This window comes from Salvia hispanica, chromosome 6 (assembly GCF_029641045.1).
Source record: "Salvia hispanica isolate PSC_SH4W2 chromosome 6, Shi_PSC_v1, whole genome shotgun sequence".
NCBI lineage: Eukaryota > Viridiplantae > Streptophyta > Magnoliopsida > Lamiales > Lamiaceae > Salvia > Salvia hispanica.
The window spans coordinates 6,256,592-6,328,680 of record NC_142697.1 but is presented as its reverse complement, the minus strand read 5'-3'; the positions used below and the strand labels follow the sequence as shown (position 1 = coordinate 6,328,680).

At 37.6% G+C, this 72,089-nt stretch overlaps 3 protein-coding genes across 11 annotated transcripts; 2 read left to right on the top strand and 1 right to left on the bottom strand.

The window, feature by feature from the left end:
- The first annotated feature begins 20,103 nt into the window (after positions 1-20,103).
- Positions 20,104-21,911, top strand: LOC148923128 (HMG-box (high mobility group) DNA-binding family protein). Of its 5 annotated transcripts, none has more exons than XM_089062048.1 (7): positions 20,104-20,284; positions 20,395-20,536; positions 20,890-20,977; positions 21,062-21,139; positions 21,372-21,416; positions 21,487-21,586; positions 21,759-21,911. In XM_089062048.1, the coding sequence occupies exons 1-6, from the start codon at positions 20,134-20,136 to the stop codon at positions 21,577-21,579; spliced, it is 597 nt and encodes a 198-aa protein (XP_088918174.1). In that variant the 5' UTR covers positions 20,104-20,133; the 3' UTR covers positions 21,580-21,586; positions 21,759-21,911. The 5 variants fall into 5 exon arrangements, with proteins under 5 accessions (XP_088918174.1, XP_088918173.1, XP_088918177.1 ...); XM_089062047.1 differs by having other exon boundaries at positions 21,053-21,139; XM_089062049.1 differs by having other exon boundaries at positions 20,148-20,284; positions 20,390-20,536; positions 21,053-21,139.
- Positions 21,912-23,547: 1,636 nt separating this feature from the next.
- QWRF7 (QWRF motif protein (DUF566)) lies at positions 23,548-29,207 on the bottom strand. The gene is made up of 5 exons (XM_089060029.1): positions 28,719-29,207; positions 26,651-26,887; positions 26,110-26,199; positions 25,447-25,570; positions 23,548-23,709 (listed from the first exon to the last, which is right to left on the bottom strand). Exons 1-5 carry the CDS (start codon positions 29,205-29,207, stop codon positions 23,705-23,707), a joined length of 945 nt encoding a protein of 314 aa, XP_088916155.1. The 3' UTR covers positions 23,548-23,704.
- Positions 29,208-33,716: 4,509 nt separating this feature from the next.
- Positions 33,717-54,130, top strand: MIM (P-loop containing nucleoside triphosphate hydrolases superfamily protein). 5 transcript variants are annotated; one of them, XR_016132491.1, is made up of 29 exons: positions 33,718-33,910; positions 34,038-34,143; positions 34,857-34,993; positions 36,215-36,270; positions 38,151-38,237; positions 38,360-38,680; positions 39,072-39,191; positions 39,557-39,691; positions 41,726-41,802; positions 41,897-41,972; positions 43,634-43,708; positions 43,795-43,899; positions 44,766-44,935; positions 45,028-45,130; positions 45,697-45,809; positions 46,623-46,827; positions 48,204-48,335; positions 48,471-48,585; positions 48,664-48,749; positions 48,836-48,931; positions 49,223-49,359; positions 49,437-49,539; positions 49,648-49,727; positions 49,832-49,910; positions 50,036-50,093; positions 51,944-52,041; positions 52,870-52,964; positions 53,214-53,334; positions 53,873-54,130. XR_016132491.1 is itself a non-coding variant. In XM_089060380.1 (28 exons), the coding sequence occupies exons 1-28, from the start codon at positions 33,751-33,753 to the stop codon at positions 53,269-53,271; spliced, it is 3,183 nt and encodes a 1,060-aa protein (XP_088916506.1). In that variant the 5' UTR covers positions 33,718-33,750; the 3' UTR covers positions 53,272-53,573. The 5 variants fall into 5 exon arrangements, 2 of the variants coding, with proteins under 2 accessions (XP_088916506.1, XP_088916507.1); XM_089060380.1 differs by lacking the exon at positions 53,873-54,130 and having other exon boundaries at positions 53,214-53,573; XM_089060381.1 differs by lacking the exons at positions 49,223-49,359; positions 49,437-49,539; positions 53,873-54,130 and having other exon boundaries at positions 53,214-53,573.
- The last annotated feature ends 17,959 nt before the right edge of the window (positions 54,131-72,089 follow it).

Sequence of the window (72,089 nt, the reverse complement as noted above, 5' to 3'; positions counted from 1 at the left end):
CAAAAATATGTATACGTATATGTATATATGTATGTAATCATAGAAGTGAACAATTGTTTGTGGTTAGAAAATTAAACCATCAATTTCTCTCGGAAACATTTTGTTTATAATCATCTCTTCCAATGAGTTTCATATTTGCATGAATTTTCAGTTGTCCCACATCGGAGATGGAATGGATGGTTGTTTGAGTTTGTGTATTATAAGTATTATAGGGTGAGTAAATGCTAGACTATTGTGTAAATAAAAGGTACAAACATTAATGAAGTCGGGTATTGCGGGTTATTCGGGTATACACCCGATACCCGATATTTTCATGCATACAGTACCCGATCCCGAACCCGTACCCGATTTTTTCGGATAGCGGGTATCCGATACCCGGCGGGTATCGGGTCGGGTTCGGGATTACCCGATACCCGCTACCCGTTTGGTCACCCCTACTTAAGACCAAGAAAATACTTAGAAATTGTTCGAACTGATCTAGACTATCAAGATTTTAACATTTCGTTAAATAGCTTGAGAGTTGAGAAAGTCTATTTGATGCACTATGAGTTAGAATCATTTGATTTTTCAAGAGATTCAGAATACTTATAGAAGTGCAACATAGAAAGACTAGCAAGTCTTAATGGTTTACACCATAAGGAGACGAGCAAAGGGTTATGATCAGTAGTGGGAGTCTAATCTCCATTAACGAATCCAAGCATTCATCTAATGAATGGGATAGTTATGTAAGAAGAAATCTAAGTCTTTCTAAGACAAGTTTGATTAAGTGATGAGTTGTACTCATTAAGATCTTATCATTGATGGGATAAACATTAAAGAAACTACCAACATCAGTACCTTCTACAAAACACGAGTTGTGGACTAGAGCGACTCTAGTCTAGCACATCTCAAGGTGTAATGTTGTTCCAACACGTGTTGGAAAAGTGTCCAAGAAATTGGAGTTGAGTACTGAGGCATGTTTTAAGGTTTTTCCCAAATGATGTAAGGTTATAAGTTATGTAATCTTCAAAGATATAATTCTTGTATGAAGATCAAAAAAAAAAAAAAAAAAAAAAGATCAAGAAATGAACTACAAGCCTAACAGCGTGATAACTCTCAAAATAAAGAGAGAGATATCGGATTTTTCACATTACCAAGAAGTCATACCATTAGAAACTTTTGCACTAATAAAGTCAACTTCAGTACCTAAGATTGTAAGAACCATATCGTAGTGGGAGCGTTCCACTGGAAAACAACAAGTTCATGGGTCTAAGAGTGTCGTAAGACTCAGTCTTAGATTAACTTGAACATAATCCCTTTAACTACAATGTAGTATTGGTTAATTTGGATAATCATCTTTGAACAGGTGATAGATTCCATATTACAATCTAAGATAGACAACATGTTTTACAAGACTTGCAATACTACCTACAGGTTGTGTCAGTCAGTGGGAGCAAATATCTTTGCAAGTGTAAATGTGGATCTCAAATGGCTAGACAATGACAATGGGTTATGCGACAATACTTAGACCTACAGACTCTTAACATGCAGACAAAATAATGCATTGACTCCTCTCCCCCTCCCACTTCACTCAAGCTTGTCCCCAAGCCATCGTCGTGAAGGGGGGAAACAGAGAGATCAATGCAAAACAACAAAACATGTTATAAAAACAGAAACTTCTCACACTTAGACCAAGCATTGGGCTAAGTGGGAGAAAAACACAATAAAACAGAAAATACAAACTTCTCACACTTAGACCAAGCATTCGGCTAAGTGGGAGAAAAGCACAATAAAACAGAAAATACAAAATTCTCACACTTAGACCACGCAGTGGGCTAAGTGGGAGAAGACACAGACAATTATAGAACACACATAGGTAACAGAAATAATAAAAAAAACTAAAAGCATGAAAATTAAAAGTTACTTGGTCATGGGATGGTGATTCACTTCTGGGGCTTGCTCCCTCGAGAGCCAGACTGGGGTGGGATTCCGGGTCGGGTCATTCTTACTTTCTTCTTTGCTGGCTGCTCCAGCTCTTCCTCCTCCTGTGCTGATTGTTCGAGTACTGGCTTCCTCACTATAGACTTTGATTTAGATGGGGCTGGAACTTGTTTGGGAACGGGCGGGGAGATCAACTGCTTGAGCGATTGCTGCGGTTGCCTGACGGAGGGACTGCTCTGAATGGGCTGCTTGACTTCACTGCTGGACCAAGGAGTTACCTTCGACTGGGTCAAAGGGAGCGTCTGCTGCAGCCACTTCAACATTTTCATCGAAAGCTCCACCGCTTCCGTCATTCGCTCATTTTGTTTGGCGCACTTCACCGCCAAATCTGCAATGTTGCCCCTCAGGGTCTTCACTTCCTCCCGATTCCCATTTAATTCCTTTCTGATCCCACCAAGTTCCTTTATCATTTCCCTCCTCATTGACTGCATTTCCTTCTTCACATCCTGGACTTCCTTGCGTAGCTCTTCAACCTCTTCACTTGGCATGGCTTCCTCGGCTTCCTCAGGCTCTGCTTTCACCTTATCTCCCAACGAGTAGAAGAGATTCTTGGTGCCATGAGTCTGCAGCAACCCCTTGTTGAAAAAATAATCAACACTGAACACTTCCGGGGGTTCGCACATGACTACCAACGGAGCGGCCTTGGCAATCTTCATTTCTATGTTTCGTTGGAGGTAGGCGTCGAGGAGGTGACAGGTATACGTATGACGCGCAGGGTTGCTCGTCATTTGGTGGCAAGCCTGAGCCAGCCAATAGCCTAGGTGCACCTTCACGCCTTTCGCCATGCACTATGTAAAGTAGAGGTCGGTAGTTGTAAGAGCTGAATTAGCGGTACCCATCAAGTTGTAACTGACAAACGTCTGAGCAAAGCGGAGAATTCGGTCTTCAATGTGGGAGGCTTTGGAGTAGCTGGACTTAAACGTTCCTGCCTTGGAGTGCGTGATCAGTTCCCATGCCGTTTGCACCTTGAAACCGGGCGTGTTCTTCGGCACTCCAACCATCCTCTCATCCCATGCCCCCTCTTCATCCTCGGCTTGGGTAAACAACCCCATCCGCAGAGACCATTACCGAATGCTCATCTCATATTCTTCATTAAAAAGCCTAAACGTTATAGAATCCGCGTCGAGATCAGTGGTGTTCTTCAAACGAAAGGTGGAGAAAAACTCCCTCGCTAGATCCACGGGCACCCTCTCCTGGCTGTGCTGTAATAACCACTCAAATCCTGTCGAATAGATACAAGCGCGGAATTCCTTGTCACATGCAATCATTTTAAGCTCCCTAGAGCTGTACTGCTTCCCAGATTTGGCCATCCTCCCAGCGCTACATCTTTCCTTGTACACTACGATCCTCTTCTGGTCATCGAACTGCCTCATCATCTCCTCTAACAACTCTTTAGTCAGCCAGACTTTCGGACGTCCTGGAATAGGCTCTTCTTCAGCTTCGTTAGATTCATAATCGGGTTCAGGGATGGGCTCATCTTGTTCCTCGACAGAGGGTTCCTCGGTTATAGGGGAAAAGGTCTCCTCGACCTCCTTGACGGAGGGAGCTTTCCTAGACCGGGTAGATGAGGTCGCCGCCGCCTTTCCTTTCCTCACCCTTTCCTTAGCCAGGCGGCGCTCCTCTGCCTCTGCAGCATCGAGGAGACTCCTCCTGGTGCGCCTCCTTTCTGCCCTCTCATCTATCTTAGGTTCATCTTCATCCTGGTCACCCACCAGGTCCACAATCAATTTCAGCCCTCCCTCGGGCTCCGGTACTCCAGTCGCAAGTAGATTTGCTTCTTTCAACAGCTTTTCCGGGGTTTCCCCTTCACGTTCCACTATCGGGGTTACCCCTCAATATAAATGGGGTTATCCCCCCAGACACCGCTTGGGGTCGCCCCCTCTTCCACGAACTCAGAGGTCGCACCCCTGAAATCAATTGGGGTCTCATCCCCAGTTTCCAAAGGGGTTTCCCCCTCAGCAACATTCTTCACAATAGGGGTTTCCCCCTCAATCATACTGTCCACAATAGGGGTTGCCCCCTCCACAACTTCATTTAAAACAGGGGTTTCCCCCTCACAAACTTCATCAGAAACAGGGGTTTCCCCCTCACAAACCTCCCTACCTTCAAAATTAGGGTTCTCATCTTCTTGCCTTTCTGTCTCCACCATGGTTTCGTCGTTCGTTGGTCTGTCACCCCCCGGCCGTTCGTGTACTGCCTCCTCTTCCTCCGCCTCCTGTGAAGCGGTTTCGGCGCGTTGAGATTGAGAATCTTGTTGCCTTTCATCACGAAGATTTTCCGGTTGTGCAGCCGAGTCTGCCGGAGTCGTCAGTGGTGGTACGACCGGTGCGGACGTCATCAGGCTAGCGGCGAACAGGGCATACACTTCTTTTGCTTTCTCGACGCTCCCCAATTTCTGCGTCAATTCCGCCAACAGGGCTGGGTCATACACCGTGCTTTGTGAACTTCCGGTGCGTTGGGTTGAATCCATCACTGCAGATCTGAAAACAAGAGAAAAAAACTGATCGAATTTGGTTAGGGTTTATTTTTCTAGAGAGAGAGAACAAAGGTAGAGAGAAAGGAGAGTAAATTTCAGATATTCGTCGATCTGGGATTATTGGAGAGAGAGAGACGACGGTTGCTTTTCTGATGAAAGGATGGTGCAGTTGCAGGCATGATGTAAGCGACCGTACAACTTCCATAATTATCGGCAGATTTGAAATTCAAATTTTTCTCCGTCCCTCCTTAACCTCTTCCTTCAAGTTTCCCTTGATTTCTTCCTTAAGATTCTCCTCCAGACGACTCCCTAGACCATGACCCTACATAAAAAAAAAATGAAGGTTCCAGACTCCTAGGTCAAGGTTAGAGTATAAAATATCGGTTTCCTTCGGAGTCTGGTGCTTCGAAAATATTTTTGGCTTTTCTAAGTTTGAAAAGTAATTATACTATTTACACACTTCTTTAGAGTATTCCCGAGATTCCCTGGTTCAGTTTGTATTTTCAAAATTGTTAACCTACTACTTGACCCAGGAATTCATCGAGAATATCCCCTCGTCCGTCTAGGCGATAGTAGGGAGTGCATGTAGTGGAACTTCATCCACTACACACAACTCGGAATTATCCTTATAGACTTTTACTCTATGACCATTGACAAGGAAAGGAACAAAGTTAGGAGCACTTCCCTGGATCTCCACTGCTCCGTTTGTACGGATGCCGACGATGGTATATGGGCCGATCCATTTAGACTTCAATTTTCCTGGCATTAGCTTGAGCCGGGACTGGAAAAGGAGCACTTTTTGTCCCACATGAAGTTCCTTGACCCGGAGATTCTTATCATGCCATAACTTCGTCGTTTCTTTGTACCACATGGCAGACTCAAATGACTCCAGCCGAAGTTCCTCCAATTCTTGCAATTGTAACTTCCTCTCTTCTTCGCAAGCTATCGGTTTCATGTTCAGTTCTTTCACTGCCCAGTACGCCTTGTGCTCAATACCAACAGGTAAGTGACACATCTTGCCAAACACAAGCCTGTAAGGCGACATTCCAATAGGCGTTTTAAAAGCAGTTCTGTAAGCCCACAATGTGTCTCCGAGCCTTTTGCTCCAGTCCTTCCTTGACGGATTAACTGTTTTCTCCAATATCACCTTGATCTCGCGATTAGAAATCTCTGCCTGGCCATTAGACTGGGGATGGTACGGAGTCGACACTCTATGGTGAACACCATATTTCTTCATCAAAGCCTCGATGGTGCGATTACAGAAATGAGTTCCTTGATCCGAGACGTTGGCCCGAGGAACTCCATATCTGTTGAAAATATTGGCCTTCAAAAATTTTGCCACCTCCTTCGATTCGCATGTTGTGGTGGCCTTAGCTTCTATCCACTTAGACACATAGTCCACTGCAACCAATATATACGTGTTCCCACAAGATGATGGGAACGGTCCCATAAAATCCAATCCCCACACATCAAAAATTTCGCACACGATCACCGGGACCTGAGGCATCTCGTCCCTTCTTGAAATTCCGCCCGTCTGCTGGCACCTCTCGCAACATTGGCAGAACTCAAAGGCATCCCTATTTAGCGTCGGCCAATAAAAACCGCTGTCCAGAACTTTCCTCGTTGTCTTCCTCGGTCCAAAGTGACCCCCACATGCTAAAGTGTGGCAATGAATTAACACATCTCTTTGTTCCCATTCGAGAATGCAGCGTCTAATCACTTGATCTGAGCACATTTTCCACAGGTAAGGGTCGTCCCAAAAGTAATATTTAGCTTCACTTCTAATTTTCATCCTCTTGGCCCGGGAAACTTCGTCCGAACTTGGCATCTCTCATGTGACCAAGTAGTTGGCTAAATCAGCAAACCACGGTTCTGCGTTCAGTGTGCGCTTCCCCTTATCCGATTCCCCTAGACCGGTTAGAGCCAAAATTGCTTCCCAGTTAAGTGGTCTTGGAAATTTCTCCAGAAAGTACAAATGCTCCTCGGGGAAGGTATCGGGTATGGCCTCTTCTGTTTCCCCCTGATGTATTCTGCTCAAGTGATCGTTGCTCTATTCTCCGTCCCTCTTTTGTCTCTTACTTCCCAATCAAACTCCTGCAAGAGTAACACCCAACGGATTAATCTCGGCTTAGACTCTTTCTTAGCCAGCAAGTACTTAATCGCCGCGTGCTCCGTGAAGACTATAACCCTCAACCCAAGGAGGTAGGGTCGAAATTTTGCAAACGAGTATACGACAGCCAACATTTCCTTCTCCGTGGTGTCATAATTTTTCTGAGCCTGATTCAGCGTCTTGGAAGCATAGAAGATCACGTAGCTTTTTCCATCAATTTTCTGTCCTAGGACAGCTCCCACAGCAAAATCACTCGCATCACACATTATCTCGAAAGGATGGTTCCAGTCTGGTGCCCTGATAATTGGTGCTGACACTAACCTGTCCTTAAGCAACTGGAACGCCTTTCGCATCCTTCGTCAAAGACGAATTCCACATCATTATGTAACAACCGAGTGAGTGGTTGCGCGATTTTTGCGAAATCCTTGATAAACCTCCTATAGAACCCTGCATGGCCTACGAAGCTTCTCACCTCTTTTTGGTTCGTAGGGTATGGTAATTTTGATATCACATCCACCTTTGCTTTGTCTACTTGAATACCTCTCTCAGAAACCACGTGACCCAGGACAAAGCCTTCAGTCACCATGAAATGGCATTTCTCGAAATTCAACACTAAATGCTTCTCTTGGCATCTCTGTAACACTAGATCAAGGCTGGCTAAACAAGTATCAAATGAGTTCCCATATACGGTGAAATCGTCCATGAATATCTCAATGCATACTTCCAACAGATCCGAGAAGATGCTCATCATACACCGTTGGAAAGTTCCCGGTGCATTACACAATCCAAACGGCATTCTTTTTTTTTTTTTTATCAAAACACCAGATTGGTGGAGGGTTCGTGGGTCCCTCATCCCTTTATATCATCAGAAAGGTCCAGATTACAAACTAAAGCAAGCCCAAAAGTGACTTGCCCAACAAAACCAGGAGTAGTTTGATGTCCAATCCCCAAATGTAGGACGGACACCACCCTACTCCATTACAAAGTCAAAGAGTTACAATTGAACACAACAAGTCAGAAGGCCAAGATCTGGAGTCTTCAATTTTTACCCGGCGCGAGTCAAACTCATCCACGCTCCTCTTCATAGGTGACCGTTACTCGTCCTCCTCTCGGAGATAGGGGACACCCATCTGCTCAAGCCGGACGATCGCCTTGTCGATCCTGGGGGCCGTCTGGGAATTAAATCGGCAATGTTCTGTGGAGTCACATTGCAGCTTAGCCAGGCACTTGGCCGCTTTATTCAGCACGCTACCAATGGAGGTGATGCGGGTAGAGCAACCTTTTTGCAGCAAAGCAAACGTGCCATCTCGTGCCTTGAATCAGCTGGGCCGAAGCTTCTTGTCTTGATGAGGCTAGCCACTCTTGGGTCATCCGTTTCAATCCAGATTTGTGTGCCAAGTTCTTTGGCCTCCGCGAGGCCTATCCTCACTGTTTTGGCGCTCGCCTCAAGGGGCGAAGCCGCTAGTAGAGGGACGCTAAATGCGCATAGGAGTTGCCCGTAATGATCCTGGATAATTCCACCCCCTCTTGCCTGACCTGATCCTTCCGAGAGCCAGCTCGCCGTGTTAAGCTTGATCCAAGGGGGATCCGGCGGGTGTCATTTAAGTGGCATAACAAGTTGCGCTTGCCGTCTTTCACTTAGGGTGGGGGCGATCGTCAAAGGGCTCTCGACTCCTCTCCTCTGATTAGTCCTCTGATGAGCTCTTTGATGTGCAGTTGTGTCTGCCAGATCACATTCTGGGGTCTGAAATTTGCCTCGTTGTGCCGGCACCTATTCCTTTCCGCCCAAAGAAACCATACAATAAGGCATGGGGTGATCCTACTCATGTGTGTCTTCTTTTGTTGGTTGGTTCGTTTTGCCCAGCCTTCAAGTCTTTCCGGTATTGTATCTTCGGGTTTGAGCGGGTATGTTCCACCTGGGAACCACTGATCGAAGTAGCTCCAGACTCTAGCTGCTCCCACGCCATTCACAAAAAGGTGTTGCAGTGATTCGATCCCAGGGGTCGTCGGGCAGCAATAGCATTTGGAGGCTAACTCGATCTTCCTCCATTGGAGTTTGGTATCCACAGGTACTCTGTTTGACAGGAGTCTCCATAACTCAATCCAAACGGCATTCTTCGATATGCATAGATACCAAAGGGGCATGTGAATGTGGTTTTCCCTTGGTCCTCTGGATTAACGTAGATTTGGAAATAGCCGTTGTATCCATCAAGGAAACAAAAGTACTGTTTGCCAGCCAGTCTTTCCAACATCTGATCAATAAAAGGTAGGGGAAAATGATCCTTCTTTGTGGCTTCGTTCAACTTCCTATAGTCGATGCACATCCTCCATCCGGTCACTAGTCTGGTGGGTACCAGCTCATTTTTATCATTCTTAACAACCTGTATTCCAGATTTTTTTGGTACCATATAGACAGGACTGACCCACTCGCTGTTTGGAATGGAGTAGATGATCCCTAGGGCAAGCAATTTTAACACCTCCTTTAGGACCTCCTCTCGCATGTTCGGATTCAGTTTCCGTTGTGCATCTCGATGAGCCTTCGCACCTTCTTCTAAACGAATGTGGTGCATACAAAGATCAGGACTTATTCCTACCAAATCTGAGAGAGTCCATCCTATTGCTATCTTGTTTCTTTTGATGACTTCCAATAACTCCTTCTCTTGCTCCTTAGTCAGGTTGCTGTTGACTATTACCGGAAATGTCTCATCCTCCTCCAAGTAAGCGTACTTGAGGCCTGGTGGAAGTGTCTTCAGCTCCTTTCTTGTTCCATTCATCTCCTGGGGCAAGGGATTTTTGTCCGCAATTTCTGGTAATACCTCTTTCCCAGACCCAGGAGATTTTTCCAGACTAGCCACATGAGCCGATCCCTTAGATTTGGCTGACTCAGGACTTCTGCAGAATTCCATAATGGCCTCCGTGAGTTCTTCATCTGTCAATTCCGCTGTGTTCATTGCTGCACACCATCCTACAACTTCTCTGTCAATCGAATGACTCAACTCCGAGTTGTCGATTTGTTCCTGTATCAATTCCGTCTCAAGATACTCTTGGACCAAGGGGTTAATAACATCAATAGCATAGAGATTCTCAACATCTAAAGGCCTTTTCATCCCCTCATCTATGCTAAAAGTATACTTCTCCCCGTTATAATCCAAGCAAATTGTTCCATCAAAGACATCGATAATGGTCTTAGTGGTACGCAAAAATGGTCTCCCTAAAAGTACACCACTGGACTCAGCAGACTCATTATCATTCATCTTGATCACATAAAAATCAGCAGGATACAGAAAATCATGCACTTTGACTATAACATTTTCCAACACTCCTTCAGGGCAGAGATGCAAGTTCTATCTGCTAACTGGATCACTACCTTGGTAGCAACCATCCTCACTCCAGTCAATTTCTTATAGATTGAAAGCGGTAAAACATTTATTGACGCCCCTAAATCACACATAGCATGCTCGACCTTGATGTCCCCTAGAGAGATGGGTAATGTAAACATACCTGGGTCGGTGCATTTTGAGGGCATCCTTCTCTTTTGTATCACAGCAGACACATTCTCCCCGATCACAATCTTCCCATCTGGCTTGGTCTTTCCTGCAATGAACTCCTTGATGAACTTGCTGAAAGCAGGCATTTTTAGGGCTTGCAAGAATGGCAAGTTGATTTCCAACTTGCTAAAAATCTCCATGAGATCCCCTGTATCATCCTTTTTCTTCTTCGCTTCCCCGCGGTATGGAAATGGCTTTGGTCGCTTTACTGCATTGGTGGAAGTCCCAACCTGGGTTCCATCAACTCCACTGTTTCCTTCCTTACTCACTTCTTCAGGTTTGGGGTCTAGGAAGAACGGGTCCCTTGGTCGAGGTAGGGATCCCCCTAAATCTCCCTTCTGGAGGTCTTCCTGAATAAGGATTTCCCTGGGTCTAGCGCTTTCCTCTTGATGCAGCTGACTCTGTTTTCCTTCACTAGCCTGCATGGGCACTTCCTCATCAATTTCCAACGTTGGCCCTTCATAACCCCGCTCAGATCACAAGGTGATTTGACTAATGTTTGCTCGGTCTGGCGGTTTGACGGTGGCAGGAAGTTTCCCTTCATTTCCTCGCATCTCATTCAAGGAGACTGCAATCTGGGACAGTTGCTTTGCCATCATATCCATGGCGGCTTTATGTTCAGACTGAGCGTCTTGTAACTTGTGCACCACGTCATTGTTGGAGTGTAGGTTACTCTGCATGAACTGCTGTGAACTCACTAGATCGTGGACCATGTCATCCAAACTCCTCTGTGGTCTGGAGTTGAATTGACCAGAATTCGGTCCTTGACCTTGATTCTGACGATAGTTACCTTGATGATTGTTGTATTGATTGTTAGACCCTTGATTTCCCTGATGGTTGTTGTACTGGCTACCAGACCCTTGATTCCCTTGATGATTTGGTTGGGAATTCTGGTAGTTCCCTTGGTTATTTCTTTGATGAGGTGGCACATAGGAGCTCCATGGATTGTTCTGATTCCTATTTCCCCAATTAGTATGGTCCTGATTTCTGTACCCCAGCTGCAATTGCCCCTCTTGACCCTTCCCTGACCAGTTGGACTGCCTCTTCGGAGGGTGTGCATAATTCGTGAGCTGAAGTGGGGGTGGCTGGCCTTGATCATGATCAATCCATCTGAAGTTTGGGTGAGTCCTCCATGGAGCGTCCCTCTGTCTTCCTTGGTTCCAACTTCCGTCGGGATTCCAACTTCCCATCGAATTTGCCTGAGCTTGGCACTCCCCTTCGCAGGGCTGACTGTAGTACGGTTGAAGTTGCCTTTCCTCCTGACTAGGGGGTTTCTCAATTTCCACTGGAGCATGCGGATTGTATTTCTCAATTGCATTTAGCAAGGCTTTTTCCAGTTTATCGATCCTATCTTCCACCTTCTTGTCTTCTTGTTCCATTACTGCATTGGCTGGTCCTCTCCTCAATATGCTTCGCGGATTATCATAGGCCTTCTTCGCCTCGATCAGCCTTCCCAAAGTTTCCCGAGCTTCACTTGCTTTATTCTTGGTAAAATTTCCCCCACTCGAGGAGCTCATCAAGTCCTTTGATTCAGGGTTTGCACCTTCGTAGAACAGATAATAAGTCTCCGCTTCTATCATCTTGTGGTTCGGACAAGCATCCAGCAGCCCCTTGAAACGGGACCAATTAGAACTCAGAGACTCGTCGTATTCCTGCTTGCACTCCTGAATCTCCTTCTTCAAGGCATTCGTCTTGTTGGACGGAAAAAAGTAATCCAAAAAATCTAGTTTAAAGTCCTTCCACGTGTTGATCGAGTCCGGTGAGAGCCTTAGCAGCCAAGTGTTCGCCTCCCCTTTGAGAGCAAACGGGATTGCTCAAAGACGGTAGTCCTCCTCTGTTGCCTCGTTGGGTCACTTTTGAATGCTGCATAGTTTACTAAACTCGTTCAAAAATTCATAGGGGCATTCGTTCCTCCGTCCAGAGAAAGTGGGTAAAACTCCGAGTACATTCGTCTTGATATCGATCGCCCTCCGTCGTGGGTTCGAGACTATAGCATGAGCGGGTTCACCGTCGAGATGTGCGGTGAGCGACCCTATTTCCAGATCGGGATTTAGCAGATGAGCCATATTCGGGTCCTCCTCCTCCTCGGTCTCGGAATGCTCTGTTTCTGTTGACGACTCCAGGTTCTCCTCTGTCGACGAATTCCACTCTTTTTTACTTTCTGACTCGAACGGGAATGGATCTTCCGTCCTCAATCCTGATCTGGTGGTGATGGTAGATGTAGATTCCTTGACTCGCCACTTGTATTGGCCACTCCCTGACCCAGATGAGCTTGCCCAACTTCCAGAATGGAAGCCTGCGTTCATAAACTGTCAAGGAGAAAGAAAATAACAGAAATTAAAATATTTACACCAAATCCTTAAACGCAATAACAATAAACGCCATCCTTCCCCGACAACGGCGCCATTTGAAAGTACGGTTAGCGTGTGTTTTCTCGGTGCATACAGAAGGAAATAAACAGGTTCCCTTGGTCCAGCAAATCCACTAGATCACGCGGTCTAGGAACTCGTTGGTCGTAGGAAATCCTGGTCGTCGGACACACAGAGCACTCTTTCAAAAACCCTCAACCACTTTACTAAACCTAGTATAGGGAAGTAGGGATCGATCCCACAGAGAAGGATGCGTAATAATCATGTTCAAGGATTTGGACTTGTTTTTGGGGTTAGCTGCAGCCACGCATTTTTTTGGGTTGAGGAAAAGAAAAATAAACTTAACTTGGGAATTTTAAAACTACTACGCTAACAGCTAGACCTAGGCGAAATAACAAAGAGAACGTTGCAAAGAAAATTAACCGCTCAATTACCAGATCTAAGAAACTACTCTAATTGCCTAGACTCGGGAAACAACTGATTGTGGGGACCATGACTGAAAAAGCAGAGTACGGACGAAAAGCTGGCAAAACTACTAACTCTGGTACTAACGAACAGCGACATCATCTTCTTCAACCAAATTACGTAAACACTCAGAAGAAAAACAACATGAACGAAATCAAAGCAGAGCAGACTAAATCTAAACCAATTAGATGCAAAACAACAAGAACTCAACAGATCTAAGGATGCTAGACGAAGTAAAACAAAAAAAGCAAACTGAAAACTCAAATCCATGCACAACTAAATCTCCTCACTGTGGATCCAACCTCAGACGCTAAATCCACTCCGGATCCAAGCGTCCGACACAAACTCCAACCAACAGAAACACTTCATCACTTCAGATTTAAACAACAACCTCCAATCAGTCAACAAACCACAGATCTATCACCAAATTCCCAGATCAAGTATCACAGCGTCAAAATAAAACAGAGATCGGTATATAACTTGTCAAAATAAACTCTCAGCAGCAAGATCTACGTAAATCAACTTGAAATATCACAAATAAACACAAACCGACAGAAGCGAAATGATAATAAGTAGCATCAACAGCCAAGTCGACTCCCAAAAGTGAAGTTCGACCGCAAAAGTGCAAAAACAAACTGAAATTAAAGAGATTGTATCTTCGCCCACACGCGGACAGTGTTGCACTGAAACTTTCTAAAGAAATGAACCCTTTCGTGACCCAAACTACCCCAGATCTCCCATTCCCAAGTGTGTGTTATGTGTGTGAGCTAAGAGTGAGCGAAAAAAAGTGATGATTTGTGCGTTGCATGCTCTTCTATTTATAGGCGTTGGAGTGGGGCCCAGCGAGGTATAGATAGACTTTGTTGCCCTCAGCTACTGACTCCCTCCGTCACGCCTTCTTTTCCTTTGAATTCTGCTCACTTCACTTCATTCCTTTGCTAGACCGTTTCCTTCAGCATTCCCTCGATCTAGCGATTTTATCACACACCTAGCTTAGAAAACATGTTAGACCCAGCAAATTGTAACGCTTTTCAACATATAACCGATGCATGAAATTAGCCTTATCACACGGCCTATCACCCACAATTCGATGGCCAGGTTCGCAACCGCGGACTAGAGCAATATTTAAGAGCGTTCGCCGCGGATAGGCCGTCCAAGTGGTGTAATCTGCTGCCGTGGGATGAACTTGCCCATAATTGTTTCCACCATGCCGCGCTCGGAACCTCGCCCTTCAAAGCACTATCCGTTCGCGAACCACCCTTGCTAGTGGCGTCGCCGCCTTCAGCCGCCACCCCTCCTAAGGTGGCTGACTTAATTCGCTAGCGAGGAGTACTCTTGCGTGAGTTGCGAGTTAATCTGGACCGTGCCCAACAACGCATGAAGGACTCGACAAATAAACATCGACGACACGTGGAGTTTGAGGAAGGAGATATGGTGTGGCTAAAACATCGGCGACACAATCAACACACAATTCACATAATGTTAAGAAGATTAACGACTCCAATGATGTATATTGCCACAAATTAAATTATACACGTCAGATGATAAAAGATTCATGTCCCCCCCTTAACATGATACACTTTCAATTCAACCATATCGTCTAAGAAACAAGCTAGAGATCAATGAAGTAAGAAATTCAATCAGAAACCCCAAAACCCCTACTAAAGCAAACCAATCACCCATATTCATATCGCTAAAAAATAAAGAAAAGTAGAATTCATAAGCAAACGGTTATACCTAGACGGACGTGGTTGTGAGGCAAGCGATGACTGCAAGCCTAACCCAGATGAAGAGGATTACCGCAGAAGAAAATCCTAAAGCGTTGTATTTGTGGATAATAGGCTGCGAAATTAGAATTCGGGAAAAATGTAGGGGGGGGAATAGAATTAGCCATTCCTTGCTTGCTTCTAAGTTCTAACTTCATTGCCAGGGACGTATGCATTTTTTTACTGAAAGAAGAAAGGCGGAGGGAGGAGAAGGAGAGAATAGTTGAATAGGTTTTACTCTATCGATTCAGTTTTACTACTTGGGAAATACATTATGGGTCCGTTTGGTACATGGAATTGGAATTGAAATTCTATGGAATTGAATTGGAAGGAATTCTAATTCAATTCCAAATCCTTTGTTTGGCAAAATGAAATAAATGATAAGAAATTGAATTTAAAAATTTGAATATGTGCGGTATGTGTGTGAATGTGTGTGCAGTGTGTGTGTGTAAGAATGTGTGTTGTGTGTTGTGTGCATGTGTACTGTGTGTTGTGTGTGTGTGAGAGAGAGAGAGGAAGAGAATGTGTATTGCTGTGTGTGTGAATGTGTGCTTTTGTGTGTGTGTATGTGAATGTGTTGTATGTGTGTGTGTGTTGTTTCTGTGATGTGTGTGTGTGTGTGAACGTTTGTTGTATGTGTGTGTGTGCGCGTTGTTTGTTTGTTGAATATGTTGTGTGCGTGTGTATGTGTGTGTCAGTGTGTGTTTGAATGTGCTGTGTGCATGTGTATGTGTGTCAGTGTGTGTGTGCGCTGTTGTGTGCGTATGTGTGATGTGTGTGTGCTGCTGTGTGTGTGTGATGTGTGTGTTGTGTGTGTGCTGTTGTGTGTGTGAATGTGTGTTGTTGTGTGTGTGTGTGTGTGATGTGTGTGTTTTGTGTGTGTGTGTGTGTGATGTGTGTGTTGTGTGTGTGCTGTTGTGTGTGTGAATGTGTGTTGTTGTGTGTGTGTGTGTGTGTGTGATGTGTGTGTTTTGTGTGTGTGTGTGGGAATGTGTGCTGGTGTGTGTGTTGGGTGTGTGTGCGTGAATGTATGCTGCCATTGTGTGTGTGTGCGCGCGCTTGTGTGTGTAAGAATGTGTGCATTGTGTTTGTAATTTAATAAATATTTGTAATTCCACTATTTTTTATTTGGAATTCAAATTGTGGAATTGGAGGATTTTGAATTGTAATTCAATTTCAAATCCAAGAATTTTTATGATACCAGACAATGGATTTGGAATCCAATTCCACACCTCCAATTATTCCACACCTCCAATTCCGTGTACCACATGGAGCCTACTTATAATTTTATTTCTTTGTGTGAGTAGTATTATATGATCAAATTTGTAATCTTTTTTATTTTTGGATTGGTACTACTACTTTATGCTAATTTTCTTGCATTTATAGTTTAATATTAAATTTAGGGTTATTTGCTTGTAAATACACGAACTTTCAACATTTTCTGCTTTTTTCCCCGAACTTTTATTTTTGAATGTAAATACATGAACTTTGAAATTTTTTTAATTATTCCCCATCAAAAAATTTTAACAAATTAAAGCTGATGTGGAGTACACTTAGAATATTACCATCTACGAGGCTAAAGGTGGAAAATCAATACAACATGTTATCAGCCTGTAAATCGATATTTTCTGATTTTTCCCCAAATATTTTCCTTTTTCTAACTTAAATGGATGAATAATGAGAATTCTAATATTTTTTTTCAATAAACAATACTTACTAATTTTACCCTTTTTCTATTTATTTAATTATATTTAGTTGTTTTATATGGTGAATTAATTTAATTATATTTAACTGTTTAATGTCTTGAAATTTGTATTTCAAATTGCATTTGATTAGAATGATTGTTTTCATTTTTATATACTAATTCTTTTTTTTTATAATTTAAATGATTACGTAAAATACATCTATTCATATTTTATTTTGATTATATAACTTTTTTGTTTGAGTAATGTGATTTTAAAAATTTTATTGAAATGGAGTATTATTTTTAAAAAATTCACTCTCCATAAATTTTGATATATTTTATAAATTAATATTCACACCTAAATTTAAAAAGTGTTGGGCACTAAACAATTTAGAAAAAATTTATTGTTGGGGAAAATATTATAAATTTTCAAAATTCAGGGGAAATTCCAGAAAATCTCAGAGTTTGGGGGAAAATTTTGAAGAAAAGAAAACGAAAGTCTGTGCGTTTTTGAGCTTCAATACTCATCGTTTTTTGCCACATTGGCACATTCGACGTACACGTCAGCTTCAATTTACAGAAAAAATATATTTTGGGGAAATTTCAGACAAACTAAGAGTTCATGTATTTAGATTCAAAATAAAAGTTCAGGGGAAAAAGCAAAAAATGTTGAAAGTTCTTGTATTTATAGGCAAATAACCCTTGAATTTATATGGAACAAATTATCTTACATATCTCCACAATATTACAATTTATGTGTATCTTTGTTAGTATATAAATTATTAGTAGTCATATAAATAATAGATATTTGGTCAAAATCTAGTTAATATATTTGAAATAGAATATAAAATCATAAATTATTTGTTTTATTAGACTACATATTTTTTCTTTTTCCTTATTTCAATACAATACCATTGTTTTAAACATCATCAAAAGGCTGCACTTTGTAATAGAAGGTGATAATTGTGAAAATTGAAATTTTATGATTTAATAGTCTGATTCAAACATTACGAGACTAACTAACTAAATTTTTTATTTGAACGAATATGTATATCATATAAAAAAAAATATTATTCTCTTCGTCCGTCCAATACTTGGTACAAGTTGCCCTGACCTGGGTTTTAAGAAATATACTAATAGAAAGTGGGTTGAAAAAATTAGTAAAATATGAGTCTTACTTTTATATATTAATTTTATAATAAAATGTGAGTAGGAATGAGTAAAAAGCAAGTGTTACAAGTATTGACAGACTGACTAAAAAGAAACTAGTGACAAGTAATTGAGGATGTCGCTAGTATGAAATTTTGTTTTGAAATTAAATACTCCATCCGTTTCTTCGTAGTTGAGTCATTTCTATATATGGTAACCTTTTTCTCTTTCTTACTTTATTCTCTCTTACTTTATTCTCTCTATTTTATTCACTTTATACTTTATTCTCTCTACCTTTTCCTTTCTCTTACTTTTTTATCTATTTATTTAACACATTCAATATTCCTTTCTAAAACTCCGTGCCGAAAAGTTTCGCCTCAACTATGGCGAAACGGAGGGAGTATCTAATTGTGTTTTCATCATTTTAAAAATTAATTAAGGAGGAAAGAATATTAAATTATTATTTTAATTATGTATATATATCTATGTATATATTATTTTAAATTATTGTGGTTCTGCAATAAATTGCATATAATAGGACTCGCGATGTAGAGTTGTGATCAATGTCGAACTAATTTTAAACACGGAACTAGTGACCAACGTAGCATGCAACCTGCGATACATAGGTAAGCAATATGTGATACATTGGCAAACAACTCAGCTTAAGGTTCCAAGCAACAGCTATACGAAATCAGAGAACTATGGTGACATCATAGTTAAAATTAGGGGTGTCCAAACAGGTAGCGGGTATCGAGTAATTTCAAACCCGACCCGATACCCGGCAGGTATCGCATACCCGCTACCCGAAAAAATCAGGTGCGGGTTCGGGATCGGGTAGTCTAGGCATGGTAATATCGGGTATCAGGTATACCCGTTACCCGAGCGGATATACCCGAAAAACCCACAATACCCGATTTCATAATGGTTTAATGCCTTTTTACCCAATACTTATAACTACACAAACTCAACCAACCATCCATTCCACCTCCGATGTGGGACAACTAAAACTTCATGCAAGAATGAAACATCTTTGGAAGAGATTATTATAAACACAACGTTTACTAAAAAAAACTAATGGTTGAATTTTTTAACTATAAACATTGTTCACTTCTATGATATTGCACAAAACAAATGCTTATATATGTATATACATGTATACATATTTTTGTGATGAAAATTGTACAACCAATCAACCAACATTAATGTGAATTATAAAGAAACAAAAAAAGGGTTATTTGAGGTTATTAGTTCTCTAATTAAAATGAAAATAAAGAAACAAAAAAAAAAGTCGTGATAGTAGGTAAAATATAATATATACATATCTATTTGAAAATACTTGATGAAATTTCCTTTTGTAAACAAGATTTACAATTATTTTTATTCAAGGATTTCTACTTGTTATCATTATTGCTTTCCTTTTGTAAACAAGATTTACAATTATTTTTATTCAAGGATTTCTACTTGTTATCATTATTGCTGGAGGTATAGACTATAGTGCTAAAATAAAGAAATTATTTCACCATTATTTGTCCATACATTAATTAATTAATAGTAGTAATATTTAAATAAAAAAAAAAGTAAAGCTAACTTTTATCATCCAGTATTAAATCAAGTATTCAAGTATTAAATATTAAATATTAATGTTAACTTGTATGGAATGCATGCTGACTCCCACAATGCTAATCCAACATTGTTAATCCCATATCGGTCATGCATTAAAGAATGAATTAGACGAAATCTATATAAAAGTTGTAGTGGTCCATTGCATCCAGCAGCACTCAGCGGGTATTCAGGATACCCGTTTAGCCTTGCGGGTTGGGTTCGGGTACTTAAAAATTGATTATTTTGAGTTTGGGTACCCGCAAAATCGGGTGCGGATACCTGCGGGTACCCGTTTCGACACCCCTAGTTAAAATGACAATCTAAGCAAGCAATTTGTGATACATAGTCAAGCAACTCGGTATATGGTTCCAAGCAATCTACAATACGAAATTACAGGTAATCAAGCAATCTGCGAGTCTTCGTTGATGATAGAGTGTCATTTTAGTATAACCTTGTATATATACAGAGATGTAATCAATCGATCACTTTAGAATATTAATAACTACAACTTAATCTGCACCACTCATTTTTATAAACTGGTGGTCTAGATTATGTCATGTGGAATTTATTTTTGAATTTGTTTATTAACACAAGGGTAAAATAGTCAACTACCCCATCTCCTAATCCCGCATGCTGTTGATATGGTATGATATAATTAATTTACATGGGTTTACGATTTTAATTTTAAGAATTCATCATTTTATTTTTATTATTTACTTTGCAAATTTTAATTTCTTTCGTCTAATTTTTTGGAATGTTACAAGTAGACCTTGATAAAAAAAAATAATCATGTTCATCTATTTAATATCTTAAAAATATTTTGTTATGACGTAACTACCCTTAGTAGGTGATTTATGATCATTTTTAGCCTTTAATAAATTAATATGCAGGGTGAAAATCGAGTATTTATTAGTTAAGTGGAGAATTAAAAGGTAAATTCCATGAATTGTACAATCCGCCTATTTTGCCTAGAAAGCTAATGAAATGTATAAACTCCCCCCAAAATGTACTCCATGGATAGTTAAGCGCCGTAGTTTTGAAGTTGAATGCCAATGGCATATCCATCAAGACCTAGAAAAAGGGTCCGACCGAATTCAATCTGCCGCGCCCCAGACGGCAGCGCCTTTCTCAAATGGTTTCCATTTTGAGTTTATTTTCTCCTTTGTTTCCTACTTCTGATTCTTTTCCCGATTGAAATCCAAGTTCATTATTTTTATCTAACATTTGATTCATTTTGTAGTGAAGGCTGTGGCATTTCTGTGGCACTTGCTTTGGCTGATATGCATGAGTGTGGAATCAACAAAAATACGACAAAAAAACTCAAAACTCAATGTGGGGATGGAAGCGTTGAGAGGCAGATGCCTAGATCAGCATTTCATTTCTTTATGTACGTTCTGTTCTTGACTAATATTAAAATTGAATTCCATGTTTATTGGATTAATTGCTAACTGGAGGTGTGATCAATTTCTAACTTGCTAACTCATCAAATAAGTATGAAAACTAAATTTGTGTTGACATACAAATGTCATCGTGTTGACATTTTTAATATACTATGGTGAAGAGTTAGAAACTTAAGAAACGTTAGCATTATAATGCGCCTCTTGTTAGTAGTCTATATATACGCAGTTCTTGCATTGGGAATATATATGAGCATTTTGTGGTTTGGTGTACTCTAATTATTTTAGGGGTTCTATATATATGGTAGGAAATGCAATCCTTTATCGCTTGGTGGTTATGCAGGGATGAATTTCTTAAGACTTGTGAAGAAGGGAACTTGATTGAGAAAGATAAGAAGGGATGTGACGCGTGGAAGAATATGTCAATGAAGGTATCTCAAATGGTAGTTCCAACTGTACATAGACTTTGATAGTATATGACTGTCTGATTCATTCACGTTTTCAAGGAGAGACAGCCTTATGTTGATCAAGCAGTTAAACTAGACATAGCGTATTTGAGGCTGTTGCAGGAGGAGGAGACTCATATTCAACCGGTAATTTAATGAGATTTGCTTTCTTCCTTTATACTTGTTGATCACATAATGGAGATAATACACATTGGTGTGTTGTAGACAATATTGGAAACCAATTTAATTGCATCATCTCAAATCTAATTATTGCATTAATAGAGTCTACCTGCAACTCTCCTTCCTTAATTGAAAGAAAACTGTCTGTGTGTCTTCTTATTGATTGGATGAGATATTACCTAAAAGGATTTAGATTTAGGTGGATGATGAAGCAGATTCAGCTGATGTTGGCAAATATGATAAGGTATGATCAAATTATTAATCATGTTTCTATCATTGCAAACTCTGGTTTGTGTAACATTGTTGTATGGCAGAGGTATGAAGACTCAATGATGAATTATTATGACTCTGAAAACTCGGACTGGGTTCAATTCTTAAACATATGGCAATGGGACCTTGGATCCTAAAGCATTAGTAAGTAACACCTCATTTTCTTTCTCATCTGTAATCAGTATTCCTTGTACAAATATACGACAAACTATGGGAAATAGGTAATAGATGTGGGCTTGGGTGGCTCGCAAGTTTTTCGAATATCAAAGATCACACTGGGCGATGGATGTTAATGTTTTTTTTTTTTTTCTTGGAGCTTTGCTGTTTTTCGAGCTGGTGCGAGTCACGTTGGTCATGTAACTCATCTCAGACTCGTTTTGCTCCATTCTGGCTTTGGAGTACTTGAATTTGTTTCACTTTAAGTGGATATTGATAGTTGAGTTAAAACACAACTGGCCATATTTTGGATGATACTGCAAATATGAGATGTTGGTTTTACTTTTGGATAGCTCCTACAAGAGCGTTATAGCATGGGAAATAATTTCTCAAGTCGTTATATTTTATATGTAACTGTAATATCTGAAATAAAGAATACTCTCTTCATCCCCTAATAATAATATGTCCTAGTTTTACTCATCATGAGTTTGAAAAAACATTAGTCTGTGTATCAGTTGGATTATTGTAGTGGATTATGGGTATTAGTTAGGGATGTTGATCTGGCTAACCTATTTTGGTTTGGGCCAAGTTGATCGGGTTGTCAAGCTATTCGCGATATGAATTTTTTTGGGTTATAAATAAAAAAATAAAAAAATAAACATGGAAAAAATCAGCCCTATGGTGTCAACATTTTTGCCTAACATTGAGAACGTTTCCCCACCACTTTCTAGAAAATCAACCTTATTAACTTCGTAGGGTTTAGGGATTTGAATGTGGATATTGTCTTGGACTGGACCTGGTTAATTAGAGAGATAAACAATGGAGCATGTGGAGACAGTGAAGCCATGGTGTGGGGTCGACATAAGCGGGTGACGGTGGTGGCGACGTAGATGAAGGAATGGGGCATGGGTTAGAGGGTGTATATAAATAAAACAAAATGCAAAGGATGAAAACTTTTTCAAATTAATCATCGTCGTTTTAAATAAAATCAAATGAAAAGGATGAAATTTTTTTCAAATGAAACATCGTCGTTTTAAGGGTCAAATACAACGTTGTTTCAATGCTCAAACACGCATGCCACGTCAACTTCTTGGCGTGCCAAATTAGATAATTCCCTTCCTACTATTCGACGAATGAGATATTTGATCATTTTTCAAACATCATGATTTGTTGTTCAAATTTGGGAAAGTGTGGGACAAATCAAGGTTGTTCAAATTTGGGAAAGTGTGGGACAAATCAAGGATGGTATATTCTTCGTGATTTTACAAGCAACTAAACCTAAATTATATAATGATTTTATTTTTTTAAATATAATTATTGTAAATATATATTGTGGGGCATGTTAGGGTGCCACCACCCCTATAACACCATACCACCATTTCTAGCCAATCATTTGTACACGTGGACGAATAATAAGCTGCCACGTGGCAAAATAAAAAAATTCTGGAAAAAGACGGACAGCAATCTGCTGTTCTTTAAACAGCAATTTTTCTTGAACAGCAATATCCAACACACTATACAGCAATCTATAGATTGCTGTCTACCGTATTGAATATTGCTGTGTAGCGTTAATAATATTGCTGTATAAGCGTTGTCACGTTGTCATTTTAAGAGGAGTTGTCATTTTAACACAAACCTATATATTGTATCATAAGCATGCAATACAAAGAAGCAAATAATTATTTTAATTATATAGTAAAACACTCCTCCCTCATAGTCAAATAGATCGTCTCGATATGACAAAACACTTTGACAAATGCACTATTTTATAAATCCATACTTTTACACAATATAAATTTACTCAGAATAAGATAGTGCTGCCTATTATTATATGTTAGTAGTACCTTATAATTATAATGTCAATTTAATCAAGTGCAATTTACTTAGTAGTAAGATTTTTCGATACCAATAGATAAGATGAGTTTTCGAATCACTACAATCCGTTAATGAGGAACTCCCTTTCTATTAAAGAAAAAAAAATCCAGTATAATAAACTTAATATGCATACAATATTTTATGTATCACAGGATAAATGTTGTCCCTTGCGAATGACTTCGTTTCACTTCCTTCATCATTTGCATATGTTGAACCCTCAAACCTCTTTCTTCAGCCTGGACCAATTCAATTTTAATATAACTTGGAAAAATACATAAATAAACATATATAATTGAGACATTATTTTACTAACAATTGAGACTTTTTATGAACACGGGTATTTGTTTGCTAACTACTACTTGAAGAATAAAACACAATTAGAAACCATTTTCTGATCATTTTGTAATTTGCACATAAACGTGTTTTCTCTTGCTGTAGAAATATAAGTGAAGAATATAGTTTATGACCTATATAGTTAACTCAAGGAATTCATAATTATAATAATATAATCCTTCATATCATAATAAATTCACACTTGAATGATGATAAAGATTTTAAGAGATGTTATTTGTGAAAAGATAAAATAATTAATGTGGGAGAACTTTTTCTTAAAATGAGAGAAATATGACATTTTTTATGGAACAAAATAAAAATGAAAATATGACATCTATTTTGGGACAAAATGGAGAGTACAAATTATGTCTAACTTAGCAATAGAAACCATATTTGATTTTCTACGCGAAGAGTTTATGACTGTCCATAGACTATACGGTACATATCATTTAGTACTTTGTTTTAATTTAAAGACTCTTTAACATACTGTATTTGAATAACTCGCCTAAAACTCGCCCCTGACAACACTATGAGCCTAGAGCTTATTGATTTTCCCGCCAAGGTGCCAAAGCTAGAATTTTCAGCTGCGCTTCTGTCATCCCATCCCCACTTTGGGACCAAATGCAAATCCTATCAAAATCAGGCTATACATATTGAACACAAAGTTTGTGAGATGTTCACTCAAGGGATCGGTGGCCCAAGTTTTAATCTGTTTTCTTTGCTCGTGCTCCTCGTAAGAAAAAAAACAGAGCCCTAAAACACGAATCACTTCCCCATTCCTACAACCGATGAATAATTATTTGATATCATTCCAATCTGGGAATCATCAAATACGTGTTCCAAACAACATTTATCGGCATGCCTTTCTCGGCCTCACAAATATGCCATCCTCTTTCCAACCCGCCAATTCATTAGAGGCCCACGCCAACTACAATGTTATCTCCTATCTCTTCATATTCCTTTTTTATTCTATTAGGATTTTGCATATCATCGATTGATTATCTTGGCCACATCTACAGCCTACTCAACATACTCTGATTACATGAAGTAATCTCTTAAAATGCCTCATAAGAGTGGAGAGTTATCTAATGTTGTTTCTTAAAAACAACTAGTTTTGAAACGACACGAATTGTTAATGTAAAAGAGATGAAGAGAAAAAAATAGGTAAAGTAAGAGAGAAAAGACGGTGGATTTAGTGTTAAGAGATTATAGGGTCAATTTACTAAATGTATAATTTCTTTTTCTAAGAAACAGACTAAAATGAAAGAGTTTTTATATTTAAGGAACGGAGGGAGTAATATAAAAGGAACTGATGAGTACCAAGTTGTTGATGCGAGACAAAGACAGGGATTCAACAATTTCGTACATTAAGAGGGTGTTCGGTTTGCAAGATTGTATATCCAGGATTAAATTTGTAGTGTGTTTGGTTCATGAGATTTAATCAAACAATTCAATTATAGATGGATAATCATTGGATAATTAGTCATAGCTAAACCCCTATGACTAAAATAATCTCATAATTCAATTCTATATTGTATCTTGGTATTATTAAACCTAATTCTATTGTTTATATAAGCCATTCAGAACGCAAAAATTAATAGCAATAAATATATGGAGCAGCAGAAGAAAAGAACACGTACATTGGCAACGGCGTACCTCAAGTGATGCAACGAGTAAAACTGGGTTTACCAGTTCTTGGAATAATTGTTTGTACTGTTTGAGCATCACCGACAGCTCCGTTAATAGAAAACATATCTTCTCAACCTATAAGAATTCACGATTACTAATTACTTTTATGTAATCAATTTTACCATTTTTCTTAGCTCTCAAATTAATTTTCCTAATTTTACAAAAAGTAGTTTCATTTATGTTTCCCATTTGACATAATCAAATCCCTTCATTTGTTGACTTTCAAGTGAATTTATATATTCCGTCCATGACACATTTCTGTTTTTATAAACTTTCTTTCTCCAATTAATACGCACGGTCATTTTTTCTCTCTCCTATTAAAATATTAATCTCTCTTTCTCTCTCTATTCTAATATACCCACCTTTTTTCTCTTCAATTAAACATTTTAATCAATAATTCTTAAAATCTTGTATCGGTCAAGAAATGTGTCATTTTAGTCGGAACGAAGAGAGTATAACTAAAATATATCAATACCAATTTCTTCTATTCCCTCCGCCCATAAAAATAGGCCATAAAATATCTCAAGTATTTAGTAGGAACATTGTTTTAAAAACATTGAAACTACAATTGTGTTCCCATAAATTTGTATCAGAAATATATTCATTTTGATTACCTGGCAGTACATATCCATGATACTTTCTTCGATATATGCCATGACTTTAGTGGCGGTGGATATAGCATCATAGAAGGCCATCACATCTACCTAAATAATCAAGGAAAAGAATACAAACTCTTAATTAGGATCCTAAGGAAAAGAATACAAACTCTTAATTAGGATCCTAATCGAATCCTAAAGAAATTATGATGCCGCTTAAATTGATAACTTACAACTATATCAGTAACATATATTACAAATGTCAACACAAAGACATTTATATGTCAACTAAATACGTATATCTTATGTTGACATCTATATTTACATATCAATTGAAGACATGCATATGTCAACTACATTTAGTTGGTATACAAATGTCTTTGTGCTGACATTCATAACATAGGTTATTAACATAATTATAAGTTATCAATTTAAGATAGTTAAGAATTAATAATATCTCCTATTAATTAAGTTTTTACATATATTTTGTATTTCAAAGTTTAGATAAAATAAAAAAATGTAAGTTAGAGAAATAGTTAAGCAAGAGATAATTAAGTACCTGTGCGTCTTGGACAAGAGGAACGCAAAGTGAAATGGCGGATAGTTTTCTGACAACCCTTCCAACAGCTTCCATATTCCTACCCTCAATTCGACACCATTCATTCAGCATTCCCATTTCCGACCTCAATATATGCACTAACTTTATTCCTTGTTTCAGCTTCTCAATTTCACACCGTTTCTCTACTCTCAACTTTCTTCTCATTGAATTTTTTATCCACCCATTCAACAACTTTCCCTGCTCGGGATTTCATTTGTTAAACATCTCAAAAATAGAGTTGAGAATTCGCAATATAGTTACGGTATATTGTCACAATACACATGCGCTCCTGTGTTTCATAAAATTAGATATTTTTGGGACTGACATGAATTTTAAATTCATAACGTAGAACCATACGACATAAGTCATTATTAAGTATTATTGAGTTCATTATTAGTTTATTTTAGATAATTCTGTGTTATGGTTCATTCATCTCGTGAGAGTCAAACATATTGCACACAAAATGTTAACAAACTAAAAACTAACTTCGTGTTATTAAACAATGACCTTTTGTGTTTTGATTATGCATTCTACCTTTAAAATGAATTCCGCATTGATCAATCTCCATACGTGTTCAAAAAATAACTCTATGGAGTAATGAAAATTTTATAAAGGACTATATCCTATAATGAACGTTATTATACGCAAAATATTCATTATTTCGGGTAGTCATTTATATATACTCATAATATAAGGGGGCAGTGATATAATGAAAACCATATTCAAAACTTTAATCCTAGCCACTAATTATTATAGATCAACGCTTATTATGTTTCAAGATTAAAATTTCAATAACTTTTATAAAACTGTCAATAGAGGGTATATTAGACACTTTCATAATACTGTGAATCATTTAATTATAGAATATATAATTGCGTAATCCCGATTTCGTCGTTCTCTCTCCTTCCACTAATCATGTTAATTAAATCGTTGCAATTAATCCCTCTCATTCCAACTTTTTGCCTTTTCCTCGTTCTCTCTCCTTTTCGACTATTCTTCCCCCTCGTTCTCTCAACCCTCATTCAACGGTTGCGGCGGTGATTATTTGTGAAGCAGCAGCAGAACAAAAGAATCAATGCAATTTCAACGCAAAAAATCACCAACAGCAGAGCAAAAGAATCAACGAAATTTCGGCGCAAAAAATCAATACAGATTTCAGAATTCAACAAAAAAGCAACACGGTCGATTCAACATAAATTCAACAAAAAAATCAACACAGATTTTAAAATCAACATAGAATCAATACGATATCAACAAAATATTCCACTTCAGTATAACAAAAAAATCAATGCAATTTCAACGCAAAAATTCACCAACAACAGAACGAAAGAATCAATGAAATTTCAGCGCAAAAAATAAAAACAGATTTCAGAATTCAACAAAAAAGCAGCATGATTGATTCATCACAAATTCAACAAAAAATCTTCATAAAATTAACACAGATTTTAGAATCAACATAGAATCAACACTATTTCAACACAAAATTCATGAACACCAACAAATGATCAACGCAATTAAAGTTTCAGCGTCAATTACAGCGGTGTTAAGATCCTTTCAAAGATGTGAATATTTTTAGTTTTGGAAGGTGAGAGAGAAATTAGGAATGCATAAACAGTTCATAAACTTAACTTACAAAAATACCCTCTGTTAACAAAACACATGCTCTTGTTGAGATAGAAATTCTACGCAATATTAACCACAGATCTATTATAATTAATGGCTAGGATTAAAGTTTTGAGTTTCTATTAGATATATAGTTTGCATTGTTGGATCACATCTCCATGATATAAAGTATTAAGTAGATAGTAAGAGATAAATGAAAGTAAAGTAGGTGATAGAATAAAGTAAAAAGTGAATAAATATTTTGTTTTTTAAAAAAAATGGAATGCCTCAACTTTGTTGGTATATTTCAAAATAGAATACCGACTCAATTCCATTGGGACGTAGAGAATATTTAATAAGTAGTGAATTAAATATAGATTTGAATAACGCGAGAATAAAGGTGAGTCTGTGAATCGACACTACATACCTGAGCCGCTCTGTTGACGGTAGCCATGGATGATTCAGCTCGAGCATTTGCAAATCTCCACTGCAACAGCCTGTTGTACATTAGGCGGTACTGATGGTACTCTTCTTCCAATAAAGGTGAAACCTTCTTCTGCCTGAAGTATTTCAAAACCCCACTCACACGGCCGCTTCTCGCTTCCCGTTTCGCTAGCTTCTCGGGCGCCGGGGGAGATGGGGAAGAAAGCGACCTGCCGGGCGACAAGGCCCACGCAGAAGGAGAAGTTGACGCCGATCGCTTTCTCCTCGACCCCTCCTCCGTCTTGCTCATGCTACGCGGCAAAAACCTAACCAAACCGCCCTCCGCCTCTTTATTTAATTCCTTTGCTCCTCTTTTCTGATAGATTATTGACGCTCCCAGGCCCGGCATTGGCGCCGCGCTGAAGCTCTTTCTCCGGGGTATGCCGGGGGAGGTGCTTCCGTTCTGATGCCTACGCTCTTGTGATTTATCCATCTTTAACTCGAACAAATATTTGCTAACTAAAACTATAAGGAATATGTATAGACAATTTGTTAGTGTGCATGAATTAATGTGGCGCGGCTCTTTTACTATTGTTTTTGTTAATTATTTAATTAATTAGGCGGCGGATGGAATAGTCTTACAATATACCTACCATGATAGTTGGAAAGTTGAGAGCACGTTACTGCCTCGGACTTATGGCTTTGAGTTCGAGGACTCCCACGAATACACTATGCTTGATACCACGTCAATTTGATATATATATTTGAAAATTTAACATTATTATTTTATATCTTCTAGTAGTAATTTTATTACTACTCACTCCGTTCCATAATAGTAGAGTCATTTTGCTATTTTGGTACGTTCCATAATAATAGAGTCATTTCCCTTTATAGTAAAAATCAACACATTTTTCCACACTTACTTTACTCTCTCTTACTTTTTTCTCTCTTCATCTCTCTATCTTTTTCATTTACCACTTTATTCACTCTTTACTTAACTCACCTAACACAATTTTTTCTTAATCTCTGTGCCGAAAAGAAACACCTCCATTACTATGGAACGGAGAGAGTAGTATTTTTTTAATTTATCATTCTTCTTTAGTCAGAACTCGAACTTTGTAGGAGTACTTATAACACAATTCACATTTCACCAAATGAAAAACATAAACGAAAAATGTTTTATTTGTATGTGTTTATGATGTCCGCGCAGGGTGTCTACTCAAATTTGGCTCCATGCATATCGATTTTAGTTAATCGAAAATACTACATCTGTCCCATCACCCCATATTAATCGCACTTTTCTATTTCAGCTCGTCTCAAACTACTTACACTATTTATATTTTAAATAAGAATTATGATATTTAACTAATAAATTAGAGTTAATTAAGTGGTCTCTTATTAAATACTCCCTCCGTCCCATTTTAGGAGTCCCGGTTTACCATTTTTGGATGTCCCACTTTAGGAGTCCCGGTTGAAATATTCCATAAATGGTATTAGGCCCCACATTCCACTAACCTTTTCCCACTCACATTTTATTATAAAACTAATATAAAAAAGTAGGACCCACATTCCATTATCTTTTTTCACCTACCTTTCTGTGTATTTCTTAAAACCCGTGCCGAACTCAACCGGGACTCCTAAAGTGAGACGGAGGGAGTAATCTTTAATTACACTTAAAATATTAACTTATTTATATTAGAAAATGAATCCTAAATTTACAATTTAAAATGAAAAATGCGAGTAATATGGAATGGATGGAGTGTGATTTATGAACAATGTTACTGCAGAGAACTCAAAAGTTGTGGATTTTTAACCATACGCTTTAACTCGAAAGTCGCGGAAAATTACGCATTTTACTCCCATTACTTCTATATTATAACACCGTCATAGTAACAAAGGAGTATTTTGTTTACAAAGAGTGAAACATTCATATATTTAGCTAAAAATATTATGTGGCTCATAGCTTGGACGTCTTAAAAAGGATAATACTTACTCAATCTTTTAAAAAGTAGATAATATTTGTCATTCTAGAATGTTCCTAAAAGTTGATCATTTTTATTTTAAAGAAAACTATTTTTTCTTTTTAACGAGGTTGAATCTGATCCTCCATTAATAATATTTCAGTCACTTCTGTTTCAAATATTGTCTATATTTTTTTAGAAATGAAGGTAGTAATATTTATAAAATTGGTTTACTTAATTAATATTAGATGCAATTATAGTAAATAATAATGTTAATAATGACATTAATTAAAATTCGATGTTTTTGTTGAGTATAATGGCTCTAGTTGGGGCTTTGCTTCGTTGTTACTTTTTAAAGTCTAGAAATGTCAATCGAGCCAACTTGTTTGAATTGTTAGGCGATTAGAGTGTGGAATATTCATATTATGATTTTTTTTTGTTATATATTTATAACTATAATCTTAATACCGTGTTTATGTTGTGAAAATTGAGTAATGGAGATAAACACTGGTAAGACATGATACAATCTAAAAGAATGATGAAATGTTACACGAAAATAAATTGAATTGAAATATAAATGAAATTATAAACCGTAAGAGAAAAGTCAAGCCGAGTCCACTTTCTGCTAGACAAGATACGCATCGGTAATACTCTTGATTTGACGTGTCATCCCAAAAGATAAAACGACTTCATCTATGAAGTAGCACCTCTAACAGCATAGCTCTGATGCTCTGGATGATGACGAGGGAAGAGTTTTTAAATAAAAACAAAATTGAGAGGTAGAGAGCTTATGCAAAGAAGTTGATTAGTGTTGTATGGTAGAATGCAAGGATGACTATCTACCTTATTTATAGGTGTAGTCCAATGCATGTGGAGGCTGGAGTCAATAAAGACAATAAGTATGCCATCATTGCTGGAGTGTAACTGTCGGGGGTTACAAGTTGTGACAGGCACCAGTGTTGGAGTTAGAGGCTGAACTTGGATGAATGTATCTAGACGTATTGTGCATCTAGGTTCGTTCATGAATGTGGACATTCAACTTGTCAACCACGTCTGCTTCGCCGCGTCATGTTGGCGATGTGGCTAGCTAGCTTGGATTGGTGAGGTGGTCTAAAATAATTATATTGAGCTCAGGTAAAGCTCAAGCACCAAGCCTCACGACCATACCAAAACAATGACCAAAGACCAATTACTAGTATCTAAGCGCCAAGTCCAATGACCAGTCCCAAGCGCTGATCATTTATCGTCCAGCGCGAGGCACAATGTTATGCCCCCGCCCCATTCACGACCACGACGTGCGTCGTGCGGGGCCTGTGGCTGGTGGCCTCGACGAGGCGAGATAGGCACAGGGGGAGGAGGAGGTGGGGGGGCACGCGTGTGTTGGTTATGCTGACCTTCCTAACCCACTATAATTATTACTCCCTCCGTTCACAAAGTTTGTCCTATTTTACGTTCGTCCCACAAAGTTTGTCTCACTTGGAATCTTACCAAAAGTAGACATTAAATGCACCTCTCAATCTCGTCAATGTGAGACCCCTTATTCTAGTACACATCTCCATTTAATACAAAATCAACGTGTCGGGTCAAATTGGGACAAACTTTGTGGGACAGAGGGAATACATGTTACTATAATTTAATCTACTCTCTCCGTTCCTAAAAAGTATGAACTATTTTCTCATTAGTCCGTCTCAGAAAAGTACTCCCTCCGTCTCGGCTAAGATGACACGTTTTTTAGCCGGCATGAGATTTTAGGAGTTGTTGGTTATTGTGGTTAATTGGATAGAGAAATGTATGGAAGTATTAAATGAAGAGAGAAAGAGAGTTAAATATCTAATTGGAAAGAAAAAAAGTAGTTGAATGTATTAATTGAAAGAGAAAGTTACCAAAATAGAAATGTGTTATCTTGGTTGTGACAAATTGAGAAGGAAAGCGTGTCATTTTAAGTAAGAAGGAGAGAGTATAAACTTTCTAATTTCAAAATAGATAAACAACATATTATCACTACACATCATTTTATTTACAACTAACAATATTCACACTACCCTTTATCTCCCCCTCTAGGGGTGGGTAGGTACGATATATCTTACCGAAATACTGTAAATTCGGTATGCGAAAAAATCATACCTTTACCTTACTAAAATTTTCGGTATACCTTATTTTCGGCATGACAAAGTTCCATACCGACACCGTACCTTATTTTCGGTATACTGTACTTTTGCGGTATACTTGACTTGCAACTTCAATGAAAAATAGACAATGAGTTTTATTTATATTTTATAATTTAAAAAAATATATTAAATATAATTCATTTATAATTATATTTATATTTTATAATTGATTTTATAATTTGAAACTATATAAAATATATTTTATATGTAATTATATTTATAATTTATCGTACATACCTTAATTAAATGTATATACTGATTTTGGTACGCTGTGGTATACCGCGGTATTCCGGTATGGTATACCTTTACAATACCAGAATCTTTCAGTAAGGTATCATACCGTACCGAAAATCATGGTATACCAAAAATTTGATATTTTCAGTATTTTTACGATAATGCCAGTATTTCGGTATTTTTCCTCTGCCCTATCCTCTCTCTTATTTTATTTATAATTTATATATATTAATGTTATTATTTTTTAAATTTTGAATATAAATAAAATTATATCAATAAACAATACTCCTAATTAACAAAATTTAAAATATTTTACCAATAGTATGAAAACAATTGAAAAACCCGAAGCCTAACAATTACCTCTGTCCCTGAAAATTTGATACATATTACCATTTCGGTCCGTCCCTGAAAATTTGATACACTTCACTTTTACCATTTTTGGTAGTGGACCCCATATCCACTACCTCATTCCTACACACATTTTATTATAAAACTACTCCTTAAAAGTAGGACCCACATCCCACAACTTTTTCAACTCACTTTTCATTACATTTCTTAAAACCCGTGTCTGGTCACAGTGTAGCAAATTTTGGTGGACGGAGGTAGTATTCTTTTTGGGGTTGAAATTGAAATCCCTAACCAGTGAGCGACTGCAAATCCCCGCTCTCACTGTATGGAGCCCTCTCCTCTCTTCACCGACGACACCGCTCGCCGGCCGAAACGCCTGGAAGCCGGTATAATCTCTAGGATCCATCTCGAGAACTTCATGTGCCACAGCAATCTCGACATTGAGTTCGGAGACTTGGTTAACTTCATCACCGGTCAAAATGGGAGTACGAACGCACGCACCCCTCTCTCTCTCTCTCTTTCTCTAATTCTATCTCCGTCACTGTGTGTATATCAACTTACTGCACTCAATCTTCGTTCCTATTTTCATTTTTATCCTGTTAATTAATTCAGGTGGAAAGAGCGCAATATTAACGGCACTTTGTGTCGCATTCGGTTGCCGAGCTCGTGGTACGCAGCGAGCGAATACACTCAAGGATTTTATCAAAACTGGCTGCAGGTTTGTTTTCCTTTTATTTTTCTCGAAATATTTGGGTAAGGAATTGCAATATGTTTAAAAATGTGAAAATATGTATACCTTTCATCAAAGAGGATGCAAATTTAGTGGATATCGTTTGTAAACTACTTAAAAATAAAAACTAAATTGAGTTGTAGAGAGAATTGAGACTCAAGTAGAGAAACCAATTGCTTTTAAATGCTCAAATGTAAATATGTTGTATCGACAATGATGCACTGATTTTCTCTCATTGGACCGAATGCTCTAGGAGGTAATTACTGGTTTTATGAGTCCTATGTATCCCTATCTACTTGCTCTTGCTTTAGGGGGAAGACTTATGTCTTATATGTATGTACTTCTTTGATTTGAAATTTAAAGTCTCTAAATCAAAATTTCACGCCTCCTTCTCAAATTTGATTTCTTCCTCTCTACCCTTATGAGTTAAAAATTGAACCACTCTAAAGTCTAAAATATGAAAAATAACCAACTTGACGTAATTCATGAGATGCCACTGCGTATGATTTTCTACATCTCATTTTTATAATGTTTATTGATGTGTGCCTATCATATACATTACATGCTGCATTGTCATGTCTCCAATTTGGATCTAGCAAGTTGTTATTAACGTAATTTATTTATTGATGGTGCTTGACTAAATTGTTTCTTGTTATACCGTGTCTTATAAGTTATTTCAAACCATTTTTGTCCATATACAGCTCTGCACTTGTCCAAGTTGAGATAAAGAATCAAGGTGAAGATGCTTTCAAGCATGAACTGTATGGAGACACCATCACCGTTGAGCGTAGAATCTCGGAATCTGCTGGTGGCAGCATCACATTAAAAAACAGTCAAGGTTTTATTTGCTTGGTCTAATATCTCATTTGTTTTCGGTACATGTCCTGAAAAAGTTGCATATTTCCAATATACCTGCCTAAAACGCTATATTAAGAAATATATGTATGAGTAGAAGTGATTATGAATATTTCCAATATACCTGCCTAAAATGCTATATTAAGAAATATATGTATGAGTAGAAGTGATTATGAATATTTCCAATATCCCTGCCTAAACTGCTGTGATTATGAATTTGAGAGCTCATTTGTTCAGATGTGTTGATGCTTTCTTAGCAATAAATATGAATTTGTGAACTCATCAAACAATAAATTAGTTTCTCACCATTTTACTGCAACTTACAAAAGAATTAGTGCTAAATTACCATAATATTGTTTTATATGCATATTTTTATCATAATTGTGAGTGGAATGTGTTAGTGAAATATGATGTGACTGAAATGGGACAATTAATGGGGAATGATGAAAATGGCAAAATGGGACAAGGGGGACCAGAGGGAGTAGTAAAAATTCACTTTTTATATAGGAAGAAAATTACAGTGTAACATTAGCTTTGAAAATTTAAACTAATAAAATATTTCTTGATACTTGATTGTGTTGATTTTTTTTCACACTGCTCAGGTGACACAGTGATTTTTCTATGATGTTCTCCTGCATTTATCAATTCATTGTAAAAAAGATTTTTGCCCAAGTTGGATTACTGATGATCATTGACAATGACGTTTGTTCCTTTGGAAAACTGGTATAAGAAAAACCCTTAGTGAGAAGTTGTTTCCTTTGAACTTTTCATTTTGAGAATTTTCAAATATATAATGATATTCTTGAAGTTCATTTGTGGCATCTTTTTACTTATAAAAGTCAATTTATAATTGAATAAAGGGGATGTTCTATAATGCCTATACTTTAGTTTTTCTGTTGAGTTTTCTCTTATCTGCAGGTTGGTTGATGATTTATTTCTGTAACCGAGAAATTAAATTTTGTCTAGAAAATGTTTCTCTCCTCAATCATGGGGATTTATTTTTCTTCCTATATGCTTGTCTGCTTCCACCCTTCCTATGTGCTCTTTTTCAAGAAAATGTTTTAATCGTGGGGTTTTATTTATGACATCTTGGTTATCTTCAATTTTTATTTTTATCTAATGCTTGTCTCTCTTTTTTACTTAGTTAATAATGACAACTATACTGTTAAATATTTGTATGCTATCATGATTGCTCACTATTCAGGTAGAAAAATTGGCTCCAAGAGAGAGGATCTCCGTGAGATTGTAGAATACTTCAATGTCAGTACTACTAACCTTTTCAATGCATTTTTTAAACTTATGAAAGATGAATTGATTCTGCTGCAAACTTTTATCTCATTTTACTTCATTGATGACTAGAAAAGCTATCTTTTTGTTTAGTTAAATGATATGGACATGTTATTGACTTGGTTCTCTGTCCCTTATCTAAGTTCTTGTGTCTGACCTTGTTGCTGATTCAGGATGCTCTCTCACTTGATGTTTATAGATCAAACTTTATTGGGTTACTAAGTTACTTAGCAAATGACATAGACATTTGACTGAAAGGGTGACCACAGACCTATGATGGACAACTTCAATAGCTTTTACTTCACCTCAACTTAAAGAATATATGTTTGAGTGTACACATATGACATATCTTCCTATGCTGTCTGGTTCCACCCTTCCATGTTGCTAGTGAGATAGCATTATATTGACACCTTATCTCCCGTCCTTAAAGTATGCCATTCTTTGTGTGTTTAATGTCTTTTAGGCTCTGGAAATAGTTTAATAATGCAAACATTGTAAATATGTTTTAGTTGGTTAAGCTTTATATGATGCAGCGTTCATGGAATGTTTGATGCTTTAGTGTGCTCAACTATCTTTCCCATTTGAGAATTACCACATTATACTAGTGGAGAGAGAAAAAGATCAGATCAAGAATTAATTCTGTTATCTGCAATGCTGTCCTCAACTAGACCAATGGTTGGACTATCATTTTGTGTTGATATCGTATTATCTTAGATACTGCAGTATCAATTCAGGTGAGGAAAATGCTACTAGCTACTAGCTAGAACTTATGTGCCTCTTTAACTTGGTATCTTCTTGAAGCCTACAAAGAGTTGGGAAAAAACATCATAAGGAGTACTACAAAGCAATATGAAAGGACAATGTGATAACAGTCAAATTTCTCTAACCTTTTGTATTATGGTTAGTAGTGGAAGTAAGTCCTTTTAGCGAGTTAACTTTATCACTGATTATTGACATTACAATTATGGGATTTGTTTTTACTCTTAGGGATGTCAATCCACTCTGAGACTAGTGCATTGGCCATAAAAGACCGAGAAAAATAAAGAGTTTTATAACCTTGAACTGAATGGTTAGAGGGATTGGAAATCTAACTTCATATATTTTTAGCCACATGTTAATCAGTTTGAGATTTCAAGTATTGTAAGAGTTAACTATATAATTTCAAGTATTGTACTCCCTCCGTCCCAGCTAAGAGTTGTATGCTTTGACTGTGCTAGTTAATATGAAAATTTCATGTGTAATTTTCCACTGAGCTTTTTTTTACCAGCATTGTCTGTTTGTTGGCAAGAATGTAGCTTTTGCTTAGCTTTTTATATGTCTTGTGCACTGTGAAAGCATATATGTCAAATTTAAACAGATGTTGGGCAACAGGGTCATGTGCTGCGTTGCTTTTATTTGTCATTGACAGTGGCAACAAAATCTATTAATGAACATGGCTTTCCTTTTCTTAGTACATAGATTTAGAACCTATGTTCACATTAATGTTGAATATCAATTTAAATATTTCAGGTAGTGTCTTTACTTGGGACATACATGTTTGGGATTTCTTGTAGCCACTTTTGGTGGAAATGATCATAGTGCTTTGATGGGATTTTGCTACTGCATCTCATGATTCTCATTTTAATATTTTATTATTATATTGTTCAATATCGAAAAAAGTCATACTTCTCAAATATGAGTGTGTTCTGGGAACTAAAAGGGACTTGATACTTTTATTGGATAGTTTCATTCTCTAATCTAATTATTATTCTCTAATCTAATTATTATATCCTCTCCCCACTCTTTGCCTTCAGTTTTTATAGATGATACTACAATCTTTCTGTTAATGTGGTTGACCTGTTTCCGCTATATAGATTGATGTAGAGAATCCATGCACAATCATGACACAAGACAAGAGTAGAGAATTTCTGCATTCAGGCAATGACAAAGACAAGTTCAAGGTAACAGTGAACTTGTAATTAACTACTTTGCTACTTCCACATAGCCAACTGAATCTCATTAATTTGGATAAATGTAATCACTAGTTTTAGTTATAACAAAACAAGTAACACCATCTTTACAGTTCTACTTCAAGGCAACACTTCTTCAACAAGTGGATGACCTACTAAACGGTATTGACAAGCAGCTACAAGATGCAAATGGCCTGATTAGTCATTTGGAAGATTCCTTAAGGCCGGCAAAGAAGGAACTTGATGAATTACAGGAAAAGATAAAAAACATGGAAGTTATGGAGGAGATGTCACAACAGGTGCAGCTATTAAGAAAGAAACTAGCTTGGTCGTGGGTATATGATGCTGATAGAAAACTTGATGTGCAACATAAGTTGATTGAAAAGCTAAAAGGAAGGATACCTAGCTGTCAAGCAATGATTGACCAGAATCATGTATGTGGTTTTTCTATCTCCTGGAAAAAACTTTTATGTGTTCTTTGTCTGTTTGTCCGTGTCTCCAAAGTGACCTGGAAGCATATTTCGGAAGATCTTCTGTGTTGATGTTTGATTTACCGCCACTGAGTAGTGATAATAAGCTGGTGGTGATGTCATTGATTGCTTTGATTGTAAACGATTTAGTGGAAACTCCTTACTCTTCAGAGTACTTAGTAAATTCTTATTGGGTTGTTTCCAAAGATAAGACTAGCTAAATGGTGACTATTAGTGCATCCATCCTGCTGGGTTCGTTTTTGGCCAAATTTCTTTTGCCAAATAACCTGAGATGTCGGCTGAGATTCGATTCAAAGAGTTGGCTAACTGATAATACCCACATTGCTTATCGCAGCACAAGATGGAAAAATTGAATGATCGATTGGCAGCAAAGAAAGATGAAATATCAAATATGATGGAAAGAACATCTGAAGTTAGAAGATTGAAGGAGGATCTACAGCAAAATCTTTCTATGGTATGGTAATTATTTGATATTCGGTATTACACTAGATTCTTTTAATTATCAAAGGCTGATGAAAAATGTATTTTGCTCATATCTCCCATTTCCCTTACGTTCTAGTTTTGTCATTCATTCTCTATAATGTTCTTTTGCCTGTGCCAAATAACTGTTCTTTAGAGTCTGCCTCGACTAAATCAAGTGCATATCTTCTCCTTTAAAAGTTTCTTTGAGAAAAATTGTTTGCCTCATCTAGTTTGGTAATTGCTTGAACTTCTTTTCTTCTATACACAGCAGCATAATCGGTGTACTCACTCTTGTAGAGTTCTATAGCAGTATTGTTTTTGTGACTAAGATCCTGAAATGTAAAGATTTTATTTTAGGCTGTGAAGGAGCAGCTTGAGCTAACAGGGGAACAAGAGCGCATAAATAGGCAAATTGATAATATGGTTAAACAGGTCAGATCACTCGAGAGGCAGATCCAGGAAATGCATGAGCAGTATCAGCAAAATACACAGGTAACACACTTGCTGAGATATGATATACATACCAATTGGCCTTTTAAAACTGACATAGTGAAACAAACTAATCCAGGTCATTGGTGTTACTTTGAGTCTTGAGATATGCATTGATGTTATTTACCGTGGGAATCTAATACAGATTACTCCATAAGTGCAGTTTCTCCCAATTCCAATATAATTTAAGAGTTCAAAAGTGCTCCTACATTACCCCAAATGATTAATTATATATTCCGATACAATTTTCTTTTACAGTTTTTTTAGAAATTCAGTATTTTCTAATTTAACCCTCTGATATAATAAATTATATGAATTATATTTTCTAATATAATTTTTTGAGAAAATATTTATTTCTTTGTAATTTTAAGCTTGATATAAGAAGAGTTTCTTTTCAAGAAAATAGATTATTTTTTTTCTCTAAATGTTTTTCTAAAAATATAGTAATTATTATTTTTATTTAATTAGTTATATGAATTATATTTTAGACTTAAGTCCAAAATCGGTAGAGTACATTTGACCAAAAAAACATTTTGGTCCTATACATTATGTGTAATAGCCTCTGGTCCTAAACAATATGTTTTGCTCCATATTTAATGGTTTTGTAAAACATTAACGGTCAACCACATTTTACCGGATTATGGGTTAAATATTATTTTAATTAATCAAACGGAAGTACAAAGTTGGTCTCACACGTTTGTACAAAAAACCTATTGGTCCTATACACTGTTATGTTTTGGTCCTAAACCCTAATTAATTCAACGCGGTTGACAGTTAGTTTTTGACAAAACCTTTACATATGGACCAAAACAAATCTAGGACGAGAAGCTAATACACTTAATGGGTCAAACCAAAAAGTTATTTTGGACATTTGTAAGAGACCAATTTGGACTTTAGTTTGTATGTTTTGATATAATTAGCTATATGAATTGTATTTCATGATCTAATTTTTCGAAAATAAGTTATATTTCTTATACTCCCTCCGTCCTCAAAGAATATGCTTTGGGTTCGGCACAGGTTTTAATGCAAAATTGGTAAAGTAAGAGAGGTAGAGAGAAAAAGTAATTAGTATTGTTAGTGGAGAATGGGTCCCACCTCATTAGAGAGATAAGAGTTTCCAATATTAGAAAGTGCATATTCTTGTGGGACGGAGAGAGTATAATTTTGGACCACTTCATAATGTGTAGGACCAAAAAGTGAGCTTGGGCAAATATTTGGGACCAAAAATGGATTTTCAGACATTAAATTAATTAGGTTAAACTGGTTAATTAATAGTATATGGTTAAGTGGCCAAACTGGTCAAATGCATTTGACTGTTAATTTTATATGGCTCCAATTTTTGACCAATTCATATTGTTACAAACCAAATGCTACCAAACATAATGTTAAGGAACAAAAAGTTCATTTGGGCTTATGTATAGAACCAATTTTAGACTTTAGTCTTTCTAAAGCAAGTGCCTCACTACTTTCCAATAGCTTATGGCTAAAGCAACTTTTAAATTTTCTATTCATTTATGGCTAAAACAAAGAAAAAAATACATACATACTTGAGAGATAATGCCGGACGCCAAAGTTCTTAGGTTCGAGTCCTCTATGGTACAATCTTTAAATTTATATTCATTTACCCATAAAAAAAAGTATGGATACTAAATCATTGAACTCAGACTTGTTCTTAGAGTGAGTTGGTGGTTTTGAATGTGACATATTAATATGGGATCATAAGGAATCTGTGCATAAAATGTACTCCCTCCGTCCCGATGTGGTTGAGTCGTATTCCTTTTTGGGTTGTCCCAAGTTAGCTGGCTAATATCCCTTTATGTCAAAAACTTATCGTTTCTCATACTTTATTCTCTCTTCATCTCTCTTACTTTATTCTCTCTTTTACTTTACTCTCTCCACTTTAACCTTTAACACATCAATTTCTTAAATTTCGTGCCCAAAAGAAATGCCCCAACTACCTTGGGATGGAGGGAGTATATCTTACACCAAAATACAACTGAACCAGATATAACTTGCAAATATGATATGGTTCAATAGGCTGAAGAAAATGAGATGGAGGAAAGGCTTAGGGAACTTCAAGCTGAAGTTGATAAAGCTAATGTCAACATTCAGAGGTAGCATTCCATTCCAAAATTCTTTCATCTGCATGCTAGCTTTCATACTTTCAGAATTCAATGGTCTTTTCATCAAAACGAAATCGTCATTCAGATCGAAGGAAGAAGAGGAAAACATGCAGCAGAGGATAGCTATGGTAGAAAATGAAGTACACCAGATTTCCATTCAGGTAATGGTATCTGTATGATGCTTCAGCTTGTGCATCTTTAAAATCATGCACCACGATAGTGCAAGCTAAAGACATGCAATGGAATTGCATACCAAGAACTGGTTGTATGTTCTATATGTGTGGAAATGTCAAAAGAATTGAAGTCATTAATCTTTACGATGTCCTTGTTTGCTCTCACCATGAAATTTAACAAATTGAACTTTCGCAACATGTCATGTTTCTAAATGTTTCCAGATCCTGTTTCTTTTCAAGAAAATCTTCATTTATGGCATAGACGAAGCTACTCTGAGGGTTGGGGGCCCAGCCCCCCCCCCCCCCGGCGCGCGCGCGTAACAATTTCACATTTTTCTATATTATGTATATATATTTTCATTGATAAATTATACAAAGTATGCGCAGTTGGTTCTCTGCTGTGTTTCAGATGCATGAGGGTTAGCTGATCGAGTCTTGCTAACAACATCCCTTTATATTATTTTACATGCCTATTCATCTTCTGTTTTTATTTTTATTATTGTAAAAATTACTACTCCCTCCGTCCCACTATAACTGACACAATTTCCTTTTTGGGATGTCCCACTCTAAATTGCACATTTTAAAAAATAGAAACTTCATTCACTATGTTTTTTCTCCTTACTTCATTGCCTGAAATCCCGTGCTAAATAAGAAAGGCTCCACATAGAGTGGGACGGAGGGAGTATATGACGGAGGGAGTATATGTTATTTTAATCTATGTTATCTCTTAACGGGCACATCACTTTATTTTGCACACACCCATTTTATCTTTACAAAATATATACTACCCCTGTCCCCTAAAAATAGAAACTATTTCCATTTTGGTTTGTTCTTTACAAATAGAAACTTTCTAAACTTCTATTTTAGAATGTGGATCCAGCACACTATTTCCACTACTGTTTCTCTTCCTCTCTCTCTTACTTTACCAATTCATCTCTCTTATTTTACCAATTGTGCATTAAAACCCATGTCGTTTCAAAAGTTTCTATTTTTCAAAGACGAAGGTAGTATATTTTTTTTTCTTATTTTCAATCAAAATATATTTACTTATTTTTAATCATTTTTAGAGTAAAGTTAGTGGGTCGTGGGCTCCACGTCCTAAAATAGGAAGTTTAAAAAGTTTCTACTTTTAAGGGACAACCCAAAATGGAAATAATTTTTTTTAAGGGACGGAGGTGGTATTTTATAATATAATTTGTATTTATTCATTCATTTTCTATGTTTAATTGTACTTCATTAGTTTCCACTAAATATATTCAATATTTCAAAATATATATGTGGCCAAAACATTCTATTATTTTATAATAATGTTTTTCGATTAATGATGCCTGGAAACGTATCAATAAATGTTAACAATGGCACATGGTTGCATTGGACGATGCCGATACCGATACCGACACCAAATTTTTTTCATAACTATTAAAAATGGTTCGGGAGTTGATTGAGATGTACATATATTGCCACGTGGTGAGTTGAATCGATCACATTTGCAGAAAGAGGGAAAAAGGAGAGAAGTGGTTTCTGCATATGTGATTGGTTGGACACACCTTGTGGCGATATTTCTGGACCACTGAATTTATATATACTTCGGCCCACTAACTACTCAGTCACTGTTTATGGAATAATTTAGTCAGCATGTCCTTCTCCAGATTGAAGATGTTGATAAAAGCAATCGTGATATTTCCTCACGGATACGTGAAATCCAAATGCATCAAAGGAATAAGGTCTCGATTCTCATCTTGTTGATATTCGTATATTCTGTTACGTTTACTTTATTTTTATTTTTATCTCAGTTTCTTTTTCTTTGAAGGTTACTGCATTTGGAGGAGGTCGGGTAACCAATCTTTTACAGGCGATCGAGCGGAATCAGCATAAATTTAGTATTCCACCCATTGGTCCCTTAGGTGCCCATGTGGTATATTATATAAGTTCATTGGCGTACTTCATCTCGCATTATATTGATACTACCTATTTATGCTTTTTAACGGATCTTCATGGTTTACTGTTGGTTTTTGTAATATATACTTAATTTTCTGCTTTTGTTTCTCCATATATAATTGCTGACAATGTAACCAATTAGTGCTTTTGGAGGATGAAAAGGTTTGTTGTTGGATTCTGGTGAAAAGGAAAAGTAGATAACCTCAGCCAAAGTTTGGGAGCCATTTAAACAAGCCATAAATCTAGTGTACCAGAGTGTTTCTTGATCAATTAACTTAAATGTGTATCTACATGGAACATACATAAGGGGATCTGTTTTTTTGATCTTTTATGAGTATCATAATGTTGCATTTGTTCATTGTCAAAGGAATCACCAGTTCACCACCATCCTTTTTCCTTTTTTTTTCCCATAAAGTATCTGTACTGTTTCAGTGATTGACTCAGTAAGTTATAGGTTGTGACCCCTTCTTGTTTTTTGATTAGAATCTAGATACTTTTGGACTTTAACTGATGACAAAATGGAATCATATTAAAATGACTCTTTCTCAGTGAGTTGATGACAATATCAAATGCTTTCCCTGTTCTCTGTGTGTGTCATTTTTTTTAACTTGTTAAAATTTCACCCAAGCGCATTATGCGACTTAGTAATTAATTCATTGTTGAGGACATAATTTTCTAGGAAGGAGATTACTGTCTACCCTTACTCAGATCCTGATTCTGGTGTAACAGGATAGACACTTTTGTTTTTGGAAAAAGGATCACTTAGTTGTTTTCAGGCATGTGAGGCTTCTGAAATATTTTGAGGTAGTTTAGGTCTTTACATTGTTGAAAAAATTATTGCAGGAATTGGAACATGGAGACATGTGGGCTATAGCTATTGAAACTGCAGTTGGCAGGTTGCTCAATGCTTTCATTGTCACGGATCATAAAGATTCTCGTATCTTAAGAGCATGTGCAAGGGAAGCTAACTATAACCACTTGCAGATTATCGTACATGATTTTCGCAGACCGAGGTTGCTTGTTCATGTCTATGCAGTAGCATCAATTTCTGACAATGATTTGCAGTTCCTATTGGCTCTAATAGTTTAGCTGTGCCTATTGGTAGGATCAACATTCCAAATCACATGCTGCCTCAGACTAATCATCCCACTGCATTGTCTGTTCTGCATTCAGACAATTCTACAGTACTCAATGTTTTGATTGATATGGTAGGCTTTCAGCATTTTCTTGTTCTATCCCTTGTTTTAACTAAAATAATACTGCGCCCTCCATCCCAGTTAAGATGACCCATTTCGTTTTTCGCATGTGTTTTGAGAAAATCATAATAAATAGTTAAAGTGGAATGAAAGTAAAGTAAGTGAGAGAATAATGTGGAAGAAACTCTCTTCTACATTATTCTCTCTCTTACTTTATTTTCCCTCCATTTTAACTATTTATTATGATTTTTCCAAAATAAGTGCATAAAAGGGAAGGGGTCATCTTAAATGGGACAGAGGGAGTATTATCTTAAGGTTTTGCACTATAGTGATTGTTCATTCCTTGTATTGTTTTTCTTTTGTTATAAAAATATAAAATAAAGGAAGATTGCATACATTCAGAAAGTTACTGCAGACATTTTTTTTGGAGAAAAGGCTTTAGTTGTTTGGTTATGCAGTGTTAAATTTAATTTTCCCCTTCATGTTTAGTCAAGAGTCTTCCTGTTTATATTCTGTTTGTGCAGCAGGGTATTGGTGTTATTACTTTTTTTTTTATATTATATGTGCATCTTTTGCAGGGTAATGCTGAGAGGCAAGTGCTTGTCAAAGATTATGAAGTTGGTAAAACTGTCGCCTTTGATCAGAGGATACCAAACCTTAAGGAGGTTTACACATCGGATGGGTACAAAATGTAAGCTAATCTGTAACCCCTGCACATCCAAATAACAAGAGTCTTCTCTTGCCTTTTTATACCATTTCTTTGTAGGAATGCATCTCACTAATTCATCTTCTGCTGCAAAATTTAATTGATCTTGTTTCAATAGAAAATCAATGTGATGTTTAGTATTGATATTATGCTGTTTGGTACAGCCTGAGAAATACTTCCTCCGTCCATGATTAAATGTCCCATATTTGACCGGCACAGGTTTTAAAAAATTGTTTGACTTTGTGTAGTAGTAAAGTGGGTAGAAAGGTTAGTGGAAGGTGGGACCTACTTTTATATATTGGTTTTATAATAATATGTGAGTGGAATGAGTTAGTGAAATGTAGGGTCCACTTACCAAATTTAGTAAAAGTGAAATGAGACATTTATTGGCGGACGGACGAAAAAGGAAAAATGGGACATTTAATGGCGGACGGGGGGAGTAATAAATTGTAAGTAAGTTGGCAGATTTTTTGAAATTTTGATGTACTACTTGTGAAGCTAATATTAATAAACTACTAAGTCGACAAAAGAAGAGAGTAAGTTGGAATTTTGATGTGGACTCATTATTTTATGAGTTCTTAACTTCTTAAGGATAAAGTAAGTGCATTCATATCACAAGTATATTGATCTAAATGCTTATTTATATAAGTTTCTTACATAAACAAGTAATGTTCCTACTTCCTATTAAATTGCTTCATCTTCCTGAAAACCACGTATTTTCTTTATGTTGATTACAAATTAAGTTCCTGTTTTCCATCTATCCATGTGCCCCAATTATAAAGTAAAGGAATTTTGTAGGTTTTACCGTAGTTCAGCTCAAACAATTCTTCCCCCAAACAAAAACGTTAGGGCTGGCCGTCTTTCTGGTTCATTTGATGATCAAATTAAATATCTGGAGAGAGAAGCTTCAGAAGCAAAACTGAAAGCCCAACAAGGCCGTGGACAGAAACGTGCCAAGGAGGAAGACTTGACGGATCTCCAAAACACATTAAGCAATATGAAGGTAACCCCTCATACCCTCCAACTTTGGAGTCTGTAATAGTCTCTAAATATTGCATTAATTGCAGGCTCAGTATTACCGATAGAACTGTAACATTAAAAGCCTGTAGATAATTCTTGCTTATCATTAAATCTTAATTGCAAATTCATGATCTCATGTAACACCAAAGCAATTGTAAGATTTCCGGACTTAAAACTGCCATTATGTAGGTCCAACTTCCAAAGCTGCTAGTGTAATCTAACAAAATTATAGATTAATCTTCTACACTGAAACATACTCCCTCCGTCCCCAAAAAATAGACTAGTTTTTCCATTTTAGGCCGCCCCCAAAATTAGGCAAAGTCTAAATGAGAAAAGTTTTGAACTGTTAATAACATGGGCCCCACAATCCACTAACACCACTTCCACTATCTTCCCCCCCCCCTCTCTTACTTTTTTCCTATCTCTCTCTTACTTTACCAATTGCACATTAAAACCCGTGCCTTATACAACTTTTTCAATTTTTGGGGGACGGAGAGAGTATGTTGTAAGGTAGGCTTCCTTGGGCCATAAAAATAACATGAGTCATTTACTAAGACTAACATGCGTATCAATAATATATTTAACACTATATAAGAGCTCTTAACTTGCTCTTAACTTACTAAACTCTCTCTTATGCTGAATGCTACAGGATTATTATTATTATTATTTCATTAAAACATAATAGTGTGTTGATGGGAATAGATATTCCGTGTAAGGAGCTAAATGATATTGTTTGAATCAATTGGTGAACCTTAACAAGGCTTCACAGGAAATCAAAACGTGATCGTTTTGTAATAAAAGACTATACTCCCTCAGTCCCAACTAAGTTGAGTCACTTCTTTTTTGCACTCGTTTTGAAAAAATCGTACTCCCTCCGTCCCAAGTTACTGCAGTCGTATTCCATTTTGGGTTGTCCCAAGTTACTTGAGTCATTTCTCTTTTTGGCTAAAAACAAAACATCTAATCACACTTACTTTATTCTTTATTTTACTTTAACATCTCTCATCTCTCTTACTTTATGCTCTCTTATACTTTATTTAACTCATTAAACACAACTTTCTTAAATCCCGTGTCGAAAAGAAACGCCTCAAGTAACGTGGGACGGATGGAGTAATAAATAGTTAAAGCGGATATATAGTAAAGTAAAAGCAAGAATAAATGAAATTCAAGTAACGGTGACGGAGGGATTACTATGTAACAGGGCATTCTTAAAAGAAATTCAAGTAAAATATCACTTTGACATATAGTCATATTGCTTATGGTATTTATGAATTATGCTAAAATTGTTGGTACATTTTTTTGTATTTTCTGAAGTGTTGCTTCGTTATGCTTATTCATATTTGGTCTAAATTCTTGCAGAGAAGGCGCATGGATCTGGAGCGGCATTGTAGGTCAAAAGAATTCGACCTGAAAGATGTGAAGAAACTGCTTTCCTCAGAAGCTAATGGAGCAGATGATTCTAATCTGGACGACATTCGTCAAGAGATATCTGTGCGTCTTTTTAATAATTCCACCTTAATCCTTGGCCTACTTTCTGGAGCTAATTAAATAGTGTAGCTAGAGAGATCTGGTCTGTATATTGGGCATGTTATATAGTTATCTATTCATGTTTTCTGACTTGTGCAGAAACTGCAAGATGAAATACAAGAAAAAAAAGCTTTACTAGCAAAATTTCATAATAGGGTGAAAGAAGCCGGAACTAAAGCTAATGAACTTAAAATGTTACTGGAGAATCTTTGTGGTATCCTCTTTCTGTATCAATTAGTTATGTAGAGTCTTATTGGTTTCTTTATGCCTTACTTTAGCATTTACAATGTAGATTCGGCAAAGACAGAAATTGAGGCATTAGCAGAAGCAGAGAACGAACTGATGATGATTGAGAGAGATCTAAAAGAAGCAGAAAAGGTCCAAATCTTTGCCTTCTTACTTATTTTCTCACTGTTTTCCTTTTGCTACAAGTTCTTTGACGTTTACCTATATGATTTGTTCAGGATAAAAAGCATTATGAAGGAGTTATGCAAACAAAAGTCCTTGCTGACCTAAAAAATGCTGAGGCAGGGTATCGGGAGCTTGAGCACAGCTGTCAGGTGCTATGGAAAGAGATGGATTACATTTTGTGTTTGTAGTTGATATGGTGGTGTCTTTAGTAGAGATTTTAAGTTTCTTCAAGTGCTAATATATTTTTACTTTTCTAATAGCTTTGCCTTGCCACATCAGTTCTAACGCAATTGTTTCCGATCTTACTCCCCTGCGAGCGTCCTTTTTTAATTGCCCTATTACACATTTAAACCGACATTACTTAATCACTGCATTCATAGATCTCAATTGTAAGTTTGTTCTCAAATAAAATCTACACTTGGTTTATGGTGAAATTGCAGGAGAGTCGTCGTAAAGCGTCAATTATAATTCCCGAGGGTGAGATTGAGGCATTAGGATGCCTTAAGGAAAACAATCCCGAGACCCTTAGTGCTGAACTTACTAGGTTGACTGAAAGACTTAAGCGTGAGGGCCAAAGTTAAGTAAAATATTGAAATACATAGACATTGGGTTGAGTTATGGTTCTGTTGTTTAAAATGGTAGTTTCTTATGCAGATTTCCAGAATCAATTGATGATCTCAGAATGTTACATGAGAAAAAAGAGCGTAAAATATCAAAAAAACTGCATACTTACAAAACCTTCAAGGAAAAGTTGGAAGTGAGTTAAAGCATCCTTAATGTCTCACGCTTGTTCTTTGTTATAAAAGTGGTCTATAGTTGTTTGGCATCTTGAAGTATGTTAATTTTATATGAAAGTTCATTTTAGGCATGTGAAAAGGCACTAAGCGTGAGATGGGGCAAATTCCAGAGGAATGCAACTCTTTTGAAGCGCCAGCTAACATGGCAGTAGGACCTCTTCTCTTTTTGATTTTGTCCCCTCATTAGATGTATCTTTCTTTCTCTATTTGTAGGAGGACAATGATTTGTGATCTAATGATTATATCTGATAGATTCAATGGCCATTTGAAAAAAAAAGGGATCAGTGGTCAGATCAAAGTTAGTTATGAAGACCAGACTCTCTCAGTAGAGGTAAAGTGCCTGAACTATGAAACTCTACCCTGATCAGAATGGTTACTTTCAAGGTTCCATGTCTCCAATCTAAAAATAAGTGATATGTGGCTGGATAATTTCCCTCATTGTTCCTATCTTACCAGGTAAAGATGCCGCAAGATGCATCAAGCAGCACTGTTCGTGACACTAGCGGACTTTCAGGTTTGATCCTTTGCAGATATATGTTTCATGTTTTGGCTGCTAGTGGACAATATGGAGAAACCAATTTTGTATCATTTGTGCTAATTTACAATAATTGTTACTCCCTCCGTCCGTTAAATATTATCCAGTTTTGCCATTTCGGTCCGTCCGTGAAATGTTGTCCACTTTGCTTTTTTTCCATTTTTGGTAAATATGACCCTACTTTCAACTAACTCATTACACTCACATTCTATTATAAAACCAATATATAAATGTGGGACCTATATTCCACTCACTTTTTCTTCACATTTCTTAAAACCCATGCCAAGTCAAACTTGGACAACATTTCGCGGACGGAGGGAGTATGAGCTAATTTGTATATTGCTGCAAAACAACCAGCTCTTTGAACATATTCTGTAGAAATGATAATGTACTTATGTGTAGATATAAGGTGTGAACAAAAATAAAGAATGAAACGTCTCAAATTGATTAGAAATAGGGTACAATACTTAGTTCATCACTTTCAAATTAGTGTTAGTTTGCCGAATTAGCCAATGAAGATAGTCAAACTAATAGTAAGCTGGGAGCTTAATAAAACTAATGCGTACCCAATTTTTAGACTTTCAGATGAGTAGTGTACCCTATTTCTAATCTATTTGAGATGCTTCACTCTTTATTTTTGTCCACATCTCTCTTCAATTATCTCAAAATCCCTAAATCACCCTTCCCTTTCTGCATTTCTCTCCACACTTCTCTCTCTACATTCTCTCCACACCGCCCCTACCTGACGCCAACTGCTCACATTCTCGTGCACTGCTACACCCTTCCTCTGGATCAGAGTGAACCGCGAGTCCGTGACTGCCCATCTGCTCAAGCTGCCCGACCAAACCTCTACTTTGCTTTTGCCTTTTCCCGCTCCGCCCTTCCCTAAAATTTAAGGGCAACATGAGTGCAAGTTTTCTATGCAAATTCGGTTACGATTAATTCTGTTGCCCCACTGCCACCACCTCAGTTTGCGGCAGTGCCTAAGTTATCAAACACACCCTCTGCAACTGCCCTTCCAGCGCCCTTGCCCCTGTTCTTATTGCCGCAACGTTTCGATCCAGAGTTGCCTTTCCGTTGGTCTGAACCCACAGTTTTTCTTCTTGGCTTCCCTATGCCATTTCCACTACTGCCGGCCCTGCCTCAGTACATGATTCCTCTGTGAAATTGTTTGGTTTTGCATGCAGCCTCATGTTCTCAAACATGAACATTGTGCTGCAATAATTATATTGTGATTATAATGGAGTGGTGAATTATTACAAGGAGAGGTTACAAGATGGTGGAGGTGGCGGAGTCGAGTTTCTAATTATTACACTATGATCATTATCGTAATATTTATTTCCTTAGTCTTTTTTAATCTTTTGATGAGTGTCGTAGAGCCTCATTAGATGAGTGTCCTCATAAGGGTATTATCATTTGTTTCGTTTCAGTTTATATATTAATATCAACTATATATTCTATTCTTATTGTTCGTTGCCAGCCTTCTTTGTCTCTTTACTCTTAACAACTTTGGGATGTCTGGAATCCGAAGATTACGGAAATGCACAATGCCAATCCACAGTGCTAATGCTAATGAAAAGAAAAAGTAAAATAGTTATTTTGAAACTCAGGCAATGCCTCTCATACATCTCGTTCTATCTGCATTTTAGATTTATCATTTAATTGTCTGAACTGGTTAGAACAGCGAGTAAATACTGTTTGATCAATGATTAAATTATTGCATTGCACATTTCTTTTGGCAGAAAAAAGTAAAAAAAGTTAACTGAAACAAAACAGAATCGGCTATGGTGGTATTGCTTGCGATTAACTGTTATTTGATGTTTCAACAGGTGGTGAGAGATCCTTTTCAACATTATGTTTTGCCCTTGCACTTCATGAGATGACTGAAGCACCTTTTCGGGCAATGGATGAATTCGATGTATTTATGGTATGTCCTCCCTCAATTACTTTTGGCTTCCTATCCACAAAATGCTTCTAGATTGACAATATCCGATGCGTTTGTCATTAATTTAAATTTTCTCTGATTGTTGTAAATCTTTTGGAGTTGAGGGTTGACATGTTTTAGGTTTTGATATTCTGAAAATTAAGGATACAGAAATTTTGGGAATCCTTCAATATATACCCATATAAAATTACTTCAACTGTGGAAGGAACTGCATATTTATTAATATATGATACAATGATGCCAAGAGCAAATATCATCAGAATGTGTTTCCTCACTGGTAACAATAAAGTGGTTTATTTGTAATTCCCTCCTTCATATAGGAGTTAATTTTTTATTTTTTTTAAAAAAAACAATAAAGTGGCATCTGTAGGTTTCCTCTATGGTTACCAAAAAAAGCAAGTTCATGCCCAATAAACTAGCTAAATATACTGAATATATAGTACTTTAAACAAGAACCGTTTTATAAGATTTCTTATATGCATAGAAAAGAAGAATGAGAAGCATATCTATATGCCTTGTGTACCGTACCATACAAGTTTATTGAATCGTAGTGGTCTTTCAGTTATTCAGTTTGCTTAACAGAAAATCGTGTTAGTTTAAAGTAAATATTGGTTTCGAGTCTTGATGTTCAGAATCATGTTACTTGTAACCCAGAATTGAATATTGGCTTTGATGGTGCTATCAATGTTAATGATACATGTATTTCTTCGATCATATACTTCAATAATGTAGTCAGTGCTCATCATTATAATATCTGAAACTAAATAACTAGATAAGAGCCATAATTTTATATTCTGCTCTAAATTGCAGGATGCAGTTAGCAGAAAAATCAGCTTGGATGCTATAGTGGAATTTGCTTTGGCCCAAGGTTCTCAATGGATATTTATAACCCCACATGACATCAGGTAACAGATCATAAATCAACCCATCCATTTTCTTATGCTTTTCTAGACTTTTATTTACTGTGCAAAATCCTGCTGGCTTCTATTTAACAGCTTTGAGCATAAAATCAGGTTTTGTGTCATTAAACTATACGTTTAGAGCTATGTTAATCGTGCAAAATGGGTAGATCTCAATGATGAAATTTCTAGTTTAGTGAAAATTAATATATTTGGGCATACACTCAAATCCATCGTCTTCTGCGTTTTGTTCAGTATGGTTAAAAATGATGAAAGGATCAAGAAGCAACAAATGGCTGCTCCTCGAGGGTGACTGTTCAAAAACTGCAACTCGTATCACAGGGTGGTTCGACTATCAGTTCTGCCAATTATCTAGGTTTTTGTTTGATCATCTCTGTTGGGTGGTCTCTTCGCTTTTACTATATTACTAAGTATTTCCCATTGGTGTTAATGGGTTCAGAAATGGCACAGATTCTTGCTTGCAGTATCACTTAATCTAGGAGTCATGTTGAGGAGTGACTTGGTGTGAACTTGCTTTCCCAGACAGCATTGTTTTGCTCACTTAATTTTTGCTACTTATAGCTTTAATCCATCTTGAATTTACATCCAATACAATTTTTTTATGGTTTTATATGTGAAACATATATATATATTGATATTGATATCAATATATATGTATTGATATTTGGAAAACACAACTAATTCTAAGTGATTGATTCTTGCCATCTAATGGCCGAAACTTATGCAAATTTAATTAATAAAATGATTACTTTAATTCGAATAAGGGCAGTTTGGGGAGTGCTTAGTTTTAGCGGTTAATGCATTCCTTAATTCTCTCATTTTGGCTTTGGTAAATATATAATTTGATTTCTTTTCCGTAATTAGATTTTTTTTTCAATCTTTCTTCTTTGCAGTTTAATGTACCGCAAACGACATTGTTCAGCAAATCTTAAAGACAATCTTGAGTATTTTTTGAGAAATTACTTTAGTATTCCTTCATTTCTTTCAGATTTTCAACAAGGAAAGAAGATAATTTATTTTATTTGGTCGTCAGTCCACTCTAAATGTATTGAATTCGGGATGTTGACAGTAATTTTGTTAGAGAGTTCTTGTATTTATTATGTAATTGACATGAATAAATTTAACGTATTAGTTTGTGCTGAGTTCATTCATATATTTGTGTTTTATTTATCTTGTTGTTCATTTTTTTTCATGAACCAATTAATCCGACATCTACAAGTTTTTCATGTTGTTTTTTCGTGTGTATAATGTAAATCTTGTGGTTTAATAATGTAGATAACACGTCGGTATGTTTGGCATGAACATCTCGTAAATTTGCTTACGGTAATGTATAATTTTAGGTATTTAATGTAGATTTACCAATAAATTGATCTATACTAGTAATAATGTATGAATATGGCTGTTTAATGTATATGTCTATTTCTGATTAATGTAGATTATAATTGGTTTAATGTGTATATAGTCTTATAGTATAGATGCCTAATACCGGATAATGTACATGTTTAAGGGTTTGATGTTTGATGCAAGTTGAATCCATACGGTTTGAGTTTAGCAATCCATGTGGCTAGGTTGATACTACATCCTAGCCCTATGGATTGATAAACCCTTGAGGAATTGATTTAATTTCCGGCTCTTATTATAACATATGATGTATCAAAGCAGAACCAATTATCGTACACAACTTGTTATATGATGTATCAAAATAGAATAATTAATGTACACATCTGACTAAATGATAGATATATCGAGGCATTTAAAATAATGTACATGTCTGCCTATATAATGTAGCACTTCAATATTAAATAATGTACATATTTGTGCAAATAATGTAATGTGCAGAACCATACAATGTACCTTATTAGCCCAATTAAAATAGAAATGAAGTTTAATCTCAACGATGATATTGTAACCCAACTACATAATGAAACACACCATTATAAATTAATATAACACAGAATAATGTACCAAATCAGCAGCTAATAATGTACAGATCAGCCTCAATGAAGACATAAAAATGCACATATCCGCCTCAATAATGTAGCGCTTCAATGTTAATAATGTACGGAGTACATCTTTACAACTTTTTTTTTTTTTTTTATCACAGTAACAGTATTCATCCAAAATAAAATAGAAACAATGTGAAGTTCAAAACCACTCCAAAATTAAAAAAAATAGAAACAATGTGAAGTTCAAAACCACTCCACTAAGAGAAAATTAAAAAAAAAAATCAAAATTAAAAAACCATCTGTCCTTCTATGCGTTGATCTAGAAACGACAAGCAACAAAATCTTGATTTACTCAATAAATCAAAAATTCGAGAATTAAATACATGTATCAGTGAAACCACTCTCTACTGATGAGGTTTTGGGGGTTGAAACCACTCTCTACTGATGAGGTTTTGGGGGTTGAAACCACTCTCTGATGAGGTTTAGGAGTTCACGACGTGTCTTCGTGTTCTCTGCGACAATCGATGGCGGAGTGTAGGGTTTCAGATTTGGGGGAAGGGAGTGGAAGCAGTAGGTCTTCGTTTTTTGCAGAATGATGTGGAAGATGAAAGTGGGTGAAGTGATGGAGAGAAGAATATCAATCATCGTCCAAAAAATCCGCTGAATTAGTGCAACTTCCTCTTTGAAACACTAAATATTGATGTGTTGTTCCCGTTTTACCCTCGCGATGTACTAAACGAGTATAATAATGTAACCGAAATAAAATAGAACCGAAATAGACGCACCGAACCGGAACCGAATTGGCTTCGGTTCGGTTTCCTAACCGAATAGGGACGGTTCGGTTCCGGTTAACCGAACCGGAACCGAATTTGAAAAAAAAAAAAAATCTGTAGGTTGCAGGTATTGATCCTTGGACGTAGCACACGAAAAATTACCCTCTTGGCCACCACATGAGCTGCATTGCATTTATAGTACATAAACTTGTAAAAAATGTATGTAGGTATTTTTGTATTAGAAATTATAAAAACAAAAACAACCCCTTTCTCATTTACGTTTAATAACAAAATTCTGGATTAGGAACCCATGGGTAATTTAATATACTTTGCTGCCATCATATATATAACAAATTTTGGGACTTGGAGTATTACTTTAAAACAAGGATATTACTTTAAAACAAGCCATCATATAGTACTAAAAACACCAAATCAACTCAAAATTGCAATTCAAGAAAAGTTCCAACATTGAAAAAAATCATTTGAAACAATCACAACTAGAACAAGAAGAACTACATTGCTCATTAATCCAGATAGACAAAAGTTTGGAGCAAGATTGAATCCATGACTCATCTTCACTCTAAGATCATGTTCCCACCATTCCTTATATCAGCAAATACTCTGTAGTCACTCCTATGGTCAAGCACTCCAAATTTTGGATGCATTCCTCCACAAAATCCTCTGAGCTGCCAATTTTCAAAGTAGAAAACACAATCTTACTATTGGAAGCCTAAATTATTAGTAACTTTTAAGAATATAATTCAAGCAATTAAGCTCACCAGCTGAGCAAATGTCTCGACAATCCTCAGCTTGACAAAATTTAACTTTCATCATGATCACTTGAACAAGTTCTTTCCAATTCTCCCAATTCTGCATCGTCCAATGGCCACGTCACTTTGCCATCCTTACGAGTTCCCCAACCACTATTAAAAAATAATGAATTAAAGAAAATGAGTTCAAAATGAAGAATAAATAAATATATTAGTAAATAGCAATGAATACTCACTTTCATGGTATTGCTTTTGCAAAAATAGAATTGGTTCTCCTTCTTCTTCCATGAGATCGGCAGAACTAGAACTGGACCTCAACCAATCCTCGGAGCATATCAAAGCTTCTACCATTTCCGGTGCCAAAGAGTTTCTAAATATCGACAGCACACGCCCCCCCATGCTGAATGCCGACTCAGAAGCAACGCTTGATATAGGAATAGCAAGGATATCTCTAGCCATCTCTGATAGAATAGGATAGGAAATACCGTATGTCTTCCACCACATAAGAATGTCAAAATCATGATCTTTATTTGCCGGGTATTGCCTCTCTTCGAAGTAACGAGAGAGCTCTGAGCTTCCATCTTCATCATCATCATCCTCACTAGCAACACAGAGAATGTTACAAGAACTTTTACCAAGAAATCGAAGATTAGTCGATCTACTCGACATTTGGCTAGCTGAAGCTGTTCGTGGTTGTGTTTGGTTAGCCACTGGAGTGAATTCTTTCTTGTACACCTCAAATAAGTCAAAGACTGACTTTCTCAACTCCTCTGCCAACTCATTTCCTCGTGCGTCACCATACAACGTCTTCAAACAATGATGCACATGCTTCATCTTCTGTCTAGGATCTAGCATTGCAGCAATGTACAAAATTTTGTTCATATACCCTAGCCCCATGGGTTGCTAAACCCAAGAGGAATGATTCAAACTTCATACCCTTGGTGATTGTTTCGTTTGTGAGTAAGTACTACAACCTAGCGCCATGGGTTGCTAAACCCAAGGGGAATGATTCAAACTTCCTACCCTTGGTGATGGTTTCATTTGTGAGTGGGTACTATAACCTAGCCCTATGGGTTGCTAAACCCGAGGGAAATGATTCAAACTTCCTACCCTTAATCCCGGTCTTTGTCAAAGTTGTGTCACTGAATCTGTACTAGAACCTAGCCCCTTGGCTACTAAACCCTAGGGGGAAGGTATTAACTTCCGGCACAAACATAACTACACGTAAAACTATTACCTAATTATAGGAGGTATTCCTACATTACATAACCAAAACCGTACATTAGATTCTGGAAAATAAACAGTGTCACCTGACTACTATAAAAAAAATGCAAATTATACAAAGTTTTGATTAAAAAAATGCAAAACCCAATCTCTACATCAACTAACCAAAATAGTACATTAACTTATCGAAAATTACGAGTGGCCCCAGAAAACCCTTTAAAAACGACTCCACATTAACTAACCAAATTAGTACATTAACTTAACAAAATTTTGGGAGTGGCCTCGAAAAACGTTTAAAAAAACGACTATACATTAACTAACCACAATTGTACATTGTTTCACTGGAAATCTCTTTAAAAACGCAATACATAACAACAAAATCGCAACTTCTACATCAAATCACCACATGTTCTAAGCCCAAAATGTTCAAAAAATTATACAAAAATCAAACAACACACAGAGATCTAGGATTCATCTAAATTGAGTATTTGTAAATTACAAATCTACATTGCCTTCTTCCATTGTTGATCGAGTTGGTCGAGTTTCGTGCGTGTAGGGATATAAAAAATAACAATTCGTAGTATGAATTTTGCTGATTTTGTGTAGCGGAATCAATGTATAAATCTACTTCTGCGTGAGTTTCTTTAGGTAGGAAATTAAGAAAGGAAATAATATAAAATAAAAACAATAATAAAAGACACGTCTATATGGAAAAGGAGATAATCAAGGGAGTGCATAACCGCTGCATTTGGCATCTACCTAAACTAACCTTTTTGAATATTTTTAATAATTTTCTTAATTAAACATGGCATGAAAATCGGCCATTAGATGGCAAAAATCAATGGATTGAGATTTGTTTTATGTTTTACAAGTATTTGTTGTAAGGACCTGAATACATCCATATATATATATATATACATATATATATATATATATAGGGGAGCATTAAGCTCCTTTCAACCTTTAAGATACTATTTCCTTCTTAATCACTTCCATTAGATTAGAGTAGTGGACGGTCAAGATTAGATTTATGAATTTAATCCCGTATTGCATTATGAGTAGTATTCTGTGCATTATGAGGTTATAATAGTAAAAATGTAATGTCTGGAAACGTTTCAAAACGGAAGGTCCGATAATTAAGCGGGCTTTTCATAGAGCTTCCAACTTCTTACTCTCTCTCATTCTATCACGTCAAACCACGATCAAAACAACTTCTCTCCCTTTTCAAACCCATTCAAACCCTAGCCGCCGCCGACAACTAGTCTCTCATTCGATTCTCACTGTGAAAATCGACCGTGGGTGGACGATTGCGAGTCTCAAAGTTCCGATTTTAGTTCGCGGGCGCCGTCGGACAACAATTCATCTCCGATTTTCATAAAGGGTAAGCTTATAAAGTCGCGATTTTTAGTTTGATTTCTTTGAAAAATGTGGAACTGTGAGCATTAGAAGATGGGTTATGAATATTTGGATGTTTATTGTTGGTTTCTGAATTGTATTTGGTTTGATGTTAGTTTTTTGGGTTGAATTCGTCCTGAATTTGTCGATTTTGCTTTAGGTTTGGGTATAGGTTGTATGTTTGTTGGTTCCGTAGACGAATGAGCTATCGTTCTGTGTAAAATGGTTTCTGTTGTTGTTGTGTTTGTTAGCGTTGGGATGTCGAAAAGAGGTCGCCCATACAAAAGTCAGCCCACGCAGTCCGAAGGTGAGAATGCTGCACCATTTTAACACTCTGCAAGTTTCTTGTCTTCCATTTTGGTGCATTATTCAGTTTTTTTTGTGCATTTGTATCATTATTATTAGCATTATAAGTTTATTATATCTCTGTTCAATTGTTGCTTGAAGTGTTGTCCTTTGTTGTCACATTATTATGCACATATGCTGCATTATTTGGTTGAAAATGAACATTATTTGTTCATTGTGTTTACGGATAATAATATGTACATTGGTTACATTGAAACAGTTTCAAATATGTACATTATTTGGTTAATAATATGCATTATTTAGTTGAAAATGTACATTATTAAGTAATGGTGTGTACGTTTTTAAGTATAAGCTAAACTGAACTATTTCTAAGTTTGAATCTTTGTATTAGTTACCCAATTTGTAACAGTAAATATTTGCATTATTAAGTTCATATTATGCATTATTATGCTGATATTATGCATTACATAGTAGACATTTTACATTATTCGTCCACATGTACAAATGATTGGCTAGGAATGGTGGTATGGTGTTACTTTAAGTGGTGTTGTCATTTTAACACAATCCTATATATATTTATATATAGGGGTGCGTTAAAATGATAACACTCTTAAAATGACACTGTGACACCACGCTAGACTGCAATATTATATATGCTAGACTGCAATAGTATAAACGCTAGACTGCAATCTATAGATTGCGGTCTAGCGTATTGGATATTGCAGTCGGGAAAAATTGCAGTCTAGTGTATTGGATATTGCAGTCCGCGAAAAATTACCCTTGAGCAATTTTTATGATTGCCACATGGCAGCTTATTATTCGTCCACATGTACAAATGATTGGCTAGGAATGGTGGTATGGTGTTACTTTAAGAGGTGTTGTCATTTCAACACAATCCTAGAACAAAACAAAACAATCCTTAAGTGTATAACCTAGAACTACATTTCATCCATCGGATGAGGAAAAAAGGACGGCCAAGATTAAAAGCCATACATATTAGATGAAGTTCTTTATAAACTGCACTATGATGCATTCAAGGCTATCATGGTAATTACATAATCCACGTAAAACAAGCAGTTGCAAATTGTGGACCTAGAATCTAGCTAGCAACTCTACATCACACGTCTCCCCACTCAGATGCTATTTTCCCACTCACGTTGCATTTATGACTGCATATATAGTTCTTCCTTCAATGTAAAAAAAAATCATCACTTCAGTAATGGAGTCCGATAAATTATCTCTAAGGAACAAATCTGTGGCAACAAGTGAGTTTCTATATTTTTTCTGTTTTCAAGACATATTCTGGACTCAACATGTGAAAAACTTTCTTTTTTGTAATTATTAGGGTCACTTGTTGATGGAAGAATGAATGAAACGAAGAAGAGTCCATTTACTCAAGGTTTGGTTTGCCTAAAGCATGGTTTTTTTTTTCACTTTTCTGCATTCACCCATTAATAACAGTTTTGTGTGTTTGGTTCTTAAAAATTATGCAACATTTTGGTTATAATGGGCAGCTGCTGTGAGTGATAAAGGGAAGGGAAAGCTTATTGTTGCACTCTTTGATGAAAGTATGTAAATGTTATGGTTTTTAATATCGTGTCTGCAATACTTGGGTTATGTCTGCGATGTGGTTAATATATTGAACTTTAATTGACAGAACTGGAGTCTGCGAAAAATGTGGAACAAAATGCTAATTCAGAGCAAATGAATGAAGCTAAAGGTTTAAAAGGAAAGGGAAAAGTGGTTGGATATACATCTCAGCATCTAAAAGGTACTCACTCACTGCACACTTGCACACTATTATAAAAATCATACTTTTAAAATGCATTATGTTCATGTGTAATAGACATCTTCATAATCTATTTGGCACTTGCATGACTTAATTTTGAACTGATTCTATTGCTATCATAGTTACTAACCCAAATACCAATGACAGAAATGAAACGCAAAAGATCAGTGCATGAGGGAACCTCAAGAGGAAATGTTCAAGCTGTCACAGAAGTGATTCGTGAATTTCCAAAAATGAAATTGACGCGCAGTCCTCGTTTCATTGTTGAGATGATGGGAGAGTTGAATGACAAACAACTTCGGGTAGTGGAGGATATGGGATTCAGCCATCTCATTCACTTCAACATTACAGACATACCTTCGCAAATTTCATATGGGCTGCTTCAGAAGTTCGACTCACTCAGATGTAGTATAATGTTAGGTAATGAACGTATACACATCAGTGACAATGATGTCCACTTAACAATGGGGTTCCCACGGGGTAGAAGAATGATTGTAAGGTCATTACGACAAGATAACCAACAACTAGTGGATGAGATTGCAAGAGCCGGGCAGAAGCATCGGTACAATATGCTACCTAAGTATCTGAAGATCCAGATGCTGCGTGATGAAGAAGGTGGAGTTTAATCTTCCTGATCTTGGTAGAAACTCACCTTATTGAGCCATCGTCCGATGGTTATTGTAAGATGATAAGGCTAATTTCATGCATCGATTATATGGTGAAAAGCGTTACATTTTGCTGGATCTAACACGGTTTATAAGCCAGGTGTGTGACAGAATCGCTAGATCAAGGAAGTGCTGAAGGAAACGATCTAGCGAAGGAATGAAGTAAAATGAGCAGAAGCTAAGGAGAAAAAAAGAAGGCGTGAAGGAGGGATCAGTAGCTGAGGGCAACAAAGTCTATCTATACCTCGCTGGGCCCCACTCCAACGCCTATAAATAGAAGAGCATACAACACACAAATTATCACTTTTTTCGCTCACTCTTAGCTCACACACATAACACACACTTGGGAATGGAGATCTGGGGTAGTTTGGGTTCCGAAGGGGTTCATTTCTTTAGAAAGTTTCAGTTGCAACACCGTCCGCGTGTGGGCAAAGATACAATCTCTTTGAATTTTAGTTGTTTGCACTTTTACGGTCAAACTTCACTTTTGGGAGTCGATTCGGTTGTCGATGCTTCTGATTATCTATTCACTCTATTTGTTTGCGTTTATCTGTGATCTGTTCAAGTTGATTTACATAGATCCTGCTGTTGAGAGTTTATTTTGACAAGTTATATGTCGATCTCTGTTTTTGCTGCGGTAGTACTCGATCTGGGAATTTTGTGATAGATCTGTGGTTTGTTGATTTATTGGAGGTTGTTGTTTAAAATTGAAGTTGTGAAACGTTGGAGTTTGTGTCAGGCGCTTGGATCCGGAGTGGATTTAGCGTCTGAGGTTAGATCCGAAGCAAGGAGGTTGAGTTGTGCATGGATTTTGAGTTTTCTGCTTGCTTTCTGTTTCACTTCGTCTAGCATCTGTAGATCTGTTTAGTTCTTCATTGTTACTCATTAAAATGGTTTAGATTCAGTCTGCTCTGTTCCGATTTGGTTCATGTGATTTTTATTCTGAGTTTTACGCAATTTGGTTGAAGAAGATGATGTCGTTGTTCGTTAGTACCAGAGTTAGTTGTTTTGCCAGCTTTTCATCCGTACTCTGCTTTTTCAGTCATGGTCCCCACTGTCAGTTTGTTTCCCAGGTCTAGGTGATTAGAGTAGTTTCTTAGATCTAGTGATAGACCGGGTAGTTTTCGTGCATGCTTTGTTGTTTCGCCTAGATCTAGCTGTTAGCATAGCAGTTTTTAAATTCCCAAGTTAAGTTTATTTTCCTCAACCTAAGAAAAATGCGTGGCAGCAGCCAACCCCAAAAATAAGTCCAAATCCTTGAACATGATTATTACGCATCCATCTCTGTGGGATCGATCCCTACTTCCCTATACTAGGTTTAGTAAAGTGGTTGAGGGTTTTTGAAAGAGTGCTCCGTGTGTCCGACGACCAGGATTTTCCGACGACCAACGAGTTCCTAGACCGCGTGATCTAGAGGATTTGCTGGACCAAGGAAACCTGTTAAATTCATTCTGTGCGCACCGTGAGATCCACCTCGTTTTCAAATGGCGCCGTTGCCGGGGAAGGATGGCGTTTATTGTTATTGCGTTTAAGGATTTGGTGTAAATATTTTAATTTCTGTTATTTTCTTTCTCTTCGACAGTTTATGAACGCAGGCTTTCATTCTGGAAGTTGGGCGAGCTCATCTGGGTCAGGGAGTGGCCAATACAAGTGGCGAGTCAAGGAATCTACATCTACCATCACCACCAGATCAGGATTGAGGACAGAGAATCCATTCTCGTTCGAGTCAGAGAGTGAAAAAGAGTGGAATTCGTCGACAGAGGAGAACCCGGAGTCGCCAACAGAAACAGAGCATTCTGAGACCTAGGAGGAGGAGGACCCGAAATATGGCTCATCTGATAGATCCCGATCCGGAAATAGGGACGCTCACCGCACATCTTGACAAAGAACCCGCTCATGCTATAGTCTCGAACCCACGACGGAGGGCGATCGATATCAAGACGAATGTACTCGGAGTTTTACCCACTTTCTCTGGGCGAAGGAACGAATGTCCTTATGAATTTTTGAACGAGTTCAGTAAACTATGCAGCATTCAAAAGCGACCCAACGAGGCAACAGAGGAGGACTACCGTCTTCGGGCAATCCCGTTTGCTCTCAAAGGGGAGGCGAACACTTGGATGCTAAGGCTCTCACCGGACTCGATCAACACGTGGAAGGACTTTAAACTAGAGTTTTTGGATTACTTTTTTCCGTCCAACAAGACGAATTCCTTGAAGAAGGAGATTCAGGAGTGCAAGCAGGAATACGATGAGTCTCTGAGTTCTTATTGGTCCCGTTTCAAGGGGCTGCTGGATGCTTGTCCGAACCACAGGATGATAGAAGCGGAGACTTGCTATCTGTTCTACGAAGGTGCAAACCCTGAATCAAAGGACTTGATGAACTCCTCGAGCGGGGGAAATTTTACCAAGAATAAAGCAAGTGAAGCTCGGGAAACTTTGGGAAGGCTGGTCGAGGCGAAGAAGGCCTATGATAACCCGCGAAGCATATTGAGGAGGGGATCAGCCAATGCAGTAATGGAACAAGAAGACAAGAAGGTGGAAGATAGGATCGATAAACTGGAAAAAGCCTTGCTAAATGCAATTGAGAAATACAATCCACATGCTCCAGTGGAAATTGAGAAACCCCCTGGTCAAGAGGAAAGGCAACTTCAACCGTATTACAGTCAGCCCTGCGAAGGGGAGTGCCAAGCTCAAGTACATTCGATGGGAAGTTGGAATCTTGACGGAAGTTGGAACCAAGGAAGACAGAGGGATGCTCCATGGAGGACTCACCCAAACTTTAGGTGGACCGACCATGATCAAGGCCAGCCACCCCCACTTCAGCTCACGAATTATGCACACCCTCCGGAGAGGCAGTCCAACTGGTCAGGAAAAGGTCAAGAGGGGCAATTGCAGCTGGGGTACAGGAATCAGGACCATACTAATTGGGGAAATAGGAATCAGAACAATCCATGGAGCTCCTATGTGCCACCTCATTAGAGAAATAACCAAGGAAACCTGTTAAATTCCTTCTGTGCGCACCGTGAGATCCACCTCGTTTTCATAAGACTAAGCTCATTGACGTACTTGAGGATGTAAATAACGCTAGAAACTACAACTGGTGTGCTTATGTATTGGATGTGCTTGTCAATGCTCAGCAAAATTGGTTGGATAATCCAACTACACCATTCACGGGGCCAATCGTTTTCCTTCTGGTGAGTCGTACTATTAAATAATACACTGCAACTATTTATATGTTTAAACTGAACAATATGCTTTCATTCAATGAACTTTACAACCATTAAAAACTGAATTATTGACTAGCACAACATGTCCAGTGCTTTTATGTTGACAGGATTGTTTTGTCCACAAGGAAAGTTAGCTGCGACTTTCCATCCATGAAAGGGTGGACATCCAAACTGCTCAGAAGTAGAGAAACAGAGGAGAAACAGTTGGGACGATTTGTGTGGGGATTCTATGAGGCTGTGTATGATCCACATAATGACACTATTCGTACATCATTGAAAAAGAAGAAGAAAGCTATAAGGAATGCTGCAAGTGGTGCTGCTATAGGTACATCAGATCCCAGCCGCAGCCATGCTCACGTCCTAGCAGACACACTAACAATTGCACCCGAAAATGAAGTTGATGTGGCATACGATCCTAACAAATCAATGCACACACTCATGGAGGCGGTACACACAGCTGCAAGGGCTTTAGGCAAACTGATCACCAAGTTGAATGAAATGCCTATTGATGTTAAAGAAAGGGACTGCTTCAAGATAGTTGCGACGACCGCTTTGAAGATGATTGGGTTTCAAGAGAAGGACAAAAATGAAGATGTTGATCCAATAGGTTCTATGACTCAAACCTTGATGGACGAGGATGAGGAATGGAAAGATCCATCCTGGGTAGATGCAGTGGAGGATATGGTTACAACTGTTGAGAAGAGAGTTGCATTGTGCGACAACAATGGTATCCCAAGTTTTGACTTGGGAATAGAGTGGGTAAGCAACAATGTAAGTAAATGATTATATTTTCTGATGTGGGTAACTTGAATATAATATATCATGTTCCAATTGTTGCTTTTTTCATGACCAACGCTATTTGTATGTATTGTACATGATGAAATCAAATTGTAGGAAACTTATGCTGATGACAAGGAGGATAACATTATGAGGATGAAAAATCTAGAGAAAGGGAAGAATTTCATGGAGAATACAGCTGCAGATCATTTGAACCAATTAAATGAGGTAGTTTTGATAACAGTAACTCAATTTTTTAAAATATATGCATTATATTTACAATGACATTCATGGAGTATGATGTGGATGGATATGTTGATCTAGCTAGACACTACTTATGAACTACTACATTCTGTAATACATTTCTGCAGGATAAAACAGTTGTGAACAGAATGAAGATGCGTTCCAAATCTGAAAAGAAAATCTGTAATGCACGCGCTCTCCGTTTGCTGATAGAACAATTAAGCTGAACACAAAGTTGAATCTTGCGGAGAAAGAAACATATTACTGGCTGATGACAACAAATGACGTTTACGAGTACTTTTCTGATGATTAAATCGTACTTATTTTTTTACATAAAATAAGGAATTTATTAGTGTATAACTACCTCATGTCATTTTATGTCTCAGTGACATACTAGTTTACGATGATGATGTTGTGCTAGTTACAAAGTTAGAGTTCTACTCTCTCTTGCCACATAAGCCAGTATCAGATTGTAACATCCCGGATTTTAGAACCCTAATTTTTGAGCCCTATAATTAATTATTTGATGACGTGGAGTCGTGAATGCATTTATTTCATGGGATGCCTTGGCCAAGTCGAGCCTAGGGTTTTTGTTGAAAGTTTGAAAAGTCAAACTATTTGATTTAATGATGTGGCATGTGATATATTAAGTTATGAGATTATGTGGCAATTTAATTGTTTATGGGTGAGTGAGAATATTAGAGGAAAATTTCCATAAATACTTGTCACCCTAATTCTTGTAATTTTCGAACCCTAGCCCCTTGGAGAAGGAATTTCTATTTTTCCGGAATTTATTTAATCCTTGGGATATTTATCCAAATTAATTCCAAGAGCCAATTATTTCCTTGTTTAGAGATGGAAAAATCGAGCCCCCTTATTTTTCTAGTGATTTTCAAAAATCACTATTTTTGGGAAGGAAGGAATTATTTTATTTTATTTGACTCCCTACTTGATTTCCTTCCATACCTAGAATTTAATTATTCTACCAAATCTTTCCATACTTCAAGAGATCTTGCCTTACCTTATTTTAGTTAATATTCCAAAAATCCATGCCTTATTTAAAAAGGCTAGAAATCGCCCTTACCTTGTTGCATGGAGAATTTTCCTTATTTTTATTTTGCTCCATGATATTTTATTCTATATGGAAAAATACCAAAATAAAATCATGGCTAGTTGGAGAGCCTCATTTTCGAAAATTATAGGGATTTGCCCTAGGATCTATTTTTGTTAATTCTTCTTCCCTACTTCACAATATTATTTTATTTTATTTTAATTAATTGGGAGAATGAGATCTTACCAAATATTCTATTCTAATTACCTAAAGATCTTGTTGAGCACTATAAATAAGAGAAACATCAACCCTAGCCCCCATAATTTTTGGCCCCCACCCTCCCACACACTCTCTCAATTTTTCTTCTACATTACTCCATTAATCCTTCATCCTTTGAGAAGAAATTGAAGTTTAACCCAAGAACTTTGAAGAATCAAGGCTAATACTTGTTTTCTACCGATTGTTTTTCGCTAAAAAGGTATTTTTGTTTAAGAGTTATGTTTGTTCTTCTTCTACCTCTTCTTTTTCTTCTTCTAACCGATTAATCGGTCTTCTTGAACCCTCATGCATCTTGGTTGAGTGAAAGAGGGATAAAAAGGGATGTGGGGACATGTGTATGTGTGTGTGCCGTGTGTGTGTGTGGCATGTGTGTGTGTGTGTGTGTGTGGTGTGTGTGTGTGTTGATGTGTTGTGTAGTGTGTGTTTGATGGTTAAGTTTTCGTGTGCGATAAACATGATCTTGATTAATTAGTAATGATAAGATAAATCGTTGGGAAGAGGGAAAAGTAATGAGACATGCATGAGTAAGAGTAGTATTGAACCTAATTTGTGATATGTGCCTATGTGATTAAAAGGTGAAACTTTGGTTGCGAAGCCGGATAACGGAAAAGCGAATCTACTTGAAAACTAAGCAGTCGAGGTGGACTTTACTCTAAAAACTCTCTTTTATTTTATCAAAATGTTGTTCGGGGTTATAATGGTGGTTTAACTGTTATGTCATGCCTATGTTTGTTTAAATGTGATTGTTGGATATGCTTATACGAATTCGGGTCTGAGTATGGGCCGCAAGCCCTACCAGGCTGTGTACACAATGGGATCGAGAGCCGTCCTTGCTAGCCGGCCGGTCTCGTGGGCGAAAAGTGTGGCCACACTTTCGTCGCACCATGGAATGATTGTTAATTGATGAGAAAATGGGAGGTTATTTTGACTGGCCAGTCTATGAAAATATATATTTTGTGATACTCGTGATATTCCTTTTATAACTGCTTAAAACTCGAGTTCACTTGGTAAGGGTGGCATAACTTATAAAATGTTTTGGCAACGAGCTCACTGAGTATTTGAAAATACTCAGCCCTGCATGTGTTTTCCTTACGTGCAGGTTGAATGACGACGAGTGGTGGCGGGTGTTGAGCAGTTTAATGAATTAAAAAGGATATGTTGAACTTCAAGCGTAGTTGAGTCTTCATACATAGCTATACTTTCTCTTGGTCGTTTTCCGCTGAATTTTTGATACACTCTAGAATTTCTTTTTGGAATATTTGTATCTTGCCTTCGGTTTGAAGCCTTAGTCTTTCCTTGTGATTTTGACTTGGAGATGATGTCGTACTCTCGAGATTTTTGATCGTGATTTATGATGCTTTTCTTTCCTCTAATCATCTAGGTTAAGTTGTTGCATTTAATACTCTGATATCACTTTCAATTCTTTTGGTCAATACTCTTTAAATGAAACCCTAGTCTATGTTTACTTCTTTAGAGTTGGTTTTGGGTAGCAGCCGCCGCATTTATTGTACCCTAGGAGGGCGGGCTGTTACAATTGGTATCAGAGCCTCAGTTCTTTCCGCTCTGGACCCAAGAGTCTTTGTCAAACTTTAGGTTGTCTTTATAATCTTTTGTGTAAATGAACTAAATGTGGAAGGCTCAACACCGCAGCTCGTCTCGTTCAACCGCAAAGAAAGAGGTACTAGATATTTTGTGACTTGTGCTTGAAACTTGATGCTTTTGGAAATACTGTGAATGAGAAGTGACGCTTTCTGAATGATGATTTGTTGAATATGAGAACTTGTGAAAAGCATGCTCTATGTGCTAGAAATATTATGAATGCGAAGTGATGCTTCTTGAATGAATTGCTGAATGACACATGAGAACTTGTGAAAATTTGTGAAATGCGAATGTGATCATGTGGGACTATGTTGAAATGTTGCTATGCTTAGACCTGGACTTTTGGACCTAGCATGCTTAGCTACGATCACAGCGCTTGTACCAACAGTAGAAACGTGGAAAGGCTAGTATAAGGCCGTTAGAGTATGTTATACGAATGGGAAAGACGCGCAATTAGTTATCTAAGAACGGGAACCTTGGACGCGACGTTACCCTTGTACCACTATCTTTTGACTTTTATACACTTTCGCAGCACCATTTGAGATCACGCACTTTCTGTTCTTTTCCACCTTCGTGACGGTGCTGACTAGTTCCTTTTCCTTTTTGTAGATGGTTCAACCCTATCACGCCCTTATGCGTCGCCGTTACGCTAAGAATAGGAACTTTCCGGTGGAACGCTATAGAGAGCTAGAATGGGATGGAGAGCAGTTCCTTCTGAACTTCGTCACCAATTTCTATGGTCATTGGCTTGACGCCTACGCGTACGGGACTATCCATCACGAGGGAATCATGCGACTTATCTATATACTGCCTTCCCCTTGGAGCGAGTGGACCGCTCAAGCCTCAGTATCCTACACTTGGTTTAGCCCGCCCAAGTACACGCCTCGAGGAGACTTCGTCGGCCTAATAGGAGTGTTACTGCTGGCCATGTCTGCCGCCATTGACGGACCACCACTCCATCCACCAATGCAAAGGTACTCGCCAGGAGCAGCACGCCAGATGAAGTATCGCGATGACGAGGAACCGCACGTTGCTCGCGTTCCCCGTAGAAGGACCCTTAGGATGCGTGTTTCGGCCCCTCGGAGGATCGTAAGAGAGGCCGAAGAGATGTTTACCTTGATTCCTTCACCCCTAAGCAACGAGAAGAAGGACGAGGAGATGAGATCGTTTGAGAAAGGAGAGAGTTCGAGCGCCGAAAGTGTCGGAGAGTCAGGAGAACCCGAAGAGGACGAGGGCAGAAGTGGCTAGTGCTCGAATAGCGATTTTGTTTTCTTTTCCCCACGTTTTGAATTTCTAAGAACTTCTTTTTATGTTGTTATTTTTCTTCCGCGATTGAATCGCTCTTTTCCATTCATTGTACCAAGACCTTTTGGGATCATTTTTGAAATTTTATGGGGAATTCGCACCTTTCATTCTATTACATGGCAATGAAGCCGTCTTCACTCTTTTTATCCTTATTGCATGAGTATACTTGCTCTTTCTATTATCTTCCGAGTGTTTTCCACCTTATGGTGCAACCTTATTATGTTCTCTGTTTTCCTAACAACTGCTATTGTGTGGTCTTTCTTTGGACCCTGCTTGTGAATGAGTTTAAAATCTTTTCTTCCAAAGTACCCTATCGCTACCTTGAAATGTTAAGTAAGTGCGCTAATCGTTCGAGTGTGATAAATCAGAATGCCGCCTAGACGCAACGTGAGGAACGAGGGACCTACCTCCCAGGCTTCGGTAGAAAGTGTGACGCAACCAAGACCGCCGTCACCACCTCCACCACCACCTCCTCAAGTGGATAGGGAAGTCGTGAAACTTTTCCTGGACCAAAAGCCTCCTACCTTTGACGGGATGGGTGAACCTGCGAAAGCTGAAACTTGGATACGCGCCTTGGAACGCATTTTCAAGACGTTGGTGTGCAACGAAGCGGAGAAGATGATCTGTGTAACGCATCAGCTGACCGGATCTGCTGATTTCTGGTGGGACACTAAGTTAAAGACCATGTCCCAGGATCGCATAGACGGGATGACTTGGGAGGAGTTCAAGACAGAAGTTTACGATAAGTACGTACCCAAGAGCTACCGCAAGGCGAAAGCAGCCGAGTTTCACAACCTCACCCAAGGACGTCTGTCTGTAACCGAGTATGACCGTGCACTTTGTGACATGACCCGCTATGCGCCGGAACAGACCGATACCGATGAGAAGCTGGCTGATAAGTTTCGTGAGGGCCTTAGGCACGAGATTAGGATGGCATTGGCAGTCCGCGGAACCCTTACGTACGCTGAGGCGCTAGCCCTCGCACTGGATGTAGAGGCAACAATGCCAAAGGAGAAGAGTGCGGGGAACACCGCAATGACATTACCCCCGCCACGTCCTAACCATGACAAGAGGAGATGGGAGGAGAGTAGGATCCACCATGACAATAAGCGATACCGCCCCAATGGAGGAGGACATACTTCGTTCAATCCAAGGAGCGACCCCCGTCCCAGACCACCTCAGTGTAACGCTTGCGCCAAGTACCATTTCAGGCAGTGTAGAGGACCGAACTCGAATAGATGCTTCAATTGTGGAGGAAACGGGCACTTCTCGAGGGAGTGTCCGAGCAAGGGAAACGGACCAAGGCAGAACCATCAGGGTTTCCGTCAGCAGCCAAGAGCGCCACCTACGAGCTCGGGAGCAAACCCGAATCAGCAACTGCGGCTGCAGCAGCCTGTCCGCCCAAGACTTCCAGCCCCGGCTAGAGCATACGCTATAGAGCAGAAGCAACCCAAGATCGAGCAAGGGAAGCCCGAGAGTGGAAACCTGGCAGGTATAGGCGAAATCCTTGATACCCCTATTGTTGTTTTGTTTGACACGGGCGCATCCCATTCGTTCATCTCTGAGTTGTGTGTGCATACCTTAAGCTTACCTACTAGGAAGTCTGAACATAGGATGATGGTGTCCTCACCAGTAGGAGGACTGGTTGAGATCTCTCGTTTTTGCTTGAACGTAGAAATCGTACTAGGAGAACTTCAGTTAGTTGCTCACGACCTGCGAGTTATGGCGATGAGAGACGTTGACGTGATCCTAGGAATGGATT

Bases quoted from the DNA above. Each gene is read 5' to 3' on its own strand.
- MIM (XM_089060380.1), top strand. From the start codon at position 33,751: ATGGAGCCCTCTCCTCTCTTCACCGACGACACCGCTCGCCGGCCGAAA. The intron at 41,803-41,896 runs GTAGCATTCCAT...ATCGTCATTCAG, and splicing joins GCTAATGTCAACATTCAGAG to ATCGAAGGAAGAAGAGGAAA. The intron at 48,932-49,222 runs GTGCTATGGAAA...GTGAAATTGCAG, and splicing joins AGCTTGAGCACAGCTGTCAG to GAGAGTCGTCGTAAAGCGTC.
- QWRF7 (XM_089060029.1), bottom strand. From the start codon at position 29,207: ATGGATAAATCACAAGAGCGTAGGCATCAGAACGGAAGCACCTCCCCC. The intron at 26,200-26,650 runs GTACTTAATTAT...TTGATTATTTAG, and splicing joins CTCTTGTCCAAGACGCACAG to GTAGATGTGATGGCCTTCTA. The intron at 25,571-26,109 runs GTAATCAAAATG...GAATTCTTATAG, and splicing joins TCATGGATATGTACTGCCAG to GTTGAGAAGATATGTTTTCT.
- LOC148923128 (XM_089062047.1), top strand. From the start codon at position 20,134: ATGTATAAACTCCCCCCAAAATGTACTCCATGGATAGTTAAGCGCCGT. The intron at 20,537-20,889 runs GTACGTTCTGTT...GTGGTTATGCAG, and splicing joins TCAGCATTTCATTTCTTTAT to GGATGAATTTCTTAAGACTT. The intron at 20,978-21,052 runs GTATCTCAAATG...CACGTTTTCAAG, and splicing joins GGAAGAATATGTCAATGAAG to GAGAGACAGCCTTATGTTGA.